This window comes from Furipterus horrens, unplaced genomic scaffold (genome assembly GCF_987537825.1).
Source record: "Furipterus horrens unplaced genomic scaffold, mFurHor1.1.pri manual_scaffold_2, whole genome shotgun sequence".
Lineage (NCBI taxonomy): Eukaryota > Metazoa > Chordata > Mammalia > Chiroptera > Furipteridae > Furipterus > Furipterus horrens.
Window position 1 is genome coordinate 154841033 of NW_028327172.1, and position 72089 is coordinate 154913121.

Sequence of the window (72089 nt, forward strand, 5' to 3'; positions counted from 1 at the left end):
ATTTAATGTGTTTTATTGATTAAAATATTACATTTGTGCCAATTTCCCTTCCCTCTGCTCCCCTCCACCCGGTGGCCCCCCTCCCTCTAGTTGTCCCCCCCTTTTAGATTATGTCCATTAGTTGTGCATACAGTTCCTCCTAACCTCTCTCCGTCTATTCCATTCCCTCCTACCATGATCCCCAATTCCTATATCATCTCCCTCCCTCTCCCCACTCCCCCTCCCTGTTGACCTCCCCCCAATATGCTTCCCGTACCCACAGTTCCTTTTCCACTCTCGTTGCCTGTTTAGTTTGCCTTTGTTTCATTTCCCTAGCTTCTGTTTTTTAAACCAGTCCCTTTAACTTCTCATATAACAGTGGTTTGGATCTAATGAACTCTTTCAGTTTTATTTTGTCCTGGAAACACTTTCTCTGTCCTTCTATTCTGAATGACAATTTCGCTGGATAGAGTATTCATGGTTGTAGGTTTTGGATTTTCATTACTTTGAATATTTCTTGCCAGTCCCTTCTTGCCTGTAGGGTCTCCCTTGAGAAGTCAGCTGATAGTCTAATTGGGACCCCTTTGTACATAATTCTTTTCTTCTCTCTTGCTGCTTTTAAGATTCTCTCTTTATCTTTAATTTTTGACATTTTGATTATAATGTGTCTTGGAGTGGTTCTCCCTGGGTCCAGTCTCTTGGGAACTCTCCTTGCTTCCTGGACCTGCAAGTCTATTCCCTTCCCCAAGTCTGGGAAGTTCTCCTTTATTATATTTTCACTCAATTTTTCAAGTTCTTGTTCATCTTCCTCACTCTCTGGCAAACCAATGATTCTTATGTTGGGCCTTTTATAGCTGTCCCAGAGGTTTCTGATCCTCTCATTGTTGCTTCCTATTTCCTCTCTCTGCATTGGTTGACTGCTTGTTCCTTCTCCATATTCCAGTTTGTTGAAATGAACTCTGGATTTTTTTCCCTCACCATCTGTCTCGTATGTGGTTTTGTTCCTTTCGTTATGAATGTTTTTCGCTTCTTTCTTATCTTTTTCCTGCTCTTTTGTGAATTCTATAAGCCACCTGATAACAATGGCCCAGAACTGAGCCTCTGACAGGTTTCTTATCTGTTCATCTGTCAGGTTCTCTATCTGTTGCCTGGTGAGCTGTGCCACCGGGATTTCTATAGTTGTCTGCCTCATTTTGACAGATGCGTTTTGTTTTCTTGGGCCGGCTGTAGGGGGCAGTGCCTGTGTACGCGTCACAATTCAGCAACCGGCGCCTGTCCGCGACCTATTTCGCAGCCCTGTGGTGCTTTCTTTGGGGGCGGGGGTCCAAGATGGATTCACACAGTTATTCAGCTAGGAGACCGGGATCCGTCCTCCCACCCCCCTGGGCCTCACTGTTCAAGGCGATGCGGTGGCTGCTTTCCCCAGCGCTGGGGTCGCGCACTGCCAGGGGCTTGACTGCAGCCGGGATTTTTCGCCCCCCCGCCGCTGTCCCAGGTGCGACCGCAAACAGCGCTGCCCTCTTTAACTCTTACCTGCCCAAATGGCACCGCTGGTTTATAACTTCATATGTTGGGCTTCCGTGTAGTTTTATTTTCTGGAATTTCTAGTTATCCTTTGTTTTGAAGTAGTTGTATTCCTCTCTAGTTGTAGAGGGAGACCTAGCGTGTCCGTCTAAGCCTCCATCTTGGCCGGAAGTCCTCCTATATTTTTGCTATAATCTAGTAACTGATTTGCCTCTTTTCACCATGTTCAGTATAGTCTGTTCTCAGTCCACTGGCTAGAATGTTATGATCATGACATTCTTTTTTTTCAAAACCTTCCAGGGGCTTCTTTCCCACTCTATTATTTATAAAACCAGGACTTGTAATAAAAATTAAAATGTAGTCCTGGCTGGTGTGGCACAGTGGAGTGAGCGCCAGCCTGAGAACCAAAGGGTTGGTGGTTCAATTCCCAGTCAGGACACATGCCTGGGTTGCAGGCCAGGTTCCCAGTTGGGGGTGCACCAGGGGCAACCACACACTGATGTTTCTCTCCCTCTCTTTCTCTCTCCTTTCTCCTCTCTCTGAAAATAAATAAAATACTTAAAAAAATTAAAATGTAAACCATGTCTGTGTTTCTTCAAACTACTTGAAGAACAACCTTTTGAAATGTCTCTCAGATAGTTGGGCAATATTTGTCAGAATTACAGATGCATATATGTTTTGATCCAGCAGTTCTACTTCTAGAAATTTATTGTATAGTTATACTTGATCAATCTTGAAGCTTATTTCTTATAGCAAAAGATAATAACCTAAATAAATAAGGAAGCTCTTTATTTAGTGATCTGGAACTATCTTCAAGATATAGCGTTAAAATTGCTAAGTAAAACAAACAAAGGGTAAGGCACTGTATACATACACACATACACACACAGAGAGATGAAACATATTTGCTTGTATGCATACAGACTATCTCTGGAAGGATACACAAAAAAACTGATAGCATTTGTTGACTTTGGAAATGAAACTAAAATGCTGGAAGACAAGTGTGGAAAGAGGATTATTTATACCTTTTATACCTTTAAATTTTTAAAGATTTAAACATATTATAATTCTAAATTTCATTTTAAAGATTTAAAATACTTCTTAATTAAAATGTGAGATGTTTTTATTTTAATTATTTTTGTCTATAAATTCTCTGTGTTGAATATATGTTACTTTCATGTTTGAAAAATTTTCAAGAAAATTATCTGACGCATTTGGAAAATGTACTTTATTGACAAAGAGTTACCCTACTTTGTTTTCCTTTTACCAAGGTGTTCAAGTAAAAAGAAATACAAACTTCTGCTAAAAATGAAATCACTATTTTTCATTGTATGAGATACAGCTATTAAATAAAATTTAACTATCAGGAAAAGTATAAAATGCCTTCCAATCTACAGTTTGCCTCAGAGGAGATAAATTTAGTACTTAGTGATCAGAGAAGGCAGGGAAACTCACTTTTCATGGCCTACCTTTTTGCATTCTTTAAATTTTGTACCAAGTATATACAGGGGGAAAGAGAAAGTACCACTTTAGATCATCCATATAACTTTGTTAATGAGGTTATTATGTAAATTCTTAAATGTGGTCAAACACCTTTAAATGTCATACTTTTATAAATAACATGTATTCTAAATTTATTATAATTCCAATTGATCATTCACATCCATATCTTTGGAGTTTTATTGGTTTTGCTACCAATATTAATTTTCAACTATTATTTGCATCTCTATAGTTCTAGACATTCATAAACTTAATAAAGTAAAAGCTCATTTTAAAATCATATTTTCTTTTATTTAATCCTTGTGAGTAGATTGTAGGAACCATGGAATTAAGATTGGTGTGATGTTCTCTGAAATAAAATTTGTGAAATGTAAATGCATTCTCTGACAAGATAGTTGTTTAATATATTCAACGTGCTCATTATACAATCACTTTTGGTTGTGTTTATAAATACTAGGCCTCACAACTTTTCTGCGGGTTCAAGCCATGGGGCCTTTCATGAATTACAGGTTGGGTAACAGCATGCCAATCCTGACCATTCACTAAAATTCAGTCTTAGATTTTGCTGGGATTTATAAGGTACAAGTAAAATTGCCAAAGTGATTTCTCGTGGTTATATTTTTTGAAGAGATAAATCATTCCTATGCTGTTTCTGGCGACATGATGCTGAATCACCAGTTCATATATATCTGAGATCTAAAAGATATCATCATCCTTCAATATTTAAAGCTATTACTGAGGCTCACTCTCATAGTTAAATGTGCAGCATTCATTATCCCTTTCCTGAGTCTGTATATCTCAGATGGTTCAAAAATCTCAGGCACATGCTTCTGCTGTCGAAATGGAGAGTCCTGTCAACAAACACCAGAAGAAAGAACTGATGAATGAGTTTCTGACACATACACCCATTTTCGGCTGCTGCTGTTTCCATTACCGCCACACGGGGTCACTGTTGAAAAACCGGTGGTTTTACAAAGCCCAATGCATAGGCTTCCAAAGCTAGGAGGAAGCAATGCAGTGCTGCCGGTCTCTATGCCAGAATTAAAACAAAACAAAACAGCAACAACAAATAGTTTACATTGATTTTGAACTTACTATGGGCCAGTATGGTACTGTGTCTGATTGCATTGTAGTATTTAAACCTTACAATATGCCTGTATTATTATTCTCATTTTCTAGATGCAAAAACGGAAATGTAGAAAGGTTAAGTAAAATGATCAAGATCACGGAATAAGTGGTGATTCTAACCCAGGTTTGAATGACTTTCTAGTCACTGTGATTATAAATCTATCCCTTCAATATGTTCATGGTTTTTGACCTAATAATCCCACTTTTAGGAATCTATCCTATTTAGTGACGCACATAAAGGTTTCTATGCAATGATATTCAGTACAGTATATAATGGTAAGAATATTGGAGACAATCTAAAGGCTCATCAAGGAAGGATTAGTTAATTTATAATCCATCCACATATTAGAACACGAATAATAGGTAATGCATATTGCATGATTAATATTAACCAGTCATAGTTCTAGGCATTTTGTTTTTTAACTCAGTTAATGCCCACAAAATCCCAGGACATAGTTATTATTACCATATTTCATTTAGTCTAAGACATCATCGTTATAAGACACTTCTGTTTTATGCACCACTAAAAAAAAAAAAATGCTGCCCATTAATCTAGGATGCAGTGCTTTTGTGTTGTAAATGATGATGTGTACTCTGACTTCAGAGATATTAAAATATAGGGAGAATGTTCATTTTAGATTGATAACATAAGCTATTATCACCCCTCATTTTATGGATAAAGAATCTGAGGCACATAGAAATTAAATAATGTGCCAAAGGTTAAAAAAAAAAAAAAGGCTGTGAGTAAAGGTAGAATAGTTATTAGGGTTGTCCAAGATCCAAGCCCATCTCACCACGTTCCCCAGAAAAAAATATATAATATTTTAATAATTTTTTTCAAAAAATCTACAAAACACCCTTAAAAAGAGTAATTCAGGTACTGGAAACACAGAGGGTTTTTGGACAGGCCTTAAATATTGGAAAATATTTCTATTAGGATCACTGAATCTTTGACTCAGTGAATTAAACAGAGCTCTTAGCTACAAACTTGCCTTAATTGGAAGTGTAGTATCTTCTTCACTCATAAGCTCTATGCAAACAACTGGCATTGACAACTTTACTCTTCTCTGAGATTTTTTTTCTAAGCAAATGTTGCTATTTGGGGGAAATGAAGTGACAAATTTAAAGTCATGTACACATGCTTGTAAGCAAATGTTCTGAAGTGTGAACATCAGCTTTGACTTGGTATATTTCACACTAAACTCTACTTCTCTTTTTGGGGGAAGGCTAGGGTTTCCAACGTTGATCCAGGGCCCTGATTCTGGCATCAGAAGCATTTGGTGAGCTTACTAAAATATAAAGAATTCTGACACTGATCATTGCCAGAGATAGGAAAGGGGGTTAGGAGACTGGGTGAAAAAGGTGAAGAGATTAAGAAGTACAAATTGATTGTTGCAGAATAGTCACGGGGATGCAAAGTACAGCACAGGGAATATAGTCAATAATACTGCAATAACTATGTGTGGTGCCAGGTGGGTACTGGAAATATCAGGGGAACCCTTTGTAAATTATACGATTGTCAAACCACTATGCTGTACACATGAAATTATTCTAAAATAATATTGAACATTATAATTAAAAAAATAATTTAAAAATAAGAAAAAGCAAAATAAAAATAGAGCGTTCTGAATTGTACTACCAGACTTATTTATTAGTCAGATTATTGAGGGGTGGGATTCAGGAATCTGCATTTTTTAAAAGCTGTTAGGATGCTGCACCTGGGAACTACTGCCGGACACCATCACTATGATGTGTCATCCCATGGAATTCCAACCTTTTGAAGACATCTCACCTAATCTGCCCTTCCTACCTGTCTGGATGAGTATTTCTTCTTTATATCTTTGTTTGTTGGACTTACATGCAGTCCGATTTTCTGGAACTTCTCGTTGTCTCTAGTTTTGAGGTAGTTGTATGCCTTCATAGTTGTGGAGGGAGACACAGCGTGTCTGTCTAGGCCTCCATCTTGGCCATAAGTCTCTTGTTTATACTAATTTTTGCTCAGTACACAAAGTTTATTGATTCACTTATATGTGATTTTTAATTATGATCCCATCTTTTAATTAATGAGTTTTAGGCACTGAGATCACACCAAGCTCATGAACTCAGACACATAGTCACCAGTACAGAAATACTCATTCCTACTCTTGCCACATTTAATGCTAACTCATATCTTCTTTTTTATTTTTTTTAAAGGAGAGGAAGAAAAAAGCCTTTAAAGAGGCATAAGGGAAGCGAGACTGCTCTGCTATGTTATTTCCTGTGCAGGCTGCTGTTCCCTGTCACAGCTGTCACTAGCTCCCTTGTCCTCCCTCTGCAAAGGCTGCTGCAGCCACCTACAGTGAGACTGTCTCCTTGTGGACAGCAATGCCAGCCAGGATTGAAGGTACAGGAAACCTACTGGAATGGGGGCGAGTGTCCAAAGGGAAGAGCGTGCTCTCCCTCCTCGGGAGGAGCCCAAGTTTTCTGGCTAGGTCAAGCCACTTCTGCTTGGTGTGTGGCAACCCAGCGGGGTTAGGAAAAGAGAGGCCTGCCTAAGAAGCCTCACAGCTAAAGGCCCACACACATTAAAAATTAGGTTTATTCCTGTCTGTTCCAGTGATCTAAAAATAAGCACCCCATGAAAGTCCCTGAGACATAAAAATAAGCCTTTAGATTGACCTTTCTAAAGAGGCAGTTAAGATCTCCCTAAAACCTCTGCAAATGATGCAAAATATTCAATAAATCATTAGTTGGGTATTTCCTGAAAAAAATGTCCTGTTTCTTATCAATTTCAGATATTTTTCCAAGAACCCCAGGGAGATTTGCAATGGAATAATCCAGTTCACATGGTAAAAATGAAACCACTACCACACAGCTTATGATGCAATAGATAAAGTGTAAGGACGCACCAGAGAAAACCCAAAAGTTTGGTATCTTAAAGAGAAAAACCACAGTGATATGGCTTCAACCTGCTGAACTGGTTACCCAGGTTTCTGAACACACAGACCAAGGGTTTCTGTTACTAACTAGAGCCCTAGTCAATTGAAAAAAAAACAAAACAAAAACCCAGCTTCCACCAAGGCTCACTCTAGTTCCCCTGCACTGGAGACATTACATTTTATCACTCTTTATATGTCATTTGTTTCTATCAAGTCTCACTTAATATTTTCTTCATTTAAACTTTGGAATAAGAACCATCTTTGTTAAGCAATCTGGTTTCATAAATAAGTCAAAGCCCAGAGGAATTTAGTAGCTTTTCCAAATCACACAGCTAGTAAAAGGCACAAAATTAAAAAGAGAGAAGGGAAGAAAAAAAGAAAGAAATTAAGAAAGGTAAAAGAAAAATGCATGTGGATGTTATATAACACTAAACCCCATGTTCTTTCTTTATTTCCAAACTTTGCATCAGGGAAAAAAGATACAATATAATTGTATCTTTGTAATTGATTATATTTGATAACAGTGTATTTATGGGAACTATACAGAGTAACATTTCTTTATATTACTCTTCTCTAAAGAGCTAAATGTTACAGGAATGATAGGTGAGGTTTATGGGTCTAAAAGCTAGCCACTAGACATGGTTCTGTTATTTGCTAGTGACTCTGGCTAAGTCACCCTTGACCATTTTAATCACTTACAAACTGAAGGCACTGGATTAATTCACTTCAAATATCTTTGCTTACTTTGAGAATCTATCCACATCAACCGATAACAAAACTAAAGCATGAACTTGAATGACAAACAGCCACAAAGAAAATCAGAATGATGTTTACTAAAATGTTGACAGTATGTTATTTCCGATCTGAGTGCAGATACATTTTATTATCTTTATTTTCTAGACTGACTTTATTGAACATGAATAGCTTTGCAATCAGATTTAAGTTTTTAAAAAGCCCAAATTCTTGGTGTGCTCTCTGCTTTGGTGTTTTTCTGGGGTCAGTTAAAGCTATAACTTGTGCCTTCAAGATTGGGGTTTTCTGGGACCCATGTGATGTATTGGCAGCTTCCCCATCTTTAATTACGTGGAGTAAGAAGATGCATCTCTTTATTCCAGCCCCCCTTGGAGATCTGTGCTCCCAACTATGCTCATGAATCTTGAATATCATGGGTACAGCAGAGGAGCTAGGGTAGAATTTTGGTTCTGTATATTAGTATCAGCACAAGTTGCTTATCTCTAAATTTCAGACTCTTCAAATGTAAACAAATCGAATTTCAGCAAACTTCAGGGTTATTGTGTTAGTGATAACAACTAACAAGTAAATGGAAGTATATGTTTTTCAAAAGTATTTTAGTGCAGTATAAGCACATGTAATAATTGTTTACCTTTTCTCTTAATGTCAAAGTTGTAACAACATTTGATAGCATATACGAAAAGCAAAATGAAAACAGAGTAGCTTTAATTTTTTCCCCTTCTATCAGTAAAAAACCCCAAGGTTCTATGAATTTAAGTGACTTGCCCAAGGTCACGTGAACAGAAAGTGTCAAAGCAGATGTCTGAATCCAAAATGTACTCTTAACTTGCCTTGCATTTCCCAGGAACATTCCCCTTGAGCTTTCTGAACTTCAGCTCTCAGGGCCCCAAGCCTCCACCTATTGAATGTGACTTCCCCAGGTGATTCCTAAGAGGCCAACAGGAGACACTGATCCGAAACCCCGCTAGCTCCAGCAGGACAGTTCAGATTTCCAGCGATACTGGCCTCTCCCCATTGCCTGTGGCTCCACTGTTACAGAGAGGTGGAGGCCCACTGTCACCCTTCATTGTCTGAGATTTTCCTACCTGGGTAGAAATAAGAGAAATATAAATGCATTATTGAATATTAGAAAAGGCCAAGTACAGTACAAATACAAAATTGGTAACTTAAAATATGTCAAAAGTACCTGAGAACATAAAATTTACCTATAGGCAGTGGTGGCCTGATAACTATTTAACAACCAGCTCTCTGAAAACTCTGCCCTGGCTTGTAGCATTTGCTGACCCTGGTGGTGTAAATACTCCCCCCATAGCCAGTGTGAAGCTACCAATGTGAGGCCCCCAGATGCAGAGCTGGAGAGTGAGGCACGGGTGCACATCATGTTACAGAATTTCCACCACGCAGATATCAGAGACATGAGTAATCTCAGGAGCCTAGAAAACAATAAAACGTAATACATAATCAGAAAGTGGGAAGTATGATAGTACTTATTATCTTTCTTTTTACTGTATATTTTATTCACTTGTAATTTTATATTACTTCACTTTGAATAATAACTGTGTTTAAAACCAGCTCTTACAGATCCTGAAGGCTGAACACTGACTCTCTGAGCTGGCAGAAATGGGCTCTCTCCAGCATGCCATAGCCTTCAAGCGTCTGGGCAGAGGACTCCTGTTGTGGGGAGAGCATTGACCCATTCACCTGGACTGAAAACCTGTGCTGGAGCCTGGGTGGGTGAGTGGGGAAAGCTGACCTCGCACCCTTGGCATTCTTGAGAGTGTCTTAGGACCAGGCCTTAAGCCCCAGCAGTGCCTCCACACATCCATCATCCCACCCAGAACCAGCGTGAGAGGGGGCAGAAGATCTCTCTGGGTGTCTGCAGAACCCAAGCGGAATTAAAGCTGGTTTACGTAAAGGATAAGCGAAACTAGTGCTCCATGCCTGGGGCTTTCTGGGCTTAGCCCTCCCCAAGGTCTCTATTTCTGGGAGATAGCTGAAATTCCTGCTGAGCCTCTCCTCTCCCAGTTAGAGATAAAAGTTTAAAAATATAAAGACCAGGTCAAGGTATGTTTGCAATTCACTCACATCTTGAGGAAGGGGGCCAGAGGCTAGAGCCTGAAAAGGAAAAGTCAGCCTCCTCCAAAAGAGAGGCCAGGATGGGAAAACTATCCAAGACATTGCACAACTGGCCTGTGGTCAGTCCACCTGTGCATGCAGGTGCCTTTGCAGTGGGAGGTGGATACAGGAAGTTGTTAATTTGGGTTTAGGGTCACATAGATGTGGATTAGCATCCAGTTTTTTTTTTTTTTTTTTGATACATTATAGTAGTCCCCTTATCTGAAAACTGTATATACTATGTTTTTTTTTTTTCTTGTATATAACATACCTATGATGAAGTTTAATTTTAAAATTCTGCACAGTAAGAGATTAACAACAATACATAATAAAATAGAACAATTATAACAATATTTTATAATAAAGTTTTGTGAATGTGGTGAGGTTAGTGACGTAGGCCTCATGACGTAGTGTTAGGCTACTATCAGGATGGCTTGAATACTGCAATACAGATACAGAGACTCCTTCTGATAACAAAGAGGCTACCAAGTAACTAATAGGCCAGAAGCCCATACAGCGTGGAGATGCTGAACAGAGATGATTCCTGTCCCAGGTGGGACAGAAAGATTTCACTTTGCTACTCAGAACTGTGGGCAATTTAAGACTTATTAATTGTATATTTTTGGACTTTTCAATTTCATATTTTGGGACGACAATTGACTGTAGGTAACTGAAACCTCAGAGAGCAAAACTATAGAGAAGGAAAACTATAGTATTCACCTTCTTTGACCTGAAGTAAACCCCACATGCAAATGGACAGACTAGTGCCCACCTCAGGGCTGTCGCCAGATGACCCAGTGAAAGGGTTTAGGAGGGTGCCTGGGATGTAGTAAGTACTCAGAACACAATAGCTATTATTGCTATTTTTAATATGGATGGAGTGTATAATGATGCTTCATCATTATGAAATCCATCGAGCAAAGCATCTTGATACCGAGAAAAGAGGGCTGATGAACACGAATCCAAGGCTTTAATAAAGAAAGAAATCTCTGCATCCATACAATGAGAGTGAATCCATTGGCCATTGTCTTTAGTTGTGTAACATAACTGCCAGAGCAAAAACGAAATGTGTTCTACTAACTTAGCTTAAGTCACGTGAAGATCAGCACACCACACCTTTCCTTAGGCTGTTGAAAAAAATCTGACCAGTTTCCTCACATCTGCTTTTGAAGAATACCATTTCAAAACAGGTTAGGAAATGATTGCTTTTGGAGAGTAGCCTATTTTAGTGTTTTTCTTTACCTATGCATTTACGTTTGTGGGGACAGAGTAGGGAGAGATCAGACTGCATGTACTTTTGTAAACCAAATCCTTCCCTCACCCAAACAATATGTTGGTGACAGTTCCCTTACACCAAGGTAGGGCCCTTTCCATGCAGCATGTGCAGGAGACAGGAGTGCTAGGGTGGGGGACTGAGGGTCATAAGGAATGGCAGGAGGAACTTCAGGTTGCGCGTGGGTGGACCCACGCAGGACTGGTCTAGGACATGGGGCTCCAGCAGTTGGGGGAGAGTCACTGCTAAACCTCTCTCCCCCTCACATTTTCAAATGTGAAAAGTGAAATGTCTTGCACCAGCCTGAGCACAGAGTGTCTACAGCTCCCAAGCCATGTGGTCATTCTGGAAGCCCAAGATTAAGAAATGCTGTAGCAGGACTTTCCACTTGGGAGGTGGAAGAGAGAAGCACAGAGCAATAGTTTCTATTTTCAAAGTGTGATTCAAGGACCTCAAATTGGAGGAAGTCACAGCACGAAACAATTAATAAAAACACACTACATATCATACAAACTAATGCAACTGAGGCCCTTTGAGAGAACTAAGTTGTAGCCTTCTGCACATGAGAACAGAAAGCCTCTGGTTCACAGACAGGCCCCATTTACAGGCAGAAACTGCTACAGCCGAGAATATTTAGGAACTTCCCTTCCCCTCCCACAGCTACTGGGGGATTTCTCTCCCCTCTGCCACACGAGGACTCCATCTCTACCCCAACCCAAAGTCTCTCCTGCAGTTGTTGTCCCTGCTTTGCATGGTGATGGAAAAGGTTGGTGAATACAGTGCTGTGCTGAAAGATGAGGAGAAGGCAAAAGGAAAAAAGAGGCCAGAGGAAATTGTCCCCTTCATTTTTGTCTGCACTCCACCCCAGAGTCCTATGGAGGATCTGAAGGGGAGAGGGCTGCAGCAGCTGAGGACACACTGACTGTGCTGTGAACGCATTATAGATCCTCTTTTATTCCTTAAGGCAGCCAGGTGGGGCCGGAGGCTCCAGGGGCTGCTGCCTTTACAGTCTCATCTGGGAGTCCTTAGGGTGCTGCTGGGACAGAGCGGAGTCTAAGGATGCACCCTGTGGTCTCCACAGGTCTGAGGGACATCCACCCGGAGATGCTGAGCGAGGGGAGCAGGGTCAGCAGCTGCAGAGGGCCCATGCCCTTCTGGAGGAAGGGCTTTATGTCTCTGGTACTAAAGGAGGCTGGCCAAAGCCCAAAGAACAGTGAATAGCCGAACAGTGGAGGTGGAACATGAGATGGGGCTGCTGGTTCCTCAGCTGGGGACGGCCATCCTAAATCCCCTCCTCCACTGGGTATTTCATCTTTGGGCTGATTTACTGTCTTTTTAGGAGTGTGCAAGCTAACCAATCAAAGCAAATTAAAGCTTTGTCATTTTGAAAGATTAAATATGAAAAAGTTCTATTATAATCAAAACCCACTCACATAAGAAAGTTAACATATATCAATGAAAGAAAAGGAAGAGCTACTGGATTTTTAAATACATTTCTACTGTTTAAAACTTTTAAAAGTTATAATGATCGTTTTAAATTTGTCATCTCCTCTCTATACAGTTTCTCACCTGAAGGTTATTATCAGAAGTTTGAAGACATTGTTATTTGAACATCTTAATTGGTAAATATGTTTAGTTGTTACAATAAAACCATATATTGGGTTGGCCAAAAAATTTGTTTAGTTTTTTTTCTGTAAAATAAAAGACACGCTTTTCATTTTCACCAATAACTTTATTGATTTGGATATTTTGAGTATGTTGGCTCTCTCCCTTGTGGTATGACTTTGATTGTTCTCAATTAATGTCTTGATTTGATCACTATCAACTTCTACTGGTCTACCCAACCGTGGAGCATTTGTTCAGCTAGAAATCTCCAGCACGGAACTTCGCAAACCACTTTTGACACCTTCAATCCATAATAGCACCCTCTCTGTACACTGCACAAATCTTTCTTTTGTGTTTCAGTTGCATTTTTACCTTTCTTGAAATAATAAAGCATAATCTCAGAAATTGTTGCTTATTTTCTTCCATCTTCAAAATTAAAATGGCTACACAAAAATTCACCAATTTTGATAAGTATTTTTTAAATGCATGCAGATATGACCCCTGTCACAACACAATCTAACAAAAATGTTTTGAATGAAGTCAAAAGACAACTAAGTGCTACTAGAGCCATGGTACGGAAAAAGAACAAACTTTTTGGCCAACCCAATAGAAAACAGTTACGCTCATGAAATCAGGCTCAACTTCATTTTTAAAAATATCTTACTTAAAGCTTGATTCAAATTCAGTATTTAATTATCTTCCTCAAAATCTTTGTATTTTATTGTTATAATTTAAGAAAACAACATATTTTTCACCAACCCACACGTAGATATTCCCTAATTTATTCCAATTTATCCCAGTATTCTCTAAAATATTGTATTTTGTAAGTATGAAAAAAGCAATGTCCTATGTTGTATTTATTAGCATAGAGCCTTATATGGGATTCCATAGGCAATGCACTGTCCAGGTATCCTACCCATTGTCAATGATTTTGATCCCATGAGTAAATAAGTTCTGATTTTCAAACTGTTACAGAAACAGGGGAGTCCAAAAATCCCCAGAGTTTGCTGCTGGGGATGGGGAGAAGTAAGCAGCTTTTCAAATGCTTCCACATGCCTGAGGCTGGTGGCTACTGTCTTTCTTATGCAAATGGCTTTAATGCATCCAAAGCCTCAGGCAGATGGGAGGAGTCTTGAACCAGGGGACGGTATGGAAAGCACACGGAGCCTACGTAAGGGTCTATGAATGGTCAGAACTGTTTGCAACGCCCACTGCGTCAGATGACGCAGTCAGGGATATATAAGCAGCTGCAGACATTTTAGCTCAGACTCTCTCAGACACTCTCGCTCTCTGACTCGGGTTCTCACTCGCGCTCTGGCTCTGGCGCTCAGACTCTCGCTCTGAGACTCTCTCTGGCTCTCGCTCGTGCTCTCACTCTGAGACCCTCGCTCTGACTCGGGCTCTCACTCTAGCTCTCGGGCTCTCTCGCTCTCCCGCTCTCGTGTGCTCCCTCCACGTGGCTTGGTGAAGGGGCCTTCTCCATGTGGCTTGGAGAAGGGGTCTCCAGGCTGCTTTAAGAGGCTCTCGCCATGCAGTTTTGAGAAGGAGAGAAGATCCACGCGGTTTTGCAGGAAGAAGGCAGTTTGCAAGGAGGCTGAGAATCCAGGTGGTTCTGCATTGAGAGCTGGAGGGCACCACAGCACAGAAAGGACCTCCCCAATCAGATTGAATGATTGGCAGCTGCTGGTAAAGCTGATCTGTGTTTGGAAAGTAGGGAAACGGTTTCTCCGACTTTCCTAAAACTAGCCTGGTTTGGAAAGGGGGAGGCAAGGATATGTGTTTGTGGGTATTTTAAAGAGCATAAGACTTAACAAAAGAAATCCGCAAATAACTAAATCTATATAACTGTTAAATAAACAATTCTTTTTCTTTTCACCAAACTCTGGTATTGAGAGTTATCATTTTGGCGGCGGGCAATCGGGCCCCTAACTAAAGAGCCCGTGGGTTTGTTTTCAACTGGAGCAGCCCAGGGGTTCTGTAACAAAACTACATATTAGAAACCCATTATTGTCCCCACCTGCGAAAGAGAGAAAGCCTCTTCAAGTTAAGACTTATTTTTAAACTGCATTTTGCTTCCTGCCAACAGCTTCAAGAGAGTTGTTTTGTAATGTACTCTACAATGACTTCTTAACTCCACTATTCTTGTGCACACTGGCTCAGGTGGCTTCTAGCTGGCCAGTTTAAACCTCGCTTTACTAGCACTCTTAAAAGAGCAGGATCACTTTTGTATACCCACATTTACAGTCCTGATCAAACCCCTGGCTGGGTAGCTCAGTTGGTTAGAATGTTATCCAGATACACCAACGTTGTGGGTTCAACCTCTGCTCAGGGTACATACAAGAAACAACCAATGAATGCATAAATAAATGAAGCAATAAATTGATTTTCTCTTTTTCCCTTCCTCTCTTTCTCTAAAATCAATAAAATTTTTAAAAAGTCTCATCAAGAAAAACGCAAGGAGTCTGCAAACTTTTTCTCTTTTTAGCTCTCCTTCAGTCACTTTCGATCCACCAGATCCAATCTTTGTTAGAGTTTTAAAATGTTTTTGAGTAACACCTCTTAATTCACCCTGCTAGATGAAATCCTCTATTGCATAAGTTCTAAACTGCCAGAGAGAATCGTCCTGGAGCAACCATTTCACCAGCCCCCTAAAATGCAGCTATGTTTGGGAGATCTCTGTGTAGGAAGTTAGGCTAATACTTAGTTCCCAGAAGATTAGGTGTGGTTTTAATGATCTCATTCAAACGGGTGGGGGCAGGAATGGTTCCATGCTTCTATTTTTAAAATGCTTATAAAGATTATCCTTTGTTGGTCAAAGACAGCAGATGATAGAGAGACTGGTCTCAGGTTACCATTAGAGGTAACAACCTGGCCAACCTGGTTTACAGAGAAAAAAGCATTCAAACTTCATTTTCAGCCAAGACTGGGATAATCTGCTCTTGACACAGGGCCGCAGTGCACAGAGTTCCAATCCAGACCAGTGGGGCTTCTCCCCACTGCCTGCGCATGCAATCACTGCACAGTTAGAGCCCCAGGGTTGGTCCAACCAGCGCTCTCTCCCTCCAGAATCAGAAAGGCAAGTCTTTAAGGAAAGCCTCTCCTCCAGGCGCCTGGGACGTCTCCACTTCCCGAGTTCACCTGGAGAGTTTGATGCAGTTTTGAATTAGCTTGGCCTCTGTAAAGGACAGGGCGTGGCCTCAGAATGGTGAGGCGTTTGAATCCGGGCACTGCCTGGCACGCACAGCGTCCAGGAGGGTAAGACACAGGGACGTCTGCCTAATATCCTCTCTCCTCCTGCGGTTTGTCTTGCCAAACCTCTGGCTGATAGTAAGTGCTTGATACTAAGACAGTGTTGGGATGGAGGGGTCGAGGGGAGGGTGGGCTGCAATTCAGTAAGTAACGGGAATGTCCTGCTAAGAGGATTTCGTGAAAAGAGGCGCTATTTCCCTAGAACTCGTGTATCTTCCGGCTTTACCTGGAGTAAACGCTTTCCACGCAAGAAAGAAGAACACTATAAACGATCTTTGATCTTCTTCCCAAGCAGGACAGAATCCCGGACTCACAGCTGGGGTTCGGAGGAATAGATCGATTGACGCACTTTGTGGTGGGGCGGTGACAGAAAATAACCAGGTTAAAGAACCAAACCAGCCTTTGCTGGCGCAGTACACCAGCCCCCCCGCCCCCCCTAGGTGCTCGCCCCCAGGTTCAGGCCCAGCCTGCGGCAGCCTTAACCAAATCTTTGGTTAAGACCACGGGTAATAGCATTCTATGTGTGTGGACTTGAACCGGAATCTGGACGAGACTAGAGAAAGCCAGACGCCACTGCGCCTCCCGCAGCGCGCTTCTGTACCCCAGGAACGTGGTGGCACGGGAAAGGGCCTGGGCTGCCCACCTGGGCTCGGGACACCGGAGTAACGCCGAGGGCGCGAGCTGGTTGGGGAATACAGTCTTTTCCCAGGGACGGGAAAGGGGTGCGGAGGCACGCTTGAGCTGTATAACTGCACCAGGTTTTCCGGTCATCAGGTCCGAGGGAAAACTCCAAAGTGTCCCAGGCCCCCGACTACAGTCCCCGGCCCTTAGGTGGCGTGGCGATCCCCACTCCAGTGCTCAGGGCGTGCTCCTCCCCCAACGACGCTCGCTCCTCCCCCATTTCGTCTTGTGCTCCGCCCCGGAGCCCCGAGGGCAGCCGGGGGGAGGACGGAATTTCCCTGCGCTGGGGCTCCGGCTTCCCCGCAATTCTTTCTGTTTACAGAAAGAAAGGGGAAATGGAAAAGGCGGGGAGGCGGTGGCTAGTGTACGCTGCGCCACCCCTCTGTCGGCTCAGACGCTGTGAGTCAGGGGCCGACGAGGGCGACCAGACCTCGTTAGTCCGGTCCGGTCGGGACGACGCACCACGCTCTGGGGCCGGTCGCCCTGGCTCCAGCCTCTGCCCCCGCTGGACCTCGGGGTCCCGGCGCGCACGGCTCTGGAGGACCGGCCAACCGCTTCGCAGCGAGCCGTCGTGGGGCCGTAGCTGGAGCGCCCGGCCTGTGGGGACGAGCGGAGGCAGCAGGTAACACAGAACTCAGGGGCTTAGGTGTATCCTCTGGTCTCGGTCGTCCGTGACACCCAAGCTGGTCTCATCCTGAGAGGGAGGGTGCCCCCAGCATGGCGGTGACTCCCAGGCTCGTGGAAGTTGGGGGCGTGCCGGCCCCCCGCGGGGCTGCGCTTCAGTCCTCCGCGCGGGTCGCTGTGCGGCCAGCACTGCTGGAAAGCACCTTGCGCAAGGGTCTCACGCGGTGTAGGCTCGCGACTCCGCCCCCTTCCTGCTCCTTCCCGGATCCCTTGCGTACCGGCAGTGCCGGCCTGGACAGTTGAGTGGAAAGCTGGGACCCGTGTCACCGCACCTTCCACTGCGCATGCCTCCCGACGGCTGCACTCTCCGTGCCGAGATCCGGTGAGTGCACCTCAGAGGCTGGGGGCTCCGCTGCCAGTGCCCAAGGGACTGGCGCTTTTATAATTCAAAAACTCCTAAAAGACCCCTTAACTTTGAGGAACTGGAGGAAGGGAGTAGGGGTGGGAGTTGGCGGAGCCGAGAGGAGTTTGAAGAGCTGACACTTAATTTCATGCTTATAGTCCGGTAAAGGGTGGGTATAGCAGAACAGGAATGCTGGGCTTTTGGTCTAAGAATATTAGGAGGCGAAAAGTTATTCCACAGATGTTTCCCGGCGGTAGTGCGATATCAGGACTCCCGAAATTCTTCTAGTTCTGGGCGGAGAACAACGCTTGGGAGGCAGCACGAGTTTATCCCAAAAGTGCGCGGAGTTTATCCCAGAAGTTGGCTGGGAAGAGCTGTCTTTAAGTGAAACATTACAGTGTCTACCTGTTTCACTTTTGGAAAGACATATTTTGATTCAGAATAAAGGACGACCCGATAAGAACAGGGAACGAAACACTGAAACAGCTGCGTTACATATCTGTGGCCTAAGTCTCAGGTATCTGCCGAGTAGAATATAATCTGCTCCAGCAGACGCCCCGAACTCATGGACTGAATTTGTGTGCAACAGTCGGGGCACATGGCCCTTTGGGACTTGATCCTATGAGGAAAATTAGATGGTTGCAGCATCTGAAGGTTTTGAAGCAGAGCGGTTGCGCTTCTCCACAGCTAACTGCATCATTCTGGGGACTTTTTGGAAACAGGAAAATCGTTTAAATGGGAAGTAATTCAGGAATGATCATTCTTTGTTAGGCAGAAGCTGATGCCTGTAACCTTAGCCATTTTCATTCCAATTTGCCAAGAACGCTCCCTTTTGTTTATGGAGATTCCAGTAGCAGGGAGTATAACCTTAATGTTTAGGAATGGGATTTCCTCGTGGTTTTATGGATGATTTCTGAAATTATTTGAAGCAAAGCATTTTGACTGTATTTACCCATCTCTCCATTTCTCAAAGCGGCATAGTCATCTACTTTGTTAAGTAGGCATTTTATGAGGATTTTTTATGGTAAACCGTGTCAGGAAAGGTCTTGGTTGTTAAAATAGAATACCTTCACAGTCCACATGATCGGGAATAACCTGCAAATCCTTAGCATATGGTCTGTTTAATTTAGGCTTGAAAGTGCTGAGGCTCTTTGCAGGGGCACTTAGTGGGCAGAGTGGTCATCAGGGTTGCTCAGGGAGCACTGGTTTGCGTGAGAGGAGCCTCGCGTTGCTAAGGAATTATGCCTGGCTCTGAAGATAGTCTGTCTTACACTCCTCCACCTCCCCTGCTCCTCCTGCCTGTCCTCCCTTCCTCCCCCGCCACCCCCTCCTGTCCCGCCCTGCCCCCACTGCAAAGTTTAGGGTTGTGTGTATTTAACCTCTTACTTAGGTTTTACATATAAATACTTGAGCCTTTCTGCGTGACTTGAATACTGCAACCTGTCTTTCCTCTCTGCATCAGCTGACTGACTGTAAACTGTATGGACTTCTACCCCTCTTTCTTGAGTCACATTACTGTTAGGAACTTTATTTTCTCTCAACTCAGCCATTTGATAAGTCAGTCCAGCAACCTAGGAACTTTCCAGTCATTGGAGTCCTAAATCAGGCTATTTTTGTTTTAACTTCTGTTTTTCAGTAAGTTCTACAAGTAGAAACTGCAACTAAATGGCTCCATGAAACCCAAGTCTAATGTTCCTCCCTTAACCTGAGAAATTCCTTTCATAACTCGACAGACTCCAGGAGTGTATAAGAACTCTGAGAGGGAGCTTCTTTTTCTCTCGCGATGTTAACTGTGGTGGTGACAGCCATCAAAACATTTCATAGGTTTCTGCCATTTTTCTTTGTCTTTGTTTTAGATACAATCTTTAAAACTTTGCTTCGAAGAAGAAGGCTGGGAATAGGTAGCCACATCCCACTTGCAGATAAGAAAGGTCTAATGCAATATCTGCAAAGCCAGGTGGCTGACTCCTGTCTTTTTGTCTTTTACGCACAGAATAGCACTTACAAATGACACAGCTTATTTTCTATGCACCAGACACTGCTCCAAGCACATGAGCTCCTTTAGTCCTCATAGTCATCTTATAAGGTAGGTGCTGATATGATTCCATTGAACGGGTCTGGGAGTTGAGGTGCACAGGGTAAGGCACTATAGTCCAAGATCATACAGACAGTAAAAGGGGCCAAGATTTGATCCCAAACAGCGTTGAGTCTAGATGGGACTTCAGACTGCAGGATGCTACATTGCTTTCCTGAATCACAATTCATACATCAAAAAAATGAATGTCAAGTAAGTTAATGACAACACAGAATTGTGTGGTTCTTTTCTTTTGTTACTTTTAAAATTTATTTAATTTTTTTTAATTTTATTAAATTTATTGGGGTGACAATATAGGTTTCAAGTGTACAATTCTGTAATACATTATCTGTATATTGCCCGGTCCTTTTCTCAAATGAGGCCAGTGACTTGAGTGGTGAGTTAGTTGCCTGTAGGACATTTCCTGGAGCCTAATACTGGAGCTCCAGGTAATTGAAGCCTGTGGCTTTTTGCTCTCAGAGTTGAATGTGTTAAAGGCCTGTGCTCTCTGCACCTGCAACATCTTTCCAAGGTGCATGCAGGAGCACAATAGTTTAAGAAGACATACAGGCCTCCAGATTCTTTTAGGTCTTTTAAATTTCTTTATCTTTAATTATTTGGAATAGAGTTGTTCTAAAATCCTGAGCATCATTTTTTACCCTTGGTTTACCTTCTTTTTCTCATTTACAGGTCCCCAGGTGAATCACCTGATTTGTATACCTGATTTGTATACAGTAGTAGCTAATGTAGTTAATTGGCCTTAACATGTGTCTTGCCCTTGATAAATTTGGTTTTCCTGGCCTCTTTGTAAGACCATAACTTCTAGAAGGTCATTGACCTGGATGTTAAATTAACTTACTTGGCACCTTGAGATGTGTATGCTTTGTAGAATTAAAAAAATTTGGTCTCAGGAGAGGCCAGCTGATGAACAGGTTAAATCAATCTTCTTTCCCTTTCTCATACCCATCACTGGCAGAAGGAGGATTTGTGGCTTTCCCCTAGTCTAAATGAGCTGTTTAAGTCATTTCCAGCAGAATTATCCCAATCAATTTGCTTAAATTAAAATCTGTTACACATGCTTCTAGCTTCAGGGCCTTAATTTTATTCGCTAGGTTAGCTCCTGAATTTGGTAAAGTAGTTCTTTTTCTTTAACACCCAAGGCATAAAAGCCACAGAGACCTGTGCTGGGGGTGTTGCGGCCTTAGGGGAGCAGCAGGGTTGGAAGCTGTAAAGGGCCTGGAGTCTCAGCTCTTGGAATTCCTGAGCTGCTCTTATTTCTGTTTATGTTTAGGGAAAGTTTGTTTTCAGTGGCTATGGCTGATGCCACCTACTCAGTGAGTAAGGAGTAAGCTGTCTGGATCTCAGGTTTCCCCTCTGCAAAGTGAGTGAGCTGAATTAAGGGTCATCTAAGGTCCCTTTCTTTATTGTCAACTTGAATTCACACACAGAGCTCTAATTTTTTTAAATAAAGGCATATAGAAGCTCTGCTGTTTTACATCAGTTTCCCATTGATTTCAAATGCCAATACAAATATAGTGAGCATAATATTTATGTTTTCTTTTGCAGACTCTCTGGAAAGCACAACAGTAATGGAGTACATGAGCACTGGAAGTGATAATAAAGAAGAAATTGATTTATTAATTGAACATTTGAATGTGTCTGATGTAATAGACATTATGGAAAATCTTTATGTAAGTGAAGAGCCAGCAGTTTATGAACCCAGTCTAATGACGATGTGTCAAGACAGCAATCAGAACGAGGAGTGTTCAGAGTCCCTACTGCTCAGTGGCCAAGAAGTGCCTTGGTTGTCATCAGTTAGATATGGAACCGTGGAGGATTTGCTTGCTTTTGCGAACCATATATCCAACACCACAAAGCGTTTTTATGGACACCGACGACAAGAATCTGGAATTCTATTAAACATGGTATGTTTTTTTCTGATCAGTTGAGTGCTGTGTGTTTAGCTTTACTCTTGCAGCTTCATTGAATGCACAGTGACATCTGAACTTGGTTTAGACTGGCTGCCAGATATGTTTTGTTTTTAATGTAGTATCTGTAAGAATCACCTTCATGTTAAAGGTGCAAAAAGAGCCTTCATTAAAAGTTCCTTTTAAAAAATTTAGGTAACAGGTCTACAAATAGAGAATGAAGAAGACTGTATTTTAATTTAATAATTCATTGAAGAAGCTGATTCATCAATTAGGAAGAAGAGAAAGACTTAATGAGACTCCTTTATCTGAGGGGAGATAATATTTCTGAAGGCTGATTTTCTTTTCTTACCTTTTTTTTTCTTTGTCACATCTGGAAAAGTCACAATATCAATACTGGCTAAATTCAGTTTTTGTAGAAATGTAGTGTGTAGGCAGTAAATAGCTATCTACAGATTCACTCTCTTTAATTGTCAAAGTATGGATGACAAATGACATATTTGCTTAGTCTCAAGTATCCAAATAATCCAAAATATTGTGACAACACTTTGTTGCCACAAGAGTAGATCAGGTGTTGTGTTTAGGTGTGGCTGGCATTCTCCCAGTCTCTTAGTATGTCAGAGGTGATTGTAGGTGCTGGCTAAAGGTGATGTAATTTTTGAAAAAGAACAATTAACAAAGAAGTAGGTGGTAACCTGCAGAACATGCTTATGAATGAAAGTGACTCCCTTGCCTTTGATGCATCTGAATGGCAAAATGGCTAATGTGGGGAGAAGGTCAATGCTGAACAGTAAAGAGTGGACAAAGCCCTTAATTATTTTGGTTTTTTTTTGCATACCATATTCATTTAGTTAAAAACAGTACAGTAATTTAGGTCAACTATGTAGTGAATTATTTTGTTACAAACTGGTTGTGTTCATCTGTAGTTCAATTTGGAGGAAGATTATATTTTGCATAGTTGTATGACTTATTTTGGTCTGGTATACCAAATTGTATTTAATAGTTGATGAAGTACTTTACATTGAGAATATTACTTCTGCTGATCATTGAACTAGAAGCAATATCTGACTTTCTTAGTTAAAACAGATGGAGAGCTCTGGTTCAAAAAACAAATATATATATATATAATGACAAGCATGATTTGTTATGTATTTATTTTTTCTAACATATTTATTTGTCAAAATGGACATTTTAAAGGAAAACATGCAGAATAAAGAAATTACTCTTAGCATGTAAATCTGTAGAGACTTAGGTATGTTTTACCTGGTCCATCAGATTGGTGAGAGATGGGACATAGACCTTCATTGGGAATGTACAGAAAGAATTCAGGAAAATTATAAGGAGTACACAGAAATAGCTTCCTAAAGATTTTGGAGTTTTAAAAACTAATTCAGAAAAGAAGAGAAATTAAGACATCTAAAGAAAGTGAAAGAGTAGGGGTAGAATGTCAATTCCTCTCATTGAGTCTGTGCTCTGTAAATGAAAAATATCCATATTTAGGAGGAAATTTTAGAATAGGACATATATTGGGTTGGCCAAAAGTCCATTTAGCTTTTTCCATAAACTAAAAGACACATTTTTTATTTTCATCAATAACTTTATTGATTTGGCTATTTTGAGCGTATTGGCTATCTCCTGCTATTGGCTTCTAGTGGGTAGAAGCCAGGGATGCTGCTAAATATCTTCTAATGCATAAAGACAGCCCCACAACAAAGAATTACTTGGGAAAAATATCAATAGTACCAAGAAGCTTTGTAAACCACTTTTGACACATTCATCTGTCACAGCACCTTCTCCATACACTGCACAAATCTCTTTTTGTGTTTCAGTTGTGTTTTTATCTGTCTTGAAATAATAAAACATAATACTCAGAAAATGTTGCTTATTTTTCTTTCCTCTTCAATGTTAAAATGGCTACACAAAAATTCACCAATTTTGATAAGTTTTTTTTAAATGCACGTTGATATGACAGCTGTCACAATACAGTCTTAACAAAAATGTTTTGAATGAAGCTAAAGATAACTAAGCATTACTAGAGCAATCATATGGAAAAAAAAACCAATTTTTTTGGCCAACCCAATAATAAGGCAGGGATCTTGAAAACTTTATAAAGATTTTTTATTTTAAAAATGATAAAGAATGTAAACTATAAAGCAAGAAGACTTAAAAACAAACAGAATAACAGGAAAACCTTAAAATCCACAGGAAAGTAGACTGTGCCTCACTGGGAAAACCAGCTCAATGTTCGATGGCTCTGGGGGCTGTGGTTGACTTTCCTGTCACTGCCCTTAAGGATCAGAGAAATGCCTGTGACTGCTGTAACCTTCGCAGCTGTGTGTTTCATGAGTAATGACATGGGAAATGTGACTTTCCATTCCTGAGCATAGCTAGTCTGAGACAAAATGGTACGGGAGGCAGGATCTGCTTTTTAGCTTCCTTTCATCCTCACATCATGGTCTCCTTGGAACCATCCTGTGGTCAAAACCTCTCTCTTCCCATGGCCTTCCCCCTAATGCCCTCTCAAAACTTTTCTCTTTCGGGCTTCATTTGCTGCTCTGTCCCTCTGCTTTTACAAAACAGCAGCTAATTATCTACCAAACAGTTTGATTCCATGATAAAGTCTATTATAAATGTATCTACGTTTGGACCGAACGCTTTCATTCAAGTGTTCACCGTTCATTTAGTTCTACGTAGCTGGGGCAGCCACAGTGTATTAGGTGCTTTTTCAGACGCTGGGGATATAGTACTGAACGGTTTGTGCCTTCTGGTAGCTTACTGCCTGGGGATTGCAAGAGGCAAGTAAACAGGCAATTACAATGCTATGTGGTGCTTCCCATTACAACTATGCCCTGATTGCTGTGGGGTTGGTTAGGCAGAGTACCTCACACAGCCATGAGGTGGGAGGTAGGGCGGCCAGGAGATTGTCAGAGAGGCTTCCAAGGGGAATTGATACCTAAGTTATGCTTTAGAGTCAGCCAGATGAAGGGGATGGGGAGCAGTGTGTTCCAGCTGAAGAGAAGAGCACATGCAAAGGCCTGGAGGCGTGGAGACATGGTGTGTTCCAGGCAACCAGGCATAGCAATGCCTGTGGAGTTAATTTGTTGACTAGGGTGGAGGAACAGGAATTGCAAAAATATCCTGAAGCACAGCCATGTTAAATTGTGGTCTGCATGTGTCTGCAGGTGTGTGCTCTTTTCCTAAAAATATTTCATAAAGATTCCACCAACTTCCAGCAGGACCTGGGGAAGAAACTTTAGGAGACTAGCGCTGGGGTTGTTTTTTGTAATAGTGCTCTACAAGCTATTTATAACCTAGACAACTCATAACCTGATCTGGGATGAATAACCTGAAATGGGTTCCAAACACTTGACTCTGGTGATGATGTGAGGAGCTGAAGGGCCTGGAGGGCTCACTCCTAGCTGTGGGTGTGAGATGCTGCAGCTGTTCCTCGGGTTAGTCATGGGGTCCTGGCTTCTCAGCGCTGGAAAAACCTTAAAGATACCGAGTCAAACCACCTTCTGTCTGATGCTGAAATCACCCCACTCATCATCGCCAGTAGTTGCTGGAGTTGCGATGAAGAGTTCATCATGTAGTGGGACATTTAATTTCATATTTCACCAATTCTGATTGTAAGTTAGTCCTTCCTTCCTTCCTTCCTTCCTTCCTTCCTTCCTTCCTTCAATAAAACTAAAATCCATCTCAGAATCCTCTTAGTCCTATTTCTACTCTTTGGCCATCAAAAGGTATATGGGATGAGTAATGAGGAAGACTGTGGGCCCGTGAATTAAAGTGCTTATGTATGTATCTCAGCTCTAAGATGGATTAGCTGTGTGACCTTGGGGTAGTTAGCACACCCCTCTGTGCCTCCATTTACTCATCTGCAAAATGGGTAACATGATAGCACTTAATCCATAATGTTGTTGTTAAAACGAATGAAGAAGGCACGTGACCTATTTACACATAGTGAGTGTTGAAAGAACACAAACCATTGCGGTATTTGTTGTACATAATTGTTAACTCTCCTTCCTTGTGACAGCCCTGGCAATATTTTGAAAATTGTATGTTCCCCACATCTTCTCTCCTCTCACAAACACGTCTCATTGTGTCTACCGCTTCTCAGGTATTGTAGTGGTAGCTTTCATCATCACCTGGGCTCCCACTGAACGCAGTTCCGGCAGTGCCCGTCATGTAGCTGGGAACATGGTGGGCCCTTTGTGGTGCGACCAGAGTAAGACAGGGCCAGCTGTGCCTCTGTTCTAAATAATTGGCTCTTTTAATGGGTCCCAAAGACTCATCCATGTCATAGCAGCCACATGACAGAGGTCTCTCATGAAATTTATTTTCACTGAAATACCTAAGGATTATTCTGAAGCACTGCTTATGGCCCAGCATCATCTAAGACCCATGACAGTAATCTGGATGAGGAGATCAAAAGCATAGAATGTCTACACTTGCAGCTGAAGAATTGGCAGAGGCAAGCAGCACAGAGAGCCACAAGATTCTTTGGTAGGGCCCCTAGAAAGAAGAAGGGGAAAAAAAGCATCTCACATTCACATAGGGAAGGTCTAGGGCGAGGGGAAAACCAGGGGCTGCACAAAACTGCAAAGTGGCTTGTCACCTGTATACCAGGGCCCGTCATCGAAGGTGGCCTTGGAGAACTTGTGGGGCATTCAGAGGGAATCCCCTGCATCTAGCAGATTGTGAAATAAGGGTGAAGGCACTTGCAAGATTTGATCCAAAGTGGAGAATGCTAAGGTGTGCTCAGTGACATGTAAACATAGGCTTTTAATAACTGGGTTTTGATCATAGCTTAGATTTAATTATAGCTTCCTGGAAGATAAAAGGCTCTTTTCCAGAGAACAGTGTGGTGGCTTGGGGGTCAGACAGCTCTGAGTTTGAATCCTGACTCTGTCACTGACTTGCGAGTTACTTAACCTCTGAAGCCAGTTTCTCACCTGTAAAAAAGGAGATAAAAATAGCTCTTACCCGTAGGACTGTTGTGAGACTTCAATGAGATAATGCGTAAGATACTGAGTCTAGTGCCTGGTCGATAATTAGCACTCACTGTATGACTGCTATTATTATGCTTCATCCTCTTGGACAGAATAAGAGGACACTGGGTCAAACTGGATTATAACAAATTTTGGTTAAAGAAAAGTTTTCATGAAAGTGAGTTGAACACTAAGTGGGTAGCTGAGAGGCTACAGTGAAATTGGATCTGTAAATGTTTAATAACAAAGGCAAATAAACATATATAAATATATACCTTTTTTAAAAAAAGAAAGGTGATATTCAAGTACAGTTGAATGCGGCAAGCATGGTTGTCTAAATGTGGAAGGGGACTAGATTCATCACGTTCTTATCTGTAAAAAGAAGCCTCCAGTAACCTGAGATGACACACTTCTGGGAAGGAGGTCATATTTCAAACAAGTCAGGCCTATGGTCTGTCCTTAGTCATTTTCGCTTTGGGGCTCTGCACAGGATCCTGCACAGAGGCAGTGCTCAGTAAATATTTAATTTTTCAATGAAGTGACTTCACACTTCTAAGTAGTAGAGTTATTCTGTTTCATTCCCTGACTAATAGCACATCTGTTCATGGAGTATGCAGCTAAGATTAGCAATAGTGGAGGCTGGGTGAATAATCCTTACGGTTACTAGAACCATTCCCAGAGCAGAGGCCTGTGAGGAGCCCCCTGCATCTCTGCATGAATCAGGGGTTTTTCTCATGTGGTCGGCAGCCCCCTTTTGCTTCATCTGTACTTGAAATAACTTGATGCTGCTCTGATAATTCCATACTTCCCAAATTCATAATCTAGTTACACTTAGGAAAAACTTGTATTTTTGTGACACCTTATCCCTTGGAAGAACACTTTAAACATTTTTTAGGCCTGTACTCCATGTCATATCTCTTGTGGACTACTTTATTATTTGTTTTGATTTTAATTATTTCTCTTTTTAATATTTTACTGTTTAAAAACTGAGATAGATCTTATATGCAGTAAAATACACCGATCTTAAATGTACAATTTGATGAGTTTTGACAAATGCATCCACTTATAACCCACACTGCTATCAGAATACATCCCTTAGTGTTTGAGTGGACTGGTTTTGAACTCTCCTGTTCTGAATGCTTGCTCCCGAACTCTTGGAGGTCAGGGGTCATCTGTCTCTTATGTGCAGCTGCCTCCCCAGCATCAAACACAATGCCTGGCAAATATTATGTACTCAATAAATATTAAGTGAGTAAGGAGCTGAGAAATAATTCTGCCCTCACTTAATTAGGTAGAACTGTCAACTCATAGCTCTGGCATAACACATTGTTTTCCAGAATCCTCCATGACCATCAGTTTATTTCCACACTCTCTCTGGGTGCATCATGTGTGAGTAATAGCTATGCAGACTAACAGGTTAGCACAGTCTCATTGGAAGCAAGTCACCTTGCAGGCACAGTTTATATTCATGCAATCTTTATTTTCAGCCTCTTGGTCACAGTAGTTAGGCTCTCTTGGATAAATCATTTTTAAGTTCTACTTGGCAATTAATGACTCCTGAGTAGGTGGAAATCTGATCAGGTCTGACCAGGAATGGATGTGTTTCTGTTACATGCTTTCTCTGTCTTGCCGAAACTAAATATAGTCTCTCTACACTGTTATGATTACACACAGTGGCACTAATTTCAAACCCTGCGTGTAGGAATGCAATCTAAAGTAACCAGTTTTTAGAGGGTGTGTCTAGAAAAGGATTTTGCTGGAATTCTCACTCTCCTGCATTTTTATTTGTTGTAGGTAATCACTCCCCAAAATGGACGCTACCAGATAGACTCTGACGTTCTCCTCATCCCCTGGAAGCTGACTTACAGGAATATTGGCTCTGATTTCATTCCTCGGGGAGCCTTTGGGAAAGTGTACTTAGCACAAGATATAAAGACTAAGAAAAGAATGGCATGTAAACTGGTACGTACTCTATAACTAGACAATGCGCCTTGCATGTTTGGGGTTGTAAGATTGGTTTGTTTATTTGCATTACTCAGAAGTTGTTACCCTTTGACTGGATCTTGTCTAAGGCTGCCCTGTCCAAAAGCATCTGTGTTTAATGGATTTGCTTGCTACCTGGGGCTGTTCAGCCCCTAAATCTGTCACAGTGCACAACTGATTTTAATCTAGTTTGCCATGATTAAAAAAAAGAAGAAGAAAGAAAGAAAACGCTGGCTAATTTAGCACCAGTTTGGATAATGTCATGTAATGCCATCCCTCTTGTGGAGGGCACGCTGCTGTAGGAGCAAAGCCTTGTGTTGCTCCTTTAGTCCTACCCACTGGGGAGGGGCCGGGCAGGGAGGCAGAAATTGGAAAAGGGTTGAATTTAAAGAGACCAGTTCTTGAAACAATCCCATCTTTTCTTATTAACCAATCATTGTTGAAGTGCCTCCACTTTGGAAATATGTTTTACAGAATCTACCTAAGTTGAACATGCACAAGCCCAATGACTCAGCAATTCCACTCCTGCTGGTACACTAAATAGGCATGTGCACATGATCACCAAAAGCTACATACTGAAATTCATGGCAGCACTATTTGTAATAGTCCCAAGAAAATAAATGATTTACCATAATAGTAATGTAAATGAATCTTTTATGTTGAACTAAAACAGCCAGACACAAAATAAGATCTACAGTATGAGATTGTACTTATATAAAGGCCAAAAACAGGCTAACAAAATCCATGCTGTTGGCAGTCAGGTTAGTGGGCCTCCTTGAGGGGCAGTGAGTAGAAGGGGTCTGGAGGGGTCTCTGGGTGCTAATAGAGTTCTATTTCTTCATCTAGACAGTGGGTACATGGGTTATGTTCAGCTGATAATTCATTGAGTTTTGATACTTAACCAGCTTTAAACTTTTATGTATGTCTGTTTTACTTTAAAACATTTTTAAGTGCATTTGATTTAATAAAAATAAAATAAAAAATAATTGTTGAATATCATCTCAGTCCTATTGTCATATTTAAAAGATCAGTGATATGTTGGCTTTGTTTGTTCCTTCATGAAGATTTAGTAACTACAGTATTCCCTCACTTATCGCTGGTATTAATGTTCTAAACCCCCCCACAAAGTAGGAACCTTACATTTATTCTACACTCTTATTAAACCTACATAACTTCAGCAACATATGCATACAGTACTGCAAAATCCCGCGATATAGCCAGAAATCCACGATAAATAATTAAATATAATATTTTTAAAAATCCCGCGATACAGTGAGGCCATGATAAGTGAACCACGATATAGAGAGGGACTACTGGTATCTGCTATTAGAAGAAAAAGAATAGGTGTCATAATAAGCCACTTTAAGCTTCCGTTTAGAGGAGACATGTTCACAGTCTTTAAAAAAAAAACAAACTTGGTGACATTTTTATAAAGCTCTTAGAACCAAAGTGTCCTTTGTTTCAGTTTCATCGTAAAAGGCATAGGGAAATAGCTTGTTTTCCTTTAGTACTTATGTTTGATTTTTAAGCTATATTTTTTCTTAAAAAAGGAAAACATTATAAGATGATTACCAACCCCAGACAGATTCAAAAGAACATAGGTTGAAGAATGAGATCCCTTTCATTGAGGGAACTACTGTTAATGAGTTCTTATATAATCCTTCCAGAAAGTCTCTGTGGACATACAGTTTAATTTTTCTTTTTTCTTTGCAAATGGGAAAATAATATATGTACTTCTTCATCTTGTTTTTTTCATCTAACACTATGTTTTGGAGACATTTCATATCTATGCTGAAAAATTTGCTCCTTTCTTTATTAATGACTTTTTTTCTATATTCCCCTGAGGATATGCTTATTGATTAGAGAGAGAGAGAGAGAGAAGGGAGGGAGAAAGAGAAGGAGGGAAACATCAATCAGTTACCTCTTATACACTCCCCAGCCAGGGACTGAACCTGCAACCTAGACATTTGCCCTGACCAGGAATCAAACCTGTGACCCTTCAGTTTGTGGGACAAAGCTCCAGCCAACTGAGCCACACTAGCCAGGGCCCAGTGCTTATTTTAAATGCACTATTAGAGTATGAGCTGTGGAACCAAAGGCATGTTATTTCATGACAAGAAATACTGAAGAATGACCTAAAACCTAAGTGTTTTTAGAAATTACATCTATAATAAGTGAGAAATTTTCTCTTGATTTAACCATAAATATTCTTTGGTTGGATTTCTACATTCTAAATGAAAATAATAATTTATACCTTCTTTTGCTTTTTAATTTTCTTATTTTGGATTGTTTATCTAAAGCTGACACAATGGAAAGGCAGATCTGAAGACAACATTATTTTAACTATTTTTATACAGATCAGGGCATCTCAAGGGCATTTATTTGTCTTCTGTTTTATGGGTTGACCTAAATTACAGTCATCCCTTGGTCTCTGAGTGGAACTGGTTTCAGGAAACCCCAAAGATACCAAAAGCCTCAGAAGCTTATGTCCTTTAGTTGGCCTTCTGTATCCATGGGTGTGGAACTTGCATTGTCTGGGGGTTGTTTAGAATCTTACTGGTATTTTTGTGTTTTAGATCCCAGTAGATCAATTTAAGCCATCTGATGTGGAAATCCAAGCTTGTTTTCGGCATGAGAACATTGCTGAGTTATATGGCGCAGTCCTATGGGGTGAAACTGTCCATCTCTTCATGGAAGCCGGTGAGGGCGGGTCCGTTCTGGAGAAACTGGAGAGCTGTGGACCAATGAGAGAATTTGAAATTATTTGGGTGACAAAGCATGTTCTCAAGGGACTTGATTTTCTACACTCAAAGAAAGTGATTCACCATGATATTAAACGTGAGTTATTTTTGGATATGTACCTTTATGGCTTAAAGAGACTGGTTAGACAGGAGGCAATGGATGATTTCCTTCTATCTAAAGATCCTCAGTGGCAGGGAGCACAGCTCCCTTGGAGCACTTGGCACTTTTCTCCTCTGTGCTTCTGAAACATCTTTTAGAATCAAGAGGGGTCACTAGAACTTTCAACATATAAGGAAGGGTACCTATCCAATAGTGGAAGAGATTAGAGCCACATACCTATTAAGGACTTTTAAAATACTAATTTACTTAAACACACACACATACAGCCACATCTTTTTGAGAAACAAATAGCTTTTAAATTTTGAACATCTATTTGGCAATAGTTTATTCAACAAGCCTTCACTGACTGCCTTCTAGGAGTAAGAGGTGTTGAAGAACTGCGCAAGAGAAACCCACTATGGACCCTTACTACCTAAAGATCAATTGGGCTAGTAAAACTTTCACTGAAAAAAAAAATGGATATTTTACTTTTTTGTTTTAGAAAGTGACTTTATAATAGTATGCTTATATTATAGAATTTGAAACTCAAGCTATTCATTATAGTATTTTTTCTAGCTTAATTGAGATATAATTGATATATAGCATTGTATAAGTTTAAGATGTACAATGTAATGATTTGATGTATGTATATATTGTAAAGTGATTACCACAATTAGGTTAACTAATATTCATCACCTTACATAGTTATAATTTTTTTTTTTTGGTGGTGAGAACTTTTAAAAGCTACTCTTTTAGCAACTTTCCCATATAAAATATGGTATTGTTAACTATAGTCATGATGTTGTGTGTGTCATCCAGAACTGATTCATGTTAGAACTGAAATTTTTACCCTTTTGACCACATTCACCTATTTTCCCCACCCACTGGCTCTGGCAGCCACCAATCTGTTCCATTTTTATGAGTTCGGTATTTTTAGATTCCACATGTAAGTGAGATCATAGAGTATTTGTCTTTCTCCAACTTATTTCACATAACATAATGCCCAAATGGCAAGAATTCCTTCTTTTTTATGGCTGAATAATATTCCATCACACACACACACACACATTTTCCTTATCCATTTAGTCATCAATGGACACTTAGGTAGTTTCCATGTCTAGGCTGTTGTATCTTGAATATTGTTAGTGACTACAATTATATTTATATCTACATTGGCTGTATTCTTGACAGTTCTTAAGTGATCTCATCTACATTCTCAACCTCCTTTTTTGAATATATTACACCCATTTCAGCGGGGAAAGCTTTTCAGTCTTCTGATTTGGAACTCGCTGTTTTAGATTATATTTTTATTTTGTTTTGGGGACTTGCTGTTTTAGATAATTATTTCATTTTATTTATGCATTATATAGACAATTTTATACTAAAAATGTTCTTCTTTTTATAGCTAGCAACATTGTTTTCATGTCCACAAAAGCTGTTTTGGTGGATTTTGGCCTAAGTGTTCAAATGACTGAAGACATCTATTTTCCTAAGGACCTCCGTGGAACAGAGGTATAATTATATTCCCATAAGAATGGTCAATATTTTAAAGAGTAAAAATAAAAAATGTTCTAGTATTACTGCAGAAAGGACAAAGAAAGGGAGAAAACCCATTGCATTAAATTTTTATTATCATTGGAACATATTTAATGAGTACTTGCTTTGTGCCAAGTGCTCATTTTAGCACTTTAAATGAATTATATTTTTTAATCCTCACTAAAATCCTCTTATTGGTAAATACTGTTGTATTTACCAGGATTACCACAACTGTTACAGGCAAGTACTATTATGATTCCCATTTTACAATAAGGAAACAAGATTGAAGAGGTTAAAATAAAATGCCCAAGGCTTCTCACCTAAAACTTGAACTTCTCAGCTAGATCTGGAACTTGAATCCAGTTTTTTCTGAGTCTAAAGTCTAATATCTAATCACAGTATAAATTTATAATATAACTAATATGTATATTCTTAGTTTAATAATGCTGTTTTGGGTCATTTACAGCCACAATTTTTATGGTCGTTAATAATATTTATTGACAACTGACAACACTTTAGGCCCATCTTTAATCCTAGGGATCTTATAATAAACCTGTTTATTACAGCATAAATAAATTTTATTGAAGATATGATCTAGTTATAATATTTTTATTTGGGAAGGAAAACAAAGCAAAACAAAACTTTCCTGAATCTAAATGAGATTTAAGGAAATACATTCCTGGATTTTCAAAAACATACTTAATTTAACATTCACATTATTAAGCTTCATATGGCGAGTGTCTGTTGAGCATCTGCTAGATGGCAGACTATTGTAAGGCCAGGGCTGGAACATGGGACAAGGCCAGCACGAATCATGCCCTCGGTGGTACTTCAGTAGTCCTAACTCTTTGATGGAAGGAGCTGTGTTAAATTTACCTGAATCATCAACAGAGCAACAGTTTAGTTCATAGTTGACTACAGTGGACAATGCGGGATACAAATGGGGAGGAAAGTAGGTGGGTGTAGTAGCTGCCTCCCTCACCCATTCCACTATGGTGGGTGCTTAACTATCAGCCTGCCAGCCCCATACCCTTCTCTCTACTGGAAGTGCCCCCAGAAAATGGAGAGAGGCACTTTGCCTCAGGTTTATCACATCAGTCTCAGTGTTCAACCAAATAACAACCCTTAGTCTAGCTGGTAGACTTATCAATTGCACTGAATTCAGCTGCAATGCAAAAAAAAAAAAAAAAAACCAAACCTTTATTTTAAACAAGATTCTGTGAGCCGTTTTCCTTTTAAAAGATTTTATTTATTTATTTTTAGAGCAAGGGGAAGGGAGGGAGAAAGAGAGGGAGGGAAACATCGATCATTTGTCTCTCCCATGTGCCCCAACTGGGGACCAGGCCCACAACCCAGGCATGTGCCCTGACCAGGAATCAAGCCTGCAATGTTTTACTTTGCATGATGATGCCAAATCAACTGAGCCACACCAGTCAGAGCTGTAAGCCTTTTCTTAACTCACAAAGCAAAGACTCCTGGGCAGCAGAAGAAATCCTTGTTTTTACTGATATTAATAAAGTTATTCTGGAAAATACTTGAGAGAGGATCCTTGATAGTCATCTTTGAGCAGAATAATATTGAGAAGAGAAAACTGTAGACTTTTTTTTTTTTTTTTAATGCTTTAGCACCGGATCTTGAGAATACTTCACCAAAGCACAAAATCTAATAAGACTCAATGCTTATGACTTTTTTTTTTTTTTTTGGAAAATGTTCAGCATATTTTGGCATTAACCAGAGGTTCAGATACGTGACACTCTATAATTTTTCCTGGAGCCAGATTGAGAAATAAACTATTTGGTATTTAAGATGGAAAATACCTTTTTTCTTCCTGGCAGTATGATCAGATTGAACATTTTGCAATGTCTGGAGGAAGACATGCCCTTTCTGGGATTCTCTAGCAGAAAAAGATGTATGCTCGAGTATGAGATGATCATATAATATTTACTCTTGAATAATATATGGATTAAGTTATTTTTACCAAATGTAAATTGCTTAAACTAACTTTTAGTGTTTAGTGTTTAGTGTTTATAGCTATAAACTCTCTTCAAATCAACCTGCATTTACTATCTATGTGGTACTCAGGAGCTGGAAGTTGATCATGAGCAGGGCTGTGAAGTCACCAGTGAAAACTTTCAGCAAGCTTGTTTTTACTTCTCACACTTAAAGAGCAAATAAGATGCAGTGAGTCAAAGTCGACCATGCAGATTTGCTTTGTGTTCGAACTTTTTCACTTGACTATTTCATAGCTGTAGATGGTTTTTGATTCTTGCAGTATAGCTCATCAGTGCAGACACTAGTCACCTGTGTTTGATACTTCTCTCTCTCTCTCTCTCTCTCTCTCTCTCTCTCTCTCTCTCTTTCCCTGCATTTACATTCAGAAGACTATATTGTAACTACATAATACATTTGGCGGGGGCGCAAAAGTAGGTTTATAGTTGTGAATGCTTGAAACAGAGTTTATTCTTGTATTATCATTTATTAGTTATTGTATTATTTATTAGTATTACAGCTGTAAACTTACTTTTTTCCACCCCTGTATACAGGATTAATCTGGTGTCTATTGTTTTTTAATTACATGATGCAGAGAAAAAATAAATAATGCGGGTAGCTAATTAGGATCACTTTTATAGTATGGCACTTTTTAAAATGTTTATTTTCTTCTGATTCAGTGTTTGGTCTTTATGTAAGTTAACATGTAATCATCACATGTGCAGACACACACATAGACACGCAGTCTTTCCCTTTCTAATAAATGTGCTGAGAGGTGAGGGCCTTGACCCCTGGCATGACACCTAGGTTCCCTGTACCAGTGCTCCTGCCTGAGGGTATGCCACTCTCAGAGCCTCACCTAGGCCTTCGTGTCTGTAGTCAGCCAGCCTGCAGAATCCATGAACACAATGACTTGCTGCCCTGGCTCTTGCAGAACTTGAGGAATCAGGAGCTCTGAGCCTTTGAGCCCTGTAGCTCTGGGTGATCTGCCTGAGGGGTAGCAGCCAGGTCGCCAGGTGGACAGGACACTGCCGTTTGTAGTCACATAGAGCCTGCAGAGCCCCATTGCCTAACCCTTCTATTGGGGGGAAGGAGTGGGCATCTGCTACTGACAGTTAATCCTACCCACTGCATTACTGTGTGATTATATTCAGGATCAGTTTTTGCTTCAGGCGAAGTTTGAGAACGGGAAGCTTGGTTTGGCCAGTTTGCTGAGAGAGAGAGAAAGAGAGGAAAAGCAAGCCAGCCCAGAAGTGTGTTGTAGGAAGTAGTTAAGCAGGATTTTTAGATGGGGAAACTGGGCAATTTCCCCAGTTTCTGTAAGCTAGTTCTGTACTTGTTTACTCTGAAATATATTCTGGGAACACTCACCTCCTTCTCAATAGTCAAATAACAGCCAGTATAAAATTTCTTAAAGCAAAATATTGTTAATTAAGATATGTCTGGGCCAGCCATAAATACAGATCATGGGGCACCAGGGTTTTCTCTCTTCTCTTTTTTTTTAAGTGTAGAAACAAACACTTCTTAGAAAAACTATTTCTAAATCTAGCCCTACTTTTCAAGCAGAGACCCATGAAATGAAATTGAACTTACACAGTATTAACATAGCCTTGAATATTTAGTTGCTGGGCTGCCTGGGAGTAGGAATAAATAGTTCATAGAAATGACTAATTAGGATCGCTTTTACAGCATTGCCCTTTTTAAAGTTCTTTTTTTTCAAGTGATCAGAGTTAATACATGTAGACTTCTGCCACTTTTATTACTGCAGATAATTAGAGGTTGGGCAATTTAGGGACAAACATGAGGTGAAGGAGAATATTTGTGGAGGCCATTTAAATATGGAAGTAACTGGTGTTTTAGCAGAAACAATAAACATACATCAGTGCTTTGCCGACTTTGATGAGTGGGGATCCCAGGTGGCTGGCTGTTACTTACCTTAGCTGACAGGAACATAGCAGGGATGAAGGTGCAATAAATGTGGTATCAGTTGGTGAGCCAGCTTCCAGAGCTGGATTGGGGAAATGGAAACCCAGACAAATGAGGGCAGTCACACTGATGTCTCCTGCTGCTTTTTCAGATTTACATGAGCCCAGAAGTGATCCTGTGCAGGGGCCATTCAACCAAAGCAGACATCTACAGCCTGGGGGCCACGCTCATCCACATGCAGACGGGCACCCCACCCTGGGTGAAGCGCTACCCTCGCTCAGCCTATCCCTCCTACCTGTACATTGTAAGTGGGGGTCCGCCAGGACTGAGGGGGCGGAATTCCACCTGCTCAGGAAAACTCTCCTTCCTGAGTGGGATGGTGGTGCACTAGTGACCCATGAGAGGCAGCTGAAAGTTCTTCCCACATTGAGGAAGCCCCATTCTCGCAAAGAAGGCATTGCTATTTTAGAAGAAACTTACTAAAATGTATGTTGGACATTAATTATATGCTATTCTGTTAGATATGTAATAATAAAATGCTACTTGGTAGCCTCAGAGTAGCATAAATCTTTGAGCCAAAGCAGTTGTATATATTCTTTGAATACCTAAAAGAAAGTATTAGATTATAGATCCCAATAGCAGCTTGGCCCGTAATGAAACATGCAGCTCCCATTGTATTGATGGGAGGTGCAGGAGCAGATACTTCCCCATTACGGCCTGGTGACCCTTGGGCCACTGTTGAGATGTAAAGCTGTCAGTGTTTATTCAAACCTAGCATGTACCTCTACACTGAGTTTTTAGGAAATTAAAGGGTAACTTGTTTCATGATTTGAACTGTTTTTGCTGCAGGGCATGAGGTGGGAGACTAATGATTATCCAGGTCCTGTTACTAGAGTACTTTTCCTCTTGAGCAGACGTTTTCCTTATACTGATGCAAAGAGGGCTATTTTGTTTCTAGATCCACAAGCAGGCCCCTCCGTTAGAGGATATTGCAGACGACTGCAGTCCTGGCATGAGGGAGCTGATGGAGGCTGCCCTGGAGAGGAACCCCAATCACCGCCCCAGAGCAGCAGACCTACTAAAACATGAGGCCCTGAACCCGCCCAGAGAGGACCAGCCGCGCTGTCAGAGTCTAGACTCTGCCCTCTTTGAGCGGAAGAGGCTGCTGAGTAGAAAGGAGTTGGAACTTCCAGAGAACATTGCAGGTACGGACACCCTGCTGTGCGCTCTGCCCCTGCTTCCCTTCTTTTTCTGTCTACATCACACCGCTGAGTGTGAAAGCACTTGGGGAAAATAACATTGAGTGACTTCTTGAGTGCTGTAAGTTCTTTGAGAAATTTCAGCAAGAATGTTAGCAAAAGCATTTTTTTAAATGGCTAATTTACCAGCAAGTTATAACAGGTTTTTAGTGCGAATGTAGGTAACACGGTCATTGAGTATTGCTTTTGACTTGCTTTTATGCAACAGAGAATAGCATTTGCCTTCAAAAGCAAACTGAGCATGACAGTTTTGCTGTTGGTAAAGAGTAGGGCTCTGTCAAGTGCAGTTCTGGTAAAAGCCACGACAGTCCTTGCTTTGAAATATCATGCCTGTCCTCGCTTAGAAACATTACGCACTGGTCTGCCCAGATAAAATGTTGAGTTTGAAGTTAATCTGCATTTCTGTCTTCCTGTGCTTAAACAGCTATGCATCTTTCCCATTAAGGAAAATCAGCACATATTCCCAGAACATAGAATATACTTGGGAGGGGTTTCTATTTTTGTTTTTAAAATCTGTGGCATTCTTAATCCACTTAGGTCCAAACCCAGATGTCAGGCCTGGAATGCTTGTTTGCATTTCTGTGCTTCTTGTCTGACTTCTCCATATTTAAAGAGAACCATCTGGGATGTTGGAAAATATACAAGGATTTCTAGCTAATTTCTTGCTGTCATTGAATCTTTTTTGAACTCTCTTGTGTATGACATATTACATAAATTCCCGTATGGTGTTCAATTCTGTAGCTCTTTAGTAAAACTAGGGTTTGAATGCTGTTTCATAAGGCTCAACCTTTTTTTCTATTTTTTCTTTCTTTTTTTTTTTTTTTGCAGAAGGAACATGTGTTTAGTACTGAACACGTTTCCTGGTTATTTATTTTTTCAATGTTTCCCTTTTCAGATTCTTCATGCACAGGAAGCACTGATGAATCTGAGATGCTAAAGAGACAGCGTTCTCTCTACATAGACCTTGGAGCCCTGGCTGGCTATTTCAACCTTGTCCGGGGTCCACCAACATTAGAATATGGCTGATTGATGACATCATTTGCTCTAAATTAAGACTCAGCTTTTATCTCCTGGAAGCCAATTCTGCTGACTCTGCACAGGGGCTGTCTAGTGGATTACACAACTTATTAGCTGGCAGTGTGAGCTCCCATGACTCATGAATGTGACTCCAACATGGCTCCTATGTGTTTGATTTGTGGAGCTGCCCTGGCATCCACCAGGTCTAAAGGTTCTCATTTCTCAGGTGGTGTGACTGAAGGGGAGGAAGTTAAGCATGCCTAGAAGGATCATTTCTGGTGACTGATTTCACTCACTGTGCACTTTGCTCAAAATTTTAAAAATATAAGAATAATATATTAGCCTAAAATTACTATTCTTGGTTTTAACTTAAGTATGGAAACTTCATTTAACTCAGAATAGTTGTTTTGTATATATCAGTATATATTATGTGCTAACTCTCTGAGCCTTTGTCAGTAGATTCTAGTTTAAATTAAAGTCATTATATTTTGGGTGAATAGAGCAACTTGAATATTGTAGCAATAAGCTGAACTAGTGTCTTGAAAGTGGCTCACTGGTTAGTGAGGAGCCACCTGACAGCAGGCCACTAGTGATGGGTTCTGTTGTGTTCCTATGGAAACATTTTGTACTGTACATGCTATGCTTAAAACATTTAAAACATGATGTTTTGAATGTGGATAAAACTGTGTAAATCACATAATTTCTGTACATCCCGAAGGATGAGAATGTGACCTTTATGAAAAATGGAAACTTTGTCAGTTCTTAATGATGCTACTTTTGTACTTCTTACGACTATTTTAAGCATTTGTATATTAAAATAGCATACTGTGTATGTTTTATATCAAATGCCTTCATGACTCTTTCTTATATATATATATATTTTTCACATTGTAAAGTATGTGATGATTCCTACCGAAAGTATTTTTTTACATCATGCAAATGAAACCAACACTTTTATCCAATGTGATTGATCAGATTAACCAAATAAATTCAGTATTTTGCCTTAATTATTGTGAAAGGTGTGATTCTCACCCCAGACTGGAGGCGGGCTCTAGGGGTTGGGATGTAGGTTAGAGGGGAACATGTATCACGAGGAGGCAATACCTAAGAGCTTTGCAAATTGTATGCATGCTCTTCCTCTATTGCTGCTGTATCAAGCTACTGTCACCTGGATTGGGTTGTGTCCTTTTGGTACACTGAGAAAAAACATTGTAAGCTGTTGGTTCAGGCTAAGTGTGGTTCTATTTTGAATTTTGTTTTCCTACATTTATACTACTTTGGAATATACACGTATACTTGCATTCTCTGGGCCTATTAGTGTTTGGTAAGTTAATAACTAACTTGCCTTTGTACAAGATAGATTTCAATCATGCACACCAAATTCTAATGAAAACTGTTGAATGGGAGTTGGATCCATTATTCACCGAGTGAATAGTATTACACTTCCACATGTGTTAAGTAAAACATGCCAGCCCTGTAGTCTTCACAACATACGTGTAAAAGATGTATTGTCACCTCTAGTTTTACTCTGAATGGGGAACAAAGCAAGGAAAGAAACAGCTGGTATTTGAACCCAGATCTTTCTAATTTCATCACTTATATTTTTTCTCATGATGCGCTGCTTATAAATGATGATAGGTCATCTCACTGCAAAGCAGGTACAGTGTCCCCACTGGGATTCAGGTCTCTTAACTATGGGTGAAGTGGATTAACCACAAAGCTAATGGCACTTCAATCACAGTTCCTCATTTGTGTGGGCTCCTCCAAGACCCTGTGCCCACTTTCATATTATCCCTGATCAGGCCCAGCGAAACCTGGACATGAGTCAAGGTATGCAACTTCTGGTGATTTTCATGAAAATATAAATAGTCAATATGAAATGAGTTCTAGTTAACAAATTCCACTTGGAAAAAAAAAAAACGATTGTGTTTAAATAGGAGTACTCGAGAGAATTGGCAATGATTATTTTCCAAGAGATGATCCATGGTGCTGGTGGCTGAGAACATAGCCGTGAGAGCTGTGAGGGGACACTCAGGGCTGGACCCTCACTGAGCACTTGCAGATCTGTTGACCTGGGAAGCCAAGAGTTGCAAACTGGGAGGAGTCACCAACTAGAGATGCAGCTTAAGAGAAGCTATGAGGCTCTGAGTGGGTTCTGAGGAAATCCACCACTTACCTCCTTCTGAGAAGATGAGCAGTGAGACTGTCAGGCTTGAGCATACCTAGGACAGAATAACCTCACCCTGAAACCTGCTCACCTTGATAATTCCTGCTTCAGGCAATAAGGCTTCTGATTGTGTGCAGGCATTGGGATGCATTATGGAAGGTAGATGGGGCATTTCCAAATTGGGCTTCAGACATCATCTTGTTTCAGCCCCTATGAGACAGATGGGTATGGAGACATACTTGCTGGAGGTCACAAGACCAATGCCAGAGTGTCTTCTGATTATCATCATCTCCCTTGTGTTTGTCTGCAGATGAGCAAAATAGCCTGAAACAGATTATGGAAACTACCCACCAGGAATTTGCTGGGCCCAATGGGGATGTGTCCAGCCTTGAGAAATGAGGATCAGCCAGTACATCTACAGCAATAGAGCTAAGTGGGCACTGCCATCTGCCCCATCATAAGCACCACAGTGGGGCCTGAAATCAACAGGACTGATTTCTGTCAGCCCCTATATTCCTCCCTGGTGCATGCCTATTGTGTGACAGACTGAAGCCAATTAATCTTTTACCAATAGCACATTTCTGCAGTGCAACTCAATATGAAAGCCGGTGTTTTCTAGACAACCTGGGGAATTTTTTTCGTGGTCTGCATTGTGACTTGGTGTGAAGCTAGCTTGATGCCATTGGTCCAGTCAAGCCCTGTGAGTAGTGAGGAGGGAAGGACATTCTTGGCCAAGCATTTATTGCAGTTTTACCTTTTGCCTGTGAGCTAGATTTTTAAATGCCAATTTAATCTGATATGCACCCCCCAAGATAATTACAATAACATGGTTTGGGCATTCACATCAGGTTTCAAAGGTTCACTTTGGGCCAAATTGAAAAGAGATGCAAAGTATTCCGTATATACAAAGCACATTTGTACTAAATCTGTGGGCACCCTCAGTGGGACTTCTGTGGGTTCTCTCTGAGGAGAGGGTGAGTGTGAACAGGCCATCTTGCAATCATACTTTTACTCCACTATATTGAGGCCCTCAGCCAGGGCACAGCAGCTTCCCCCTCAACAGCTGGGGCTTGTTTCGTCCCTCTAGGAGGACTGGCTACAATTTCTTTCCATGTTATTTATATATAATGGAGATACAGGAAATCTTTTTCTACCAATTCAAAGTGAGGAGAACACACAGAGCCACCACTCATAAAAACAGAGCCTGTGTTTCATTTATTTTCAGTGCTGGGATAAGTTCTGAGTACTTAATCAATTCAGAGACATCTGTTTCATCAGAAATTACAGAGATAGAGGTGATAAAAACTGACTCTGGCTGCCCAGAGTGCAATAGCTGATTTAACGAGATCCTGTTAATTCTGGTGACCGTACAAGGGAAGCCAACCGGAAATACAAACAGTGAGGAGTCAGTGGGAGAGCATGGCATTCTCTCGTTTCAGCTCCAAGTCCACGGAAGAGCGCTGAGTTGGCCTAGTAATCATGTTGTCATACAGATAACATCAAGACTAGAAGAGATATGGAATTGCTCTACAAATATTGACTATTATTATTTTCCTTAATTAATTCATCTAAATTTTCTCTCTATGAAGCTTAATGTACTGCAGCACTCTCTTTCCTACCTGAATGCAGAATTTCAGAAAGTGGAGATTGTCTTGTGTTTAATTGGCCCATGAGAGCTATCCATTTAAAACCTCTAATGGACTACTCTTCTGAGCCTAATTAACATTCTTCCAAGGCATCAAGAAGATGAAGGAAGAATGTTTTCAGGAAAAAGAGGGTTAATCGGCACTTCTGAAGGTTTGGAGCTAGGAGTGGAGTTGACTTCCAGTTTATCACAAACAGGTCAGTATGAGGGACTGTGAGCCCCCAGGCTCTGATGATGATGGAGGTCACAGGATGGCAATGCCTGGGGCCAAGAAGGTCTTCTGCCAATTTTTCGGCTTATGGCCTAAGGAAATGGCATAACCCTATCTGTACCTACTTCCCCCACCCCTGACTTGCAACCTAGGTATTTATTCTGCTTGGAAATTTGTGTCTTGCCCAGGTTTTTCTCCCAAACAGGACAAAGGGCTGGTTGGTAGCTCAGGCCTGGGACGCTCCCTGTGCCTCTCACAGCTTCTTCCCTGTGTGGACTTATCTGTGAGTCCTTGCCAGGGCCGGCAAGCAATAAAGGCCCAATTGTATCTATCTTAATGAAGCTACATAGGAAAGAAAGAGAAAGAACAAGGTAATTAATTCAGATTTTCTGACTGAAACCCAAAGTTCCTTTTTTCATTTGGCCATCAGGCAAGGGAAAGATTTGGCAAGTGCCTTCCTCATTCTCTTCTTCAGCCTCTCGCTCTCATCTCTGACCACTCCTGTCCCTCACCCATTCCCCGGTTCCTTCCAGAAGCATATGATTATACAACACCCTTTGTAACACAACAACAAAATACACATGTGGTAGCCTCATGTATACAGAGTTTTACATCCTTTTTTTTTTTGACAGAATATTTCCCAGTGAATACAGAAGGACGTGGTTTAATAAAAGCAATCTTATTTAACCTGAGTTTTGCATTGGTCTTAGACAAAGCCTTCCCCCACCCCATTTCTGCAATAAGGGTGGGGGGAGACTTTCCCTTCTGCTTTTCTTTCTTCCTCTGGAAATTGAGGGACAGAACCAGATGACCTCTCAATTTGCTTCCATTTACTGAAATCTTTGATTCATTTTATGGGAAAGAAAGTTAAATGGCAGCAAGTTTATGGAATTGCTTAATGTCCAAATTTATAGTGTGCAGAGCAGGGATGGGAACAAAGCCCTTGATTTCTAATGGCAGGATCTTGCTGCTTACTGTTTCCTTCTTGGCTGTCAAGGGCCTGGGGAATCCCAGAGCGAAGCAAGACAGCAGCTAACACTCATGTGAGCATTAAGGTGTGGGGAATTGATAGGAACTATCTGGCTAGACTGATCAAGTTTCTCTTCTCCTGTCTCCTTTTGATGTCATGAGATGTGATCTTTGTGGATGAAAATAGTCTCTGGGGTAAAGGATGGAGAGAGAAGAGATTCTACATGTGGAGGCAAAATCAAGGTGATATTGAAGGAGAAGAATTGATGGTGTTTGGCAGAAGAAAATAAATTTATGAGCTCCTCATTAAAATTAACAATGAATAAACAATGTTGCTTAGGTACTAGCCACGTGCTCAAGAACTGTGGGTTGCGGTTGCTGATAGGTAGTTATATTCCAATGAGCTAACTCTGTGGAAATCAAACTTCTTTTCATCTAAACTGCATTATCATTTCTGTATAGAATAAATAGAATCACAGTAAATTGTGAATTCATCAGAGTGACACCAGATGTTCTAAAAGCAAATCTCTTCCCAACTAACCTTAACCTTAAGAGTTGGCAGGTGTGTTGGGGAGTGCTAGTCTCTTTTGTCCTTTACTTTGGTGGCTGAGGCTCAGAAAGCAAAAGCCAGAGTGGATCAACCCTGTCCTCTGTAAGCCAGAGGCCAGGGCTGGGCAGGGGAGGGTTGTGCTCAGGACTTACAAAGTCTGTTCACTTACAAGTGGCCAAAGTGTCACTGAGCCATTGTCATATGAAGGGTCATATTGTCAAGCAAGGGAAGAACTTCAGAGGAAATGGAGACTAACATTTACTGAGTGCTAACATTGTGACTGATATTGTGGTAGCTACCTTTACGTACATAAGTATAAATGGAGGACCTGAGACTCTGAGATGCTGGGTAAGTAATGTGAGGACACACCACTAGTACAGACCTGAGACCGGAACCCAGCTCCATCTGACTCCAAAGCTCATGCCCCTCTCGCCAAACCATCCTTCTTCTGCATGTCACTGGAGGGAAGAGAAGAAAGAAATTTCCTCCCAAACTTGTTATGGTGAAAATCCAAATCCTATGACTCCTATGTTATTCCTGTTTCTAGACATGAAGTCACTTGAATTATTAAAATATTTGTTACCTGGACATACCTTTTTCTGCAAACATAACTGTATGGAATGTGGTCTCAGCACTTAAAGAGTTTACAGCCTGGTTGTACAATAAAATCAGAACCTATAAAAATAGCAACCAGGTCATCCAATATAACTAAGTGTTACAGAACCCCTGGGCTGCTCCAATTGAAATAGAACCCACGGACTCTTTAGTTAGGGGCCCGATTGCCCACCGCCAAAATTATAACTCTCAATACCAGAGTTTAGTGAAAAGAAAAAGAATTGTTTATTTAACAGTTATATAGATTTAGATTATTTGAGGATTTCTGCTGTTAAGTCTTATGTTCTTTAAAACACCCATAAACACATATCCTTGCCTCCCCTCCACCAAACCTGGCCAGTCTTAGGAAGGTCAGAAAAACCGTTTCCCTACTTTTCAAACACAGTTCAGCTTTACCAGCAGTAGCTGCCAATCACTCAATTCTGATCAGGGAGGTCCTTTCTGTGCTGTGGTGCCCTCCAGCTCTCGATGCAGAACCGCCTGGATTCTCAGCCTCCTCGTAAACTGCTTTCTTCCTGCAAACTGCATGGATCTCATCTCCTTTTCAAAACCGCATGGCAAGAGCCTCTTCTTAAAGCAGCCTGGAGAGCCCTTCTCCAAGCCACATGGAGGCAGCACACAAGAGCAAGAGAGAGCTAAAATGTCCGCAGCTGCTTATATCCCTGACTGCGTCCTCTGACGCAGTGGGTGTTGCAAACAGTTCTGACCATTCACAGAACCTTATACGTAAGCTCTGTGTGCTTTTTCCATACCATCCCCTGGTTCAAGACCCCTCCCATCTACCTGAGTCTTTGGATGCATTAAAGCCATTTTTCATAAGAAAGACACTAGCCACCAGCCTCAGGCACTTGGAGGCATTCTGAAAGCTGCTTCCTTCTCCCTATCCCCCAGCCGCAAACTCTGGGGATTTTTGGACTCCCCTGTTTCTGTAACATAAGGACATAACTGTGTGGCATAGGGTGCTGTATGAGAACATACAGAATAAAAAGTTGAAGGAATAAGAGCTGGAAGGAATTCCATCAACTGGGATCTTTCTCAAACTGGACTTCCTGAAAAATAGAGCATAAGGCAAAGGTAAGTTCTAATGTTTTATGGGAGGTACATTCTAGGGTAGTGACAGTCAGGGAAGAGGGAAGAGAGGGAAGTAGGAAGTAAAACAGGAATATAAAATGTGATATCTTACTGACATGACCACAGCTTTAGGGAAAGGCCACTGGTTGCTGAGTCACGTGGGGTGTCTTCAGAAAGGCCATCTGGAACACACTTCCCCAGAATAGCCCATTGTCAAGGTTTTCCCCTGAATGTTAGCTTCCTTACACTTCTGGGTTGTGTCTCCAGACACCTTGGGCAGTTGCTGAGGAAGCCAGTTTCCATGTGCTGCAGCTTAGCATTTCAGACAAATCAGGAGGTGAAGGAGAGGAGGGACCAGACCCACCTGGAGTCCATCAGGCCTAGGCATAAGAGTTGCTGTGGGTCCCACCAGCATGGGAGCAGTGGGAGCCATGTTGGATCTTGCATGGTCAGTGCTGACAGATGTGGGGGCGGCAGCTGCTGCAAAGGGCAGTGGTTGGGGAGCGGTGGTGTTGCCATGAGTAAGCAACTGAGGCCACAGCAGACAAGTGGGGTCAAGTGAATCTAAGGAAGTATGTAAATTATATTTGACAGAGTTCCCAGAGAAAAGAGATGTGGCATTCAAGAGATAGGGTACTCCAGAGTCTCCTATTCAAGAGGTAAGGTAATCTGAGAAAAACTTATTCACAGTGGCACTCTTTCCAGAGTTTGCTATGTACAAGAACCACTGCGGATAGATGATAATTCATTAGCTCTGGGCAAGTAGCAGAACTGTTACCAACTCCAAGCTGGAGGGACTTAGGGGAGGGAGTGGTTACTGACCTCAGGACCTCTTTATGTAGAAGGGGTTACCTTGAAAAGAAAACTGACCTTAAAGAAAGAGTTAGAGGGTAAGAGGTCCAATGAGGGCTGCAGATCTGAAGGGGCTTTTGGAAGGTCTCTGACACAGGGTCTCAGAGAATACCTGGTCTAGGTCTTTCTCCTGCCACTTTTAAAAATTATATGAAAGATGATATAGCTTGATCAGGTTACAGCATCAGCTGAGACGTGGCAGGGTGAGTAGGATGTGGTTGGGGAGAGGAAAGAAGGGTAAACTGGTGCCCGGGGATAAGAAGAGCATGGCAAGTTTGTGGAGCGAATCCAATAGAAGTGAAAGGATTTTAAGAAATTCTGGTAAATGGGTGGGGTCATACTTTGAAGGGCCTTGAAAGCAGGCAGGTCAATTTCCCCTTGGTGTGGCCGGAAAGAGACTACTATTAAGGTTTTGAGATGAAAGCAGCAAGATCAGCCTAGGCAGAACAATAAATCCACTTTAGAAAAAGGGAAACTGGATTCAGGGAATCTAGCTGGAAAACTGGTGAATAAACACAGAAATGCAGTAACACAAGAGGTATAATTGTAGGATGTGCATCAAAGGGAAAATGGATAGGATTTGCATATTGGGGGATGAGGGGGTGAAAGGTAGGAATAAGCTAATGATAAACATCAGTTTTTAAGTCTGGGCAATGAGTTAGACAGAGAGTGAGGAGAGATGGGTAATCCTACAGGGCAAGGGTGGGGACTGAGGTGATAAGGGGCTTCAGTTGGGACATGTTGAGATTGGGAAAACCCACTACTTAATCATTTCTTCTAATCTTGACAGGTGTGACCAAAGTTATCACCTGCGAAAAGGTAGCGTACTGGTGTACCAAAGGCGGGGCATGAGATCTGTCCTCCAGAGTGCAGAGGAGAAGGGGTACATTATCTATAGAGGATTCATGAAGAGTAATAATGTTAACCAGAAGTTGATGTGCTTTTGATTACTATACTCTGCTCAGTGATAAAACTTCTCCTCCCTGAAAAAAAATCTTTTGTTGGCCTAAATTCTAAACAATTGCTCTTGTCACTGTTGACTTTTCATTACACCCAAGGGTGGGCAAAAGTAGGTTTACAGTTGTGAATTAGCCAAACAGGGTTTATTCTTGTATTATTATTTATTACTGTATTATTTATTTGTATCATAACTATAAACCTACTTTTGCCAACCTCTGTATATAAGTTTAAAGTTAGCACATAATTAATACTTATCTTTTTTGTTTTTTTTTAAATTAGCTATTCTTTAAATTGTGGTAAATTATACCAGATAAAATATAAAGGTTACCATTTTCAGTATTTTAAGTGCACAGTTCAGTGACATTAAGTCCATTCACATTGTTGTGCAACTATCATCACCATCCATCACAGAACTTTTTCATCTTGCAAAACTGAAACCCTGTACTCATTAAACATTAACTTCCATTCCTCCTCCCCTATCCCCTAATGGTTATCATTTCACTTTCTGTTTCTATGAATTTGGTTACTCTAAGTACCTCATGAAAGTGAAATCATTACTTATCCCTTAATAAGCATTCTATGCTAGCAAATTTGGGGGACTAATTATAAAGATATACACATAGAAAACTCAGAACACATTTATTTCAAGAATAAGTTTTCTTAAAATTAAATTTATTGAGGTAACATTGGTTAATAACATTATACTGTTAAGATGTACAATATTATAATTCAACATCTGTATACTTTATTGTATGTCCACCACTCAAAGTCTAGTCTCCTTTTGTCACCATATATTTGACTCCCTTTACCCACTTCATCCTCCCCCATCCCCTACCCTCTGGTAACCACCATACTGCTATCTGTACCTATAGGTTTGTTTTCATTTGCTTTGTTAGTTTATTAATTTTTATTTTACATTCTACATATGAATGATATCATATTTTTTTTGTCCTTGTCAGTCTAACTTATTTCACTTAGCATGATTTACAATTGCCAAGACATGGAAACAACTTAAGTGTCCACTGACATGATTAGATAAAGATAATGTGGTGTATATACACAGTGGAATACTACACTTGGCAATAAAAAGATGAAATATTGTCATTTGCAACAACATGGATGGGTCTTGAGAATGTCATGTGAAGGGTAAGTTTTTAATGGCACATTATTGTTGAAGTTCACTCAAACCGAACTATGATTGATAGCCTGGTGGTTTCAGAGAAGAAACAGAATGGGTCACTTCAATTCTGTCGTTTATGTGACCACTTGGAGTTTCTATTTGTGGTTAAAATTTAAAACAATAAAATAGAGTGTAAACTGTGAGGTAAGATATATTTTTGTTAGGTAAGTATAAACTTGGGTTCATACATAAAAAAATTTTAATTAAAATAACATCTTTAATATTAAAGTTAAGTATTCTATTTTTAATTACTATTTTTGCTTTCATTTTTAGGTATATTTTATTGATTATGTTGTTACAGTAGTCCCATTTTTTTTCCCTTTTCTCCCCTCCACTCAGTGCCCCCCTTCCCTCCACCAGCAATCCCACCACCCTTAGTTCATGTCCATGGGTTGTGCATATAAGTTCTTTGGCTTCACCCTTTCCTATATTATTCCTAACTTCCCCTTGTCTATTTTGTACCAGCCAATTATGCTTCTTAGTCCCTGCACTATTTCCCCATTTCTCCCCCTTCCCCCTCCCAGCTGATAACCCTCCAAATGATCCCCAGGCCTATGATTCTGTTCCTATTCTGATTTGCTTAGTTGGATTTTGTTTTTATTTTTTTAGATTCAGTTGTTGATAGTTGTGACTTTATTGTCATTTTAGTGTTCATAGTTTTGACCTTCTTTTTCTTAAGTAAGTCCCTTTGACATTCCGTATAATAATGGCTTGGTAATGATGAACTTCTTTAGCTTTACCTTGTCTGGGAAGCACTTCACCTGCCCTTTCATTCTAAACAATAGCTTTGCTGGATAGAGTAATCTTGGTTGTAGGTCCTTGCTTTTCGTCACATTGAATACTTCTTGCTAGTTCCTTCTTGACTGCAAAGTTTCTTTTGAAAAATCAGCCGATAGTCTTATAGGCAGGCACCCCTTTATAGGTAACTCTTTGCTTTTCTCTTGCTGCTTTTAAGATTCTTTATCTTGAACCTTTGGCATTTTAATTATGATGTGTCTTGGTGTGGTCTTTTTTCAGTCTAGCTTGTTTGGGACTCTCTGTGCTTCCTGGACTTGTATGTCTATTTCCTTTGACAAATTTGGGGAGTATTTCTTCATTATTTTTTAATTTAAGCTTTCAATTTCTTCCTCCTCTTCTCCTTCTGGCAACCCTATGATTTAAATGTTGGTATGTTTAAAGTTGTCCCAGAAGTTCCTAAGCCTCGCCTCATTTTTTTCAATTCTTGTTTCCTCATTCTGTACTGGTTGACTGCTTTTTTATTCTTTATGTTCCAAATCATTGATCTGAACTCTGCTTTCCTTCCCTCCACCATTAGTTTTGTGTGAGTTTTCCTTCATTTCATTTAGCATAGCTTTCACTTCTTCCCTTATGCATTTGCCGTACTTAAAGATATCTGTCCAGCTTGTGAGCCTCTTTATCACCAGTGTTTTGAACTCTGTGTCTGTTAGGTTGGCTATGTCCTTGTCGCTTAGGTCTCCCACTGGAACCTTGATCCATTCCTCTTTTGGGCCATACTTCTCTGTCTCCTCATCTTGACAGGCTCCTGTGTTTGTTTACCTCCATGTCTTAGGTAGAGATGTTGCATCTGTTATGTTGTAAGGGGCAGAGACTTAGGTATTCATCAGTACAGGCAACCTGTTTCACCACATTGTGGTGCTGTATGTGGGGGAGAGGTCTGAGAGGGAACAATGCCATTTTCTCAGCACTCGCCCCTTTTCCAGGCACTTCTCCCATTTCCATATGGGACTGGTGCCTCCCTAGCTGTTGCCCTGGCTGTTGTTCCTAGGTGGGTGGGTCTGTGCATGTTCTAGGACCCTGGGGGCCCTTTAAACAAGCAGACTCTGTTGGGAGACCAACAGTTTCTTCCTCTGCTCCAACCCCTCTGGTTTGCACAGTCAGAAGCAATGAGGCTTTATTTTCCCTAGTACTGGGACTGTGAGCTGTGTGGTCTGGTCTGGTGCTGGGAGTGCTCCCTAGGTGTCCCTCTCAACTTTTAAAAAATATTTGACTGTGCTTTATGACAGACAGCCGCTGCTACCACCACACCACGTCCTCTCTGCCTTGGTTCTTCCCCTCCTGCCTTTCTGGATGAGTATTTCTTTTTTATCTCTTTTTTTGTTGGACTTCCATGCAGCTCGATTTTCTGAAACTTCTGGTTGTCTCTAGTTTTGAGGTAGTTGTATTCCTTCTTAGTTGTGGAGGGAGATGCAGCTTGTCTGTCTAGGCCTCCATCTTGGCTGGAAGTCTTAAAATTTTTATTTATTTATTTTTAGAGAGAGGGGAAGGAGGGGAGAAAAAAAGAAAGGGTGAAAAACATTGATGTGAGAGAGAGACATCAATCAGTTGCCTCTCATTTACACCCCAACTGGGGACTGAACCTGCAACCTAGGCATGTGTCCTGACTGGGGAATTGAACCAGTGACCCTTCACTTTGTGGGATGATGCCCAACCAACTGAACCATACTGGTCCAGGCTAGTTGTTGCTTTTACAACTAAAAAAATGGATCAAGAAAATAAAACTTTTGGGGGGGGGGGTGAGACAATATAAGTTTCATATGACTTGAGGGTAGAGTAAAAATTGGCTTTCACCATAAAGATTGATCCTTCTCTACTATTCTGCATAAAGCAGAAAAGTATAAAACAAGAAGTTGACACAATAACATCATGGTTTCATAAATGTCTCTCCACGAAAGCAAAAGTGCAGGGAACATACATGGCTTATTAATTTTTAAAAAAATTTGCTTGTTTTGTTTTTTCTGGAGACTGCCTTCCGATGAAATTTTAAAAATTGCAACATCCAACTTCATAACTGACTTTAACACCTGGAGAAATTTTATCTGAAAGTCCTTGAATGTGAGCTAAATGAATCACAAATCTCTTGCTTGTAGAATGGACCCTCCTAATGTGCATCAGGTGAAAATAGATTAAGAAATAAAAAAATAGTGAGAAATTTTATATCATCATTGGACTTAATTATGTGTTTAGCCAAACAAAACTTTTGTGATCAAAGAGCAGATATATCATCAATAATCAAAATTACAATCTAGCTTTGAAGGAACATTTTGTAAAAACTAACATTTATTCTTTTAGATGAGTTTTATTTCACGTATATTTCTTTAAAATTCGAAATTAACCCATTCATCTTCTGGGAAATTACATCAAATTGAAAATAGTGATAGATATTTTTAAAAGCTAAATACATGGACATTCTTTTTAGAGCACTCCTGATATTTCTTACAGTTATGAAATATTTGAAGTGATCTGATATAGTCATAATGAAGGTAGCCCAGTTGCAATAATCATTTGGGCATCTTTTCTATTTCTGGGAAGATTGCTCCTGAATGCACCAAAGAAATCATGGAAGGATTGGATACTGTTGGGCTGAACATTAACCTCTGTCATGGTCGAGGAAGTGACAGCACTGCAGCTCTGACCAGTGCTCATGGTGGTGTCCGGTGAAGATCGATGAAATTGATCAAGTCCTTATTTGTGCCTTCTGCAAATCATCCTGTGCACCTTTGCAGAATTTACTCTTTTGGAAGAGTTTCGTCACTGTGACATATTTGGAGTTACGGACAAATTTTATTTACCCTATCCTCAGTCATTTCCCTTCTACAATGAAAAATGTTGCAGACTGTAGGTGGCAAACTGAAAACCTCTTCCAGAGAAGAGGGAGTGCTTAGTTTGAATTTGTGTATACCACAGAGGCTAATTTTCAAAAATTAATAGCAACTTTGGAGTTGGGAGGCTCAGCTTAGATTTTTATGAAGAAGACCTCTAACTCTGCAACAACAAAATGCAAACAAGTGACATTGACATAGAAAGTAAAATTAAATGTTGAAGAAAAATGCAGAGAAATGAAAAAAGATGCTGGCCTTACCTTCTCCCAAAGGACAACATTTGAATACCTCAGTCATTTTTCCCAAGAACTGGACACCAGTACTAAAAAAAATAGATCTAGTGATGCCAGTGTTTACTCTGTAATTTTTGTAGGAGAAAAAATTTTCTGGTTTTTAGTAAATATAGAAGAAATCTATAGTGAATTTTCTGGAGAAAATAGTTGGAAGATAATGCAAATTTTTGGAATGTGAAGACTTTTGGAAGCTTCTGGGATCCATTCTAAGAAACAAAAACATTGACAGTATTGCAATTTCTGAAATTTATTGTAAAATGGGGTTTACATGAAACTCTGCTATACTATATACTTTTCCTATTTGTATATGTTTTCTCATATGTAAGAAATTTTTTTGAAATTAAAATCAATAAATGTTATTCTTCAATCAACTGTGAGTGAAGAAAAAGTATATTGCACATGAACATGCAAATAAGATCAGAGCAAACTTCCATTGACAGAGTTGCAGGAGTTACAGCTGCAAGACAAAAACTTAGCTTATTATTCTTTACTGCAAAAGAGATAGTTTTATTCTCTTTCAAAAAATACATTAGTTCTATTAAAATATCAGTCTCTTACATTTTTCTTGAACTATAATGTTTATTTTAATTTTTTACTGGCATATAAGTGGATTTCAATAAAACAACATTTCCACTTTCTGTGCTTCTTTTCTGGTCATAACTACATTGCATTTCATGATTACAACTGCAAATAATTGTGTCATACTGAGGAAGGGAGTGCTAAAAACAGTGTACTCTGGGGGTTAGGTTAGGCATGCTATTGTGATAGAGGCATTTGTGGAAGTTGTTGAGGTATTCAGAACATTGAATAACTTTTTAACTTAAGTTTTTATTTCAATTTTAGTTGACATACAATATTATATTAGTTTCAGGTGTACAACATAGATATTAGACATTTATGTACCTGATGAAGTGATCACTGTCAAATCCAGTACCCATCTGACAACATTCCTAGCCATTACAATACTATTGACTCTATTCCCTAGACTGAACTTTACATCGTTGTGAGTGTAATTCACAAGGCAATTTGCACATTTTAATCCCTTCCCCCTTTTTACTCCTTTGACTCTTGATCAAAGTTTGAGACTAGGGCTGGAACCTGGGTCTTAGTCCACTTGAGCGTGATCCTGACAGGTTAGCATGTATGTTGTCAAGCTCATGCAGAGCAGGTGCTTTTTGTAAAGATTCCTTGAACAAATGAGTGAATGAGTAGGTGGATGAAGGACTTTTCTACCTGGCAGTCTCCCTTCTGCACAAAGGAGCATGTGAAATCTTAATAGGACTTAGAAGGGACTTAAAAATACACTAAAAAGGTACCAAGGATGAGATAGTTTTTTAGGCTAAGGTTTCCAGAATATTTATAAACTTTGGTGTGGCTTTCAATATCTTAGTTGTACACAGCTTAGTTAACAAGAAATTATAAACCATGAAAACAGGGTGTTTCCTCGATGAATAAAATTTAATTTGAGAGGAAGCTAAGTGGTAAAGATGACAAAATAACAAGAGGATTGCAATGAGTAGAAAATAACATGGCAAAGAAGGGACAGCACTTTGCCTAAATAGTCATAGCCAAAATACGTTTTGGCTCTTTGATGCTCAAACCAGAAAAATAAAGTTTAGTAATTTATGACACTAATGTGAAGCTTGATAGAACTTTTAATTCAAAGCTTCAATTGCAGGCCCATCAAGTCTGACCTAAAATAGCTTGACTACTCAAAAAGGGTGTTATTTGCTTCCTTCCTCTTCTCCACTCACTGATGGTAATTAAGAGGTAAGCTGGAATAACTAAAAAAAGGCCTGAAAAAAAAAAGAGGAAGTGTGTAAAATTGGTTGGTGTGACTTTTCAATACATTTTCAGTCACTGTGAACACTCAATTTATTACTATGTTTTCTTCCCACTAGGGCTTTCAGCTTTCGGAAACACATGCCATCTAGTCCATAAGGCTCTCTGGTACATTCACTTATGAATCTTATGTAATTAATAAAATATACTTGTATATTATGAAGAATTAATAATTATATAAAGGAGTGGATCTATGCTCCATTATTGTGGTTAGCAATGTCTGATCAGCCTGTCTGATATGCTTAAAAAGAAGGTTCTATTGATTTTCTGATAAAATACAAACTCAGTAATCTAGTTTACATAATCAGTTATCTCTAGAATCAACCATTAAAACTCTTCCGGTCCCCCTCCCCTCTATGCTGCACACATGCTGTCCCCTTTGCCTAGCACAGTCCTTCCCTATTGACTACTAATTATTCAGATCTTGTCTTGGACCTCACTTCATCAGGAGAGGTCTTCCCTGACCAGACTGGGGGATGCATAGAACTTTATGCTTTCTGTATAGTACCATAGCTGCTCCATTACTTCTGACTCTAGACCGTAAGATCTATGAGAAACATAGTATCTTCTGGGCCTGATACAATCCTTCACACATGAAAACACTCAATGAGTAACTGATGAATGAGTTTTAATTATAAGTGAAAAGAGAAGGATTGACAACTGTGAGTGATAAGATTAAACAACAGAAAGGAAATACTGTACAAGAAAATGATATTTTAATTGCCAAATTTCTATTGCAACCATATGTTATTGTTACAATAATAAGGAATCACTTTGTTACTTTTAAAATGCAACAAAAAGAGGAAACTCTGAATTCAACTGTAAGACTGAGAATAGTATTCAAGCATAATGCCTATACCTGCGATTTGAGTCAAAAACAACAAAGGCTTTGGGTGGAGGGAAGTTACACTTATATAAACCACCCATATGCAAGCCACGGTAGTGGTGGGCACAGAATGAGAAGGAAATGAAACACAGACTGGTGGCATCTGCCCAGAGGACAGGCAGGGAGCCACTCAGTGAATTTAAGAGGGCAAAGCCTGTCAGAGAGGCTTTAGGCAAGGATGTGGATGGGGAGGGTTGTTGAGAAAATGGGAAGGGATGCTGCAGAAGTAGCTGGGGACAAGCTGAGGAACAGGGAAAAACAGCCAGGGCAGACAGAGCCCACTAGGACAAGGATGGCCTTGCTTGGTTGATTTTATTTTATATTTTTTATTTTAACTTTTAAACTTTTTACTGAATTTATTGGGGTGACATTGGTTAACAAAATTTTACCGGTTTCAGGTACACACTTTCGCAACACATCATCTGTGCACTGTATTGTGTGTTCACCACTGTGTTGTCTCCTTCCATCACCATTTATTCCCCCCTTCCCTCCTTCGCCTCCTCCCTCTGCACACCCCCAGCAATCACAACACTGCTGTCCATGCCCATGAGCTTTTTCTCTTTTTTTCTTTTTTGCTCAATCCCTTCACCCCTCCACTCAGTGTCCAACCCCTCCCCACTGACAGCTGTCACCTTGCTCACAATCTATGAGTCAGTCTCTATTTTGCTTGTTATTTGATTTGTTCATTAGATTCCACATGTGAGTGAAATTATACAGTACTTGTCTTTCTCTGACTGACTCGTTTCACTAAGCATAATTCTCTCCAGGTCCATCCATGCTGTCACAAAAGGTAACATTTCCTTTCTTTTTATGGTCAAGTAGTATTCCATCATGTAAATGTACCACAGCTTTTTCATTCACTCATCTACTGATGGCCACTTGGGCTGCCTCCAAATCTTGGCTATTGTAGAATAAAGGTGCAATAAACATAGAGGTGCATGTATTTTTTATTAAATTAGTATCTCATATTTCTTCAAATCTATTCCCAGAAGTGGAATTGCTGAGTCATAAGACAGTTCCATTTTTAATTTTTTGAGGTAACTCCATAATGCTTTCTGTAGTGGCTACACAAATCTGCATGATGGTTCCCTTTTCTCCACATCCTCGGCAATGCTTGTTTGTTGATTTATTAATGATGGCCATTGTGACAGGTGTGAGGTGAGAGTTCACTGTAGTTTTAATTTGCATCTCTCTGATGACTAGTGATGGTGAGCATCTTTTTGTATGTCTAGTGGCTGTCTGTATGTCCTCTTTGAAGAAGTGCCCATTCTGGTCCTTTGCCCATTTTTAATTGGATTTTTTTTTATGTTGAGTTTTCTAAGTTCTTTATAATTTTAGATATTAACCCCTTATCAGATGTATCACTGGTGAGTATGTTCTCCCATTCAATAGGTTGAGTTTTCATTTTGGTTGATGGTTTCTTTTGCTGTGCAAAAACTTCTTAGTTTGATGTAGTCCCATTTGTTTAGTTTTTTCTTTTGTTTCCCTTGACTGAGGAGATTTTACTGCCAATGTTCTTTTAATATTTGTATGGTTTTGAGATTAACATTTAAGTCTTTAATCTATCTTGAGGTTATTCTTGTGTGTGGTGTAAGAAGGTGATCTAATTTCATTTTTTGCACATATCTCTCCAATTTTCCCAATACCATTTATTGAATAGACTATCTTTACCCCACTGTATGTTTTTGCCTCATTTGTCAAGTATTAATTGACTATAAAACTGTGGGGTTATTTCTGGGCTCTCTACTCTGTTCCATTGATCTATATGCTGTTCTGATTACTATAGTTTGATATCAGGTAGCATGATTCCTCCAACTTTGTTCTTCTATTTTAAGATTATTGTGGCTGTTCGGGGTCTTTTGTGGCTCCATATAAATTTTTATAACATTTATTCTAGTTCTGTGAAATATGCCATTTATATCTTGATAGAAATCATGTTGAATCTATAGATTGCTTTGGGTAGTATGGACATTTTAATGATGTTAATTCTTCCTATTTATGAACATGGTATATGCTACCACCTATTTGTTTATTCTTCAATTTCTTTTTTACTGTGTTATAATTTTCAGAGTACAGGTCTTTTACATTCTCGGTTATATTTATTCCTAGGTATTTTATTCTTTTTGAAGTAATTGTGAATGAGATTGTTTTCTTAGTTTCCATTTATCATAGTTTATTATTAATGTATAAAAACAAAACTGATTTCTAGATGTTTATTTTGTATCCTACTTTACTGAATTCATTTATTGGTTCTAGTAGTTTTTTGATGGAATCTTTAGGGCTCTCTACATACAGTATCATGCACGTCATTTTCAAATAATGACAGTTTTACTTCTTCCTTTCCAATTAGGATGCCTTTATTTCTTCTTCTTGTCTGATTGCTGTGGCTAAAACTTCTAGTACTATGTTGAATAAGAGAGGTGTAAGGGGCATTCCAGTCTTGTTCTCAGTCATAACAGGAATGCTTATAATTTTAGCCCATTGAGTTTGATGTTGCCTATGGGTTTGTCATATATGAACTTTATTATGTTGAGGCATGGTTCCTCTGTTTCTACTTTGACAATAATTTTTATCATAAATGAATGCTGGATTTTATCAAATGCTTTTTCTGTATCTGTTGATTTGATCATGTGGTTTTTTAATCCTTTATTTTGTTTATGTGGTGTATCATGTTTGTTGATTTGCTGATATTGTACCAACCATGAATCCCCAAAATAAATACCATTTGATCATGGTGTATAATCTTTTTAATGTATTTGCTGGATCAGTTTTACTAATATTTTGTTGAGGATTTTGGCATGTATGTTCATGAGGTATATGGGTTTATTATTTTCTTTCTTTGTTGTGTCTTTATCTGGTTTTAAAATAAGAATGATGTTGGCCTTGTAAAATTAGCTTGGGAGTCTTCCCTACTCTTGAATTTTCTGGAAAAGTTTTAGAAGGATAGTTGTTTGAATGTTTGGTAAAATTCACCTGTGAAGCCATCTGGTCCAGGATTTTTAAAAAAAATTTTTTTTATTACTGCTTTAACTTCACTAGTTATTATCAGTCTGTTCAGGTTTTCTGATCCTTTCTGATTCATTTTTGGAAGATTGTATATTTCTAGGAATTTATCCATTTGGTCCAGACTGTCCAATTTGTTGACATATAGTTGTTCATAATATTTTCTTACTATCCTTTGTATTTCTTCAGTGTCAGCTGTTACTTCTTCTTTTTTATTTCTCACTTTATTTATCAAGTTATTTTCTCTTTTATTTGTTTTAAAATTGTTTTTCTATTACAGTTGTCCCATTTTCCCCCCATTGCTCTCCCTTGCCCTGCCCACCTCCCCCCTCTCCTACAGTCAATCCCCATTTCATTGTCCATGTCCAAGGGTCATTTATACTAGTTCCTTGACTAGACCCTTCCCCTGATTATCCCCCTTTCCCCCATTCCCCTTCCCTTCTGCTCACTGGCAGTCTGTTCCTTGTTAATTTGCCTCTGGTTCTATTTTGCTTGTTTGTTTGTTTTGTTCTTTAGTTTCCTATATTAAGGAAGATCATATGGTATTTGTCTTTTGCTGCCTGGCTTATTTCACTTAGCATAATACTCTCTAGTTCCATTCATGCTGTTGAGAAAGGAGTTCCTTATTTCTTTCTGCTATTAGTATTCCATTGTGTAAATGTACCACAGTTTTTCGATCCACTCATTAACTGACGGGCACTTAGGCTGTTTCCAGCACTTTGAACATAAGGGTGCACAGGTTCTTTGAATTGGCATTTTAGGGTTCTTTGGGTATAATTCTAGTATTGGAACCCCTGGATCAAAAGGTAGTTCCATTTTTAGTTTTTTGAGGAAATTCCATACTGTTTTCCAAGTGGCTGCACCAGTCTGCATCTTGATGAGTCTGGTTAAAAGTTTGTCAATCACGTTTATCTTCACAGAGAACAACCTCTTGCCTTTATTAATTTCTTGTATTGTTTTTTTAGACTCTATTTTGTTTATTTCTGTTCTCATCTTTATTTTTTCCCTTCAACTCACTTTTGGCTTTGTTTGTTGTTCTTCAACTTTCTTTAAGTGTGATGTTAGATTGTTTATTTGAGCTTTTTCTTTTCTTTTTTTTTTTTTTTTGTGATAGGCCTGTAATGCTGTGAATTTCCCTCTTAGGATTTCTTTCTCTGTGTCCCATAGATTTTGGGTTGTTGTGTTCTCATTTCATTCAAGGTATATCTTCATTTCTTCCTTGATCTCATTGTTAACCCATTCACTTTTTAGTAACAGGTTATTTGGGCTCCATGTCTTTGTGTGTATTTCAGTTTTTCTCTTGTGATTAATTTCTTGTTTTATAGCATTATGGTCATAGAAGATGCTTGATATGATTATAATTTTCTCAAATTTATTGACTTGTTTTGTGTCCTAACATGAAGTCTATCCTGGAAAATCATTCATGTGCACTTGGAAAGCATGTATATTCTGCTACTTTAGGGTGAAATGCTCTGAAGTTATCAATTAAATTGATCTGATTCAGGGTGTCATTTAAGGCCACCATTTCCTTATTGATTTTCTGCCTGACAATCTGTCTATTGATATCAATGGGTGTTAAACCCCCCCTACGATTACTGTAGTACTTCAGTCTCTCCATTTATGTCCATCAAGATTTGCTTTATATATTTAGGTGCTCCTATGTTGGGTATATAAATATTTACAAGGGTTACTCCCTCTATATGTAGTGTACCTTTTTGACCCCTACTATAGTCTTTGTTTTAAAGTCTATTTAGTCAGATATAACAGGAGTCCCAGTCCCTGACCTGAGTTCCACCTCCTGTCTTGCCTGAGCTCCACCTCCTGTCTCCTCCCCACCCCTTCCACAACCAGTGAGCCAGTGAAGCTCATCTGAGCTCTGCATCCTCACCTGACTTCCACAAAACTCAGTCCCTGGTTTCAAAAAGGTTGAGGACCACTGAGATATAAGTATTTCTACTCCAGCTTTTATTCCTTTCCATTTGCATGAAATATTTTTCTTTTTTTATCCCTCTATTTTTAGTTTGTGTATCTTTCATTCTGAGGTGGGTCTCTTGCAGAAGGCATATATATGGGTCTTATTTTCTTATCCATTCAGCTATCCTATGTCTTTTGATTGGAGCATTTGAGCCATTTACATTTAAAGTGATTATTGGTAAACACATATTTATTTCTATTTTATTCTTTTAACTATGTCTTTCCTCCTCTTCCTCTCTTTCTCTTCTTCCTCTTTCTTCTTCTTTATGCATGGCCTTGCTTGGTTTAGATCCATAAAGTGAAAGAGGGAGAGGGACAGAAAGGATTTTGAGGACATCAAGTGGTGGTGATGGTGGTGATGTGTGTATAAATGTATGGTAGTGTGTGGGTTGAAGGGCACATGGTCAACAAGGTCCTCAAAAGAGACATCAAGAGAAATACAAAGAGGGGTATGAGCAGCTTGACAAAAGGGAGCATCAGATGTTATCTGAAAAAAAAAAGTTCAAGGTGCTAGAAAGAAATGTGTCAAAGGTGAGGGAAAATTGCGAGTTCAATTAAGACAGATGAATCAGCGCACATGGTGAAACTCCACTGAAAGTCAACACGCACATGACTAACGCAGCAAGCCAGGGACACAGCCTGGCCGAAGGAGGAACTAGAGAAACAAGCGAGGGGGTGGAAATGAGAAGTTGTTTGTTGTGCTAGAAGAAACTGGGTGGAGGTGTCAGGGATGATTTCTGGCTTGTGTGGTGGTAGGCTGGGGCAATTATATAATGACAGCCTGTGACGACCTTCCCAAAATAACCTCACCAGAAGCTGACAATAACAAATAAAATACAACAACAAGAAGAAAAGAAGCTAGAGAGAACTGTGCTCATAGTGTTGCATGGTCAGCAGGAGACATTGAGTACATCCCCAAGGGGTCAGGAGGATGAAAGTTGGGTACTGCTGGATAGACCTCCCTAACTTAGGTGGGTAGTTCCGTGAGTCCCGGAGATGAGCGTCAAAGAATCTTTGGAACCCTCAACCCAGCAAGTCCATTCTTCTGGAAACTACCCTGCCCTTCTTACTTTGGCTCTGGCTGTTTCACTTAGATATTGAGACTCAGATCCCAGCTGGGTTCCGGATTTTGGACTAGAGGCCCAATGCCATGAAGTTACTTCTCTCTGTGTTAAAAGCACTAAGGTGTGCCTGACATTCATCAAGCACAACAGTTAAAATAAGTTCTGCCTTACCTAGTAATCAGCAAAACTGGCAGAAAAGTCTGAGTTGAGAGGAGACAGAAGCCACCAGTGTACACAGACCACCAAGATACCTGTTTCTTATAATCACCAAGAAGTTAGCAAATCTCTCCCCTGTATTCAACAATACTTCAGACAGAGAATAATATGCTAGACCTGCTGTGCCTTTGCAGCCCAGTGTAACTCAGGGCCTTCTGGTTGTCATGGCCCAAGGTCACACCTAGAAATTAATGGAAATATACCTGTGGCTATGTGCTAAGAGAGGGGGGGTCTGCTGCATGGGCAACAGCAGACCCTCCATATCACCCTGCCCAGGCTCTGTAGCTTCAGCTCCACTGGAGAGGACACTCCAGCGTCATCGCAAGATGTCGATTCAACACGGGAGGAGACAGATACCGTGTCACTCCCAAGTCGGACTGCACAACCATTCTCGGCGGTGCAGATAGACTCTTAAGAAGCTACACCATCGTCTCTCGAGACGGACGGCTGCCGACGACGATGATGTGTGTGCACATGCACACACACACACACCACTAAGGAGAAAAACTTGGGAGCTCAGACCATACTTCCTGGCACATGCTAAGAGAATGCTATTCATCCAGAAGAGACTCAAACTGATGACCCTAAATAGGACAAGAGATACAGACAAAGTCTGGGTGGCACTGGATCCCTGGTTCAGTCTTTCCTCTGCATCTCTGTCTTTCCCATTGCCAAAAGTTTTCTTAGATCCTTGAGCCAATGAATTCTTTTTTGGCTAAACTAGCTTGAGTTGGGATTCTGTGTTTTACCAGCAAAAAATCACACAGAGGCTAGTGAAAGCATTGTGGACACTTGCCAAAAAGGATCTAACTATACAGAAGAGGAACACAAACCTCACAGCAGAAGCAAGTTAGCAAAAGTCTGGGTATTTACAACCCTGACTTCTTGTTCTTGACTTTGGGAGAGTCCTGAAGAATGTTGCAGTGGGTGCCAGTAGACACACTAAAAGACAGAAAATGAGAGTAAGCGGGAAAGTTGGAGCAAAGTGGATACGGAAAAGAAACTTACAGAAGGGAGGGAGAAGAGGCAAGGATGCAGCTATTGCTATGAACTGAACTGCAACTTCAGTGACCGTGATCATGAGCAACGTAGCAGGTTTAGCCACCCATTTAGGGAGCTTGTAACTTGGAAGAGGAATCTGGCTGATTTAGGGGACTGTCAGGGATGTGCAATACATGTGACTCAAAAGAACATGTAATCAGGAATAGTGCTTCAGATCTGCAGGATTAGGGCATAAACACATCTCACAAAAGAAAATTATATGAAATTTTGGTGGTATAATATGTCATATTTCTGCATAAAAGTGGGGTGGCCATAAAACCCCATTTGGGACAGTCTTGGTTTACAACTATTGTTTTGGCATAATTGTTAACTGCACCCTCTTTCACACTAAAAAATATCCAGTTTCAATGAATTCTATGGTGGCCCTAACGAACAACTAACTTGCTACCATGTCTCCTTTGAAGGAAAGGTTGGTTTTCAAGGCACCAACGTGAAAGGAGAATGGTAAGTTCTGCCCAAAGAAATACAGGGAAGCCACAGAAGGCAGTGAGAGGAGGGAAGTGGAAACTTTGGGAAGAAATAGAAAAGATGAAACAGCTTTCTAGTGTTGGTAGAGAAAATGTGGAAGGTATAGGAAATAAATACAATGGTATGAAAAGAAATCAGCAGCCAGAAGAAAACTGCTGAAGACATAATGGGTGGAGCTGCTGGTGAGATCTGTGAGCTCAGAGCCACAAGGACATGTGATCCTGGGCGCAGTGGGATGACCTTGGAGAATACTGAAGTGTCACAGATGGAGAGGACTGAGTCACAGAAGTAGAACCAGACTGGGCAGAGACTGGGGCTGAGTAATTTTCTGCAGGCAATTGGGTCAGCCTGTGTCACTGCCAGGGACCAGAGCTTTGCAAAGCTGATGACAAACAAGTGCAGGTCTATGGTCTAGGTTAAGAGGGGAAGATGACATCATTATGCACTCTGAAGAAGCTGTCACTCAGGTCTTCTAGCGATTCGGGCTTTTTGCTCTGAGAAATTCAAACGTCCTGGCCAACTCTGACTCTGAGATAGACATTGAATCCTAAAAATATGAAAATCTAAGATCAACTCCTTATCTTAGGCAAAGGAGAAATATGAGACCTAAGGGAATCCAGTGACTTGCAGTGTCCACACAATCAGGCAGCAGCAGAATTGAATTCTGGAGCTAGAACCACAGTAACCAGACCTTTGGGGCAGCTCTCAGGCATATGCTAAAGAGCACACTAAGAGGCTACCAAGAAGCTTTTTCCTTTGGAAATGAACCACATACACTGGAACAAGAAAGGGCTTAAGAAATCTTGCAGTGAAAAATCAATTTAACCCAGGATTTTCTAAACTTATTTGACTTTGGAATTCGTTTTTCCATGTAACACATCTTTTTGAGAGGCACATCAAAGAAGATACTTTGGAAATGCGTCCCATATGATCTCTGGCTCCTTAGATCAGACCTGACATTTCTGGGGTTGAGGGTGCATCCTTGTCTACCAGGAAACTTTGCAATGTGGCCTGAACATACAGCCATGACCTTTCAGTTGATAGGAATCTCAACTAAAAAATTCCATCTTTTTTTTTTTTTTGTAGGTTTTATTGGGTCCTATGGTGCATGTGGTATGTATGAGGTCTGTCTGGAAGAAGTCCAGCCATTGTTAACATAACGAGAGAGGTTTGCACGACATCAATGTAACCTGGCAGCCAAGGAGTGTAGACTGGAATGCACATGCATGAACAATGATGACTTCACTGTGCTAATCAGTGGGGGCGGTAAACACCATTGAGTGAGCATGTGTACTGTGTGGCCATCACATTCAAAACAACTGAGTGAGTAGAGCAATGAATCTGCATCAAGTTTTTGCATTAAGCTTGAACATTCCTCCGTGGAAACTATTCTGATGATTCTGAAGGCCGCAGCTATGGGCAACCGGTGATTGGCAGCTTCATCAGGACAATGGGTCTCCTCATGTATCACATCTCTAGCAGAGTTTTTTAATGAAACATCAAATCACCCAGGTGACTCAGTACCCCCTACAGCCCCTATTTGGTGCTCTGTGACTTCTGGTTTTTCCCAAAACTAAAATCATCATTGAAAGGGAAGAGATTTCAGACTGTCAATGAGATTCAGGAAAATACAACAGGGCAGTTGATGACCTCATTCCAGTGCTGAGGTCTCCCATCTAATGTAGGCTTTCTTTTGCCTCCCATCTTGACAAAGACTATTCTCTCAGCCTGGAACATTCTTCCCAGCTTCTCCAGAAAGCATCCCTGCCACCTCAATATTTCCTCTGTGGCATGTATTTTCCTGCTGTATGACAAAGATTGGTTTACTCATTTGTCACCCTCAACTACGAGTTCCATAAGGAAAGGTTGTGCCTTTCATTTCTGGCTCCCCTGCACTTATCACTATGTCAAGTACTTAATGTATTTTCAGTGAATTAATAAAGAAATTAATATTTCAAAATTAAGAAGAAAAAAACAACAGTAAGAAGTAGAAATATGGGGATTAGCACTGAAGCATAAAAATAAAGCAAAAACCTAAAGACAAAAAACAAAAAGGAAAAGCAAAAAGACACCCCAAATCAGTGGTGAAAAAAGAAGGAAACAGAAAAGAGAACTATGAAAACTAGAGGCACAGGCTACAGGTAGAGAACTTGAGAGACAGGGTGTAGAAAAAGAACAGAAGCTGTAGTTTATTGAGTAATGGGAATTGGAATGAATAAGTTGGCGAGGACTTTTTTGTTTGGTGGGATTACTGAAGATAACATCTTCATTCTACAAGTATAAAAAGGAAACAGGAATAGTCTATTTCCTTGAAAAGTACAAACTAACATTTAGAATCAAGGAGCTATTGTATTATACTGTATTGTGTAATCAGCCTTGTGAGGTTAGAACACTTATAAATGAAATGACTCAGAAATATTTGGAGTGGTAAATAATATATAGGGACGGGAGCTCTATTCTAGTGTGTTCTTTATAATGCATATACCATTGACTCTTGAACAACATGGGTTTGAACTGCCTGGGTTCACTTACATGTCAATTTCTTTTCAATACCTATATACTGTTTTCAACTTGTGGTTGAGGTTCTGTAGATTCAGAGGGCCAGTCTATGCATCAATTTACTTTTTTATTTTTTATTTTTTTTATTTTTTAGAAAAGAGTCTTGAGCATTCAAGCATTTTGGTGTGGGGCATGAGTTCCTGACAGCAATCCCCTATGGATACTGAGGAACAACTGGTGTTTTTTGAGAATCAAAAGCTTTACGTGGATTTTTGACTGTGTGTGGGGTCAATGTTCCCCTCATCCCCACTGCGTTGTTCAATGATCAACTGTATTTTTAAATCTTTCTTTAATTCTCATCTATAATTAAACTATCAGCTGGAATCAACCAAGACTGTGTTGAACAGGTAGGGGATCTAGCTAATATCCATGACAATAGTTCCTTCTCAAAGATCGATTTCTTATAAACTCTGTTTTGACTTTCTAGTCATTTCAGATATGAAACCTACACTTCTAGGGCATGAAACCTTGTGTGGAAGAACGAATCCTATAGAGACGCTGTAGCATTAGGAAAAGGAACTCTTATGTATTGAACACCTATGTAGTGAGAGGTGTCCTGTGGATGCTCCGTATTGTTTTCTCACTTGGCATCTTTTGTTTGTCATAGTGTTTTCAAACCTAGGTCATCTTGGGAAGATGTTGTAATGGTTCAAGAAAACACACCATGATCTCAGATTCCCCTTTGCTGTGGGAGTCACATGTGAGTCATAGGGATGGGGCCTGTCCCAGGCAAATCCCCTAAATGAGACAATATCTTCTTCCATCTAATCTCTGTCCTCACTGGCTGGTCCATTTACTAGACTTATTCATAGTAAAGTGTCAAGGAGTGAATGTGATATAGTTCTGAGGAGTACTTATAATTTGAATCAAAACTAAAGAGAGGGCAATGCATGCATGACAAAAAAGAGCAAATGACAGATGGTGACATCTCAGGCATGGTAGGGGAGGATGTTCAATAGGAAAAATGGAGGAACAGTTATCCTTCCCAAGCCCCTCAAAGCACACTGTTCAGGCATAAGATCTCTACCCATCTCTAAGGTTGGAGGGAGAAGGAGGTGTTGCTGTGGTCTTTTTGCATCTCAGACCTTTGCCAACCCTAATACAGGTCAGTTAAAAGCAGCTTCCAGGTGACTATAGGAGGACATTTGGGCACTGATAGAGTCCCACTGGCATCTGGTAATTGGCTGGCTAGGTACCACTGTGCCGAGTTCCATGGACTTCCAATTTCTTCATCTTCCTCACCAGTCTATGTCCTCAAATTTCCCCAAAGCAGAAAATACTGAAATTGGGTATACACTGGGAATCATTTTGCTTGATTAGCCAAAGTGCATGAAAGAGGAGCCTGAAACGTTTGCTCTCCAACTTGTCTTGCTGTGCCAGGGAATGCAAGCACACCAATGCACTGTTGCTCTGGGAGTCTGATTCGTTTGTATTTTTTAAAATATTGAAAGTTTATACATAGATGCTGTGGGCCAGTTAATCATTAAGGGCCCACAGCTGGGTCCAGTGGGGGACAACTCAGGGCATTTTCAAAAGAGGTGTCTGGGGCATACAGACAGAGAAATTTCCCCAGACCTGCCCTACTGCTGTTTCCTTCTCTGAGTGTGCTCCAGGTTCCTTGCCCTCACCACTTCCTTCTCACACCTTCTCTTGCTTTCCCTGCCCCTCTAGAAACATTATTATATTAATACCCAAGTTTTGGAGAAACAACTTATTCTAATCTAAAAAACAGCATTAATTCTAAACAGCTGGATTTAGAATTAGTTATTTAGAATTGACAACTAAGTAGAACAGTTTAGCAATATTTCCTTTTTAGTCCTGTGGCTACAAAACCCTGAACAATGATGAATTGAGAATAAATTATAAGGTGAAAAGATTACTTGAATTTTAAGACAAAAAAGACCTTACAGAAGATTTAGTAGAATTCTGTTAATTCAGAGCCATAAAGATGATCTTCCAGGAAAGTAAGATGATGTTCTCAAAGGCCTAGAGCTGCCAAGAGTCACAACCAGAACAAGAGCTTAGGTTTTTTGGACTGCTGGCTTGTCCTGTTTCTACAAATACATGACTTTTTAGATACTGAACAAAAGCCTATTATCATAGGTTAGAATGGGAGGATGAGGATGAATTCAAATTATAGATATTTTTGAAAGCAAGATATAAGACGTTCAATATGGTGAGTAACAGGGAAACAGTGAAGCTTTCCACCTGGAGGATTTTTCTTCAAAATGTGACAGAATGCTTCAATGGAAGGCCATCTGGGCAGAGGATATAAATTCTTATGGAATGAATTTTGTCACACAGAGGACATTGGAACATGGACTTGTGGGTGCTTAAGGAGCAGTAGGTCATGGTGCATACCTGTCTAGGACATCTGATGACCAAATCTAGAATTTTTGAAAGAGTGTACTCTGGTTGGATTTGAATAAAATGATGCAATTAGAAGGCAATTTTGTAGAAAACAAAAGAATCACAAATTTTGGAAATGAACAAAAATTACTGCAGTGTGAATTTAAACTGTCTAAACCTTCAAGTTCTCACCTTTAAAGTGGAGTTAAGAGGATTTACCTCAGGGGTATGAGGATAAGATGGGATAATACATACAAAGTAACTAAATGTAGTAAAATATCAATTTATGATCATTCTTGACCCTTTTAACATTTTAAGGTGTAGAAGAAGGCAAAGGAGAGATTAAAAGAAGAAGCTAGTAAAACGTATTATTATCTGGAGTGTAAACCAATGCCAAGTGCTAAGAGGACATAGAATAAGACGAGCAGGAGCAGGGTACAAGGGCTATAACACAGTTTTAAAGTGGATTTTTAAAATGTTATTCCTTTAATAGAGATTGCTTTTGGCTATGTTCTAATCCAGACTATCAGATTAAATTTTATACAGTGGGTGGTGCTAGACTTGTCTTTAAAAAATATATATATATAACCTTCTTATTTTTTTATTTGTAAAAGCTGTAATTTTGCTCATTATGATAAGTTTTCAAAGCCAAATATTCAATGTTGATCCTTACGCACTTGGAAGTCATTTTGAATTAATGAAAATGCTGTCAACAGATACAGCTTAAGAAAGTGTTAAGATCTGAAATTATTTATTAAAAGAAGTAAAAGGGAAGAGGAAGCAAAAGCAAAAAGGAAGGAAAGAAAAAATATGGAAAGAAGGGAGGAAGGCAGAAAGGGAGGAAGGAAGGAAGGAAGAGGAAAGAAAGAGACAGAAAGACATAAAAAGGGAGGAAAGAAGGAAGGAAGGGAGGAAGGAAGGTGACTTGTTTAATGACCCATGTAGAGTTAAGAAAGTGGTCAAATGGGAAATAAACGAGGGTCAAAGGCTCAGGGAGAGAAATGGGAGGTGGAAGTTCCAAACAGTAGGTTTCCTCTGGAATATCTGCAGCCTTGAACCATCAGGGAACATCTGAAGCTAGAAATGGTCTTCTAAAGGGATCGACATATTTCCATGTAGTGTTTTTCAGATTATGGAGTTGAGACCAATTAATGGGTTGTCCTAGTCTGTCAGGGCAGTCATAACAAAATGCCATAGACAGGGTGGCTTAAACAGCAGAAATTTATCTTCTCATAGTTTGGGAGGCTGGAATTCTGGGAGCAGGGCCACCATGGTTTGGTTCTGTTGAGAGCTTTCTTCTTGGCTTGCAGATGGCTGTCTTCTCACCTTCCAGCTGTGTGGTGACATGATTTTTCTTAGGCATGTGTGTGTGTGTGTGTGTGTGTGTGTGTACATAGGGTGAGCAGGGTGAGGTAAGAGGAGGAGCTCTCTTCCTATTTTTATAAGGCCACCAGTCCTATTGGCTTAGAGACCCACCATTTTATGACCTCGTTTAACATTAACTCCTAAACATCCTATGACTGAAAACGGTAAAATTGAAGGTTAGGGCTTCAACATCTGAATTTGGATTGGAGGGAGAGGGACAGAATTCAGTTCATAGTATGGCTCATGAAGCCAATTTAGTGGTTTGCAATAAACATTTACAAAAAGTTAAATGGAAGAAAATAGAACAAAGTGCACTGCAAACAAGGCTGCTAAGTATGTTCAGGTTGATTGTGCACTGCACACTCTAAAAATATCATTTGCATGGCAGTCTCTGTGGCTGGCACCCCTATAGCTCTTCATACACCACCCACAGGACAGTTGGTGGTGGATCTCATTAGTCATGGTGAGTAGTATTATCATAAGAAACTTGCATATATGCATATGCATCAGTGTATTTTCACATTGGTGTGTGTTGTAAAATATATTTTTTATTAGAAGTAACAGTTGAAAAGTTTGAAACCTATTATAGTAGTCATATGCTATTTTTTGGTGGTCCAGCATTGGAATTACATTTCTGATGTTGGGGAACACTCAAATGTGTGAACCATGATGGGGGTGGGCTCTTGTCTTCCTTTACAGAACCCAAAGTGGAAAACTATTCTGTCTCTCCTCTCCTGGAGTTGAGTCTGAGCTTATTAGCAAGGCTGGGCCACTTGGAAGTTCTCACCTAAAACTCTGAATCTTGAGGGCGTGAAGCAGAGACTCAGGGCTCTGAGAGATTAGTCATGGTGGCAGAATGAGGTTGAGTGGCAGAAGGATGACCAAAAGTAGGAAGTGACCAGGATTTTGTAGTGATGACTCCATGATGTGCTCAGCCACCTGACATCTTTGTCTGCTACCTCGTTTCTGATGCTGTGCACCCTTCAGTTATGTTGCCAATAAATTGTTTATGTGCATAAATTGCCTGGAATCAATTTTTATTGTTTTCACTGAAAACTGTGGGGAAAAAAAATGCATATTTTCCTGGGGAGCTAAAGTTGGATATAATTCACTCATCCCCTCAGCCTAAATTTTCAAACAGCCAAAATACATGCATGTAAATAAAGGAACAGAGAAACAGATGAAAAGAGAAATATCTGTATCCCTTTACTTTTTTCTAAAACACTGCTTCACAAGCTTTTTTTGGAGACAGGAAAGATAAAAGAAGGAAGAGTTCCCTTTTATTGCAGCAGGTGACCATACATACCCTACCCTATGTGGTTAAAACCACTGTTCTGTGATTTTTCTGATGCCCTATTTCGAGTTTGCATTCATTAGTATTAAATACTTTTTTCCCTGAGGCATTTACTATTTATTTAGGATCCACAGCAATCAAGACCATATGCAGAATATATGCAGATACCGATACCCCGAGGACCCTTTCAAGGACTAGAAACTTGTGCACACTAACCTTCATTGATTATATTTTGCTAAAGTAAAAAGCTATAATGCCTTCCCATCAGGTTTTTTGATGTTGCTTTAGTAAGACAGTATGTAAAGAAGAATAACAGTTGGTAAGACCATTTTTTTGTCAAAAGGGTGACTATTTTCATATTTTTAAGGCAGGCATTCCAATTTGGCATAATTTTATTCAGTTAGCCTTTAAAGAGGACTTGTGTTTATATCTCACATTTTACCTGAGGAGAAAAACAACTCATTTCTCGTACTTAGGAAGTGGTTTCAACAGTTGGAAAGAGCTCAGTCACAGAGTGTGATAAGCAGACATGGTAGAACCGGAGGTTCTGACAATATGTGCCCCAGCCCACCAACTGA

At 40.1% G+C, this 72089-nt stretch overlaps 1 protein-coding gene across 1 annotated transcript; it reads left to right on the forward strand.

Moving 5' to 3' along the window:
* Positions 1 to 17149: 17149 nt before the first annotated feature.
* Positions 17150 to 40089, forward strand: MAP3K8 (mitogen-activated protein kinase kinase kinase 8). The gene is made up of 8 exons (XM_090266675.1): positions 17150 to 17347; positions 21393 to 21751; positions 28540 to 28707; positions 31305 to 31566; positions 32975 to 33081; positions 37172 to 37324; positions 37979 to 38225; positions 39175 to 40089. Exons 2-8 carry the CDS (start codon positions 21416 to 21418, stop codon positions 39303 to 39305), a joined length of 1404 nt encoding a protein of 467 aa, XP_090122801.1. The 5' UTR covers positions 17150 to 17347; positions 21393 to 21415; the 3' UTR covers positions 39306 to 40089.
* The last annotated feature ends 32000 nt before the right edge of the window (positions 40090 to 72089 follow it).

Bases quoted from the DNA above. Each gene is read 5' to 3' on its own strand.
- MAP3K8 (XM_090266675.1), top strand. From the start codon at position 21,416: ATGGAGTACATGAGCACTGGAAGTGATAATAAAGAAGAAATTGATTTA. The intron at 31,567-32,974 runs GTGAGTTATTTT...TTCTTTTTATAG, and splicing joins GATTCACCATGATATTAAAC to CTAGCAACATTGTTTTCATG. The intron at 33,082-37,171 runs GTATAATTATAT...CTGCTTTTTCAG, and splicing joins AGGACCTCCGTGGAACAGAG to ATTTACATGAGCCCAGAAGT.